This window comes from Bubalus kerabau, chromosome 17 (genome assembly GCF_029407905.1).
Source record: "Bubalus kerabau isolate K-KA32 ecotype Philippines breed swamp buffalo chromosome 17, PCC_UOA_SB_1v2, whole genome shotgun sequence".
Lineage (NCBI taxonomy): Eukaryota > Metazoa > Chordata > Mammalia > Artiodactyla > Bovidae > Bubalus > Bubalus kerabau.
Window position 1 is genome coordinate 63,329,050 of NC_073640.1, and position 72,089 is coordinate 63,401,138.

The 72,089-nt window shown below is 40.7% G+C and overlaps 2 protein-coding genes, 1 long non-coding RNA gene, 1 other non-coding gene and 1 pseudogene across 5 annotated transcripts in view; 1 reads left to right on the forward strand and 4 right to left on the reverse strand.

The window, feature by feature from the left end:
• Nucleotides 1–1,143: 1,143 nt before the first annotated feature.
• Nucleotides 1,144–2,737, forward strand: LOC129631914 (heterogeneous nuclear ribonucleoprotein C-like). The gene is made up of 2 exons (XM_055553218.1): nucleotides 1,144–1,278; nucleotides 1,486–2,737. Exon 2 carries the CDS (start codon nucleotides 1,549–1,551, stop codon nucleotides 2,428–2,430), a length of 882 nt encoding a protein of 293 aa, XP_055409193.1. The 5' UTR covers nucleotides 1,144–1,278; nucleotides 1,486–1,548; the 3' UTR covers nucleotides 2,431–2,737.
• A 16,800-nt stretch (nucleotides 2,738–19,537) lies between these two features.
• On the reverse strand, nucleotides 19,538–28,483 carry LOC129631913 (zinc finger protein 239-like; annotated as a pseudogene).
• Nucleotides 28,484–50,175: 21,692 nt separating this feature from the next.
• On the reverse strand, nucleotides 50,176–60,999 carry LOC129631911 (zinc finger protein 665-like). 2 transcript variants are annotated; one of them, XM_055553211.1, is made up of 2 exons: nucleotides 60,875–60,999; nucleotides 50,176–52,984 (listed from the first exon to the last, which is right to left on the reverse strand). In XM_055553211.1, the coding sequence occupies exons 1-2, from the start codon at nucleotides 60,906–60,908 to the stop codon at nucleotides 50,820–50,822; spliced, it is 2,199 nt and encodes a 732-aa protein (XP_055409186.1). In that variant the 5' UTR covers nucleotides 60,909–60,999; the 3' UTR covers nucleotides 50,176–50,819. The 2 variants fall into 2 exon arrangements, with proteins under 2 accessions (XP_055409186.1, XP_055409187.1); XM_055553212.1 differs by lacking the exon at nucleotides 60,875–60,999 and adding an exon at nucleotides 53,695–53,907.
• Nucleotides 56,468–56,540, reverse strand: TRNAC-ACA (transfer RNA cysteine (anticodon ACA)). The gene has a single exon. It is a non-coding gene; the product is annotated as a tRNA-Cys (tRNA).
• A 7,122-nt stretch (nucleotides 61,000–68,121) lies between the features above and the next one.
• The window catches only part of LOC129631920 (uncharacterized), a 4,643-nt gene continuing 675 nt past the window's right edge, over nucleotides 68,122–72,089 (reverse strand). The window contains exons 2-3 of the long non-coding RNA XR_008704230.1: nucleotides 70,395–70,453; nucleotides 68,122–69,462 (exon numbers count right to left, since the gene is read on the reverse strand). This is a non-coding gene — a long non-coding RNA (uncharacterized LOC129631920). The remainder of the gene's footprint in view (nucleotides 69,463–70,394; nucleotides 70,454–72,089) is intronic.

A 72,089-nucleotide genomic window follows, 5' to 3' on the forward strand; every position in this document is an offset into this window, starting at 1 on the left:
AGAATGGACTCGTTGGATCTCGTTGCAGTCCAAGGGACTCTCAAGAGTCTTCTCCAACACTACAGTTCAAAGGCATCAATTCTTCGGCGCTCTATTCATAAGTACTTTATTCTTTTCAATGGTGAATGGGATTTTTTCCTTAGTTTCTCTTTCTGTTTTTCATTGTTAGTATATAGGAATACAAGGGATTTATGAGTATTAATTTTATATCCTGCAACTTTACTATATTAACTAATTAGTTCTAGTAAGCAAAGGAGAAAAGGAAAGATATAAGCATCTGAATGCAGAGTTCCAAAGAATAGCAAGAAGAGATAAGAAAGCCTTCCTCAGTGATCAATGCAAAGAAATAGAGGAAAACAACAGAATGGGAAAGACTAGAGATCTCTTCAAGAAAGTTAGAGATACCAAGGGAACATTTCATGAAAAGATGGGCTCAATAAAGGACAGAAATGGTATGGACCTAAAAAAGCAGAAGATATTAAGAAGAGGTGGCAAGAATACACAAAAGAACTGTACAAAAAAGATCTTCAAGACTAAGATAATCACGATGGTGTGATCACTGACCTAGAGCCAGACATCCTGGAATGTGAAGTCAAGTGGGCCTTAGAAAGCATCACTACAAACAAAGCTAGTGGAGGTGATGAAATTCCAGTTGAGCTATTTCACATCCTGGAAGACGATGCTGTGAAAGTGCTGCACTCAATATGCCAGCACATTTGGAAAACTCAGCAGTGGCCACAGGACTGAAAAAGGTCAGTTTTCATTCCAATCCCAAAGAAAGGCAATGCCAAAGAATGCTCAAACTACCGCACAATTGCACTCATCTCACATGCTAGCAAAGTAATGCTCAAAATTCTCGAAGCCAGGCTTCAGCAATATGTGAACCATGAACTTCTGGATGTACAAGCTGGTTTTAGAACAGGCAGAGGAACCAGAGATCAAATTGCCAACATCAGCTGGATCATGGAAAAAGCAAGAGAGTTCCAGAAAAACATCTATTTCTGCTTTATTGACTATGCCAAAGCCTTTGACTGTGTGGATCACAATAAACTGTGGAAAATTCTGAGAGATGGGCATACCAGACCACCTGACCTGCCTCTTGAGAAACCTATATGCAGGTCAGGAAGCAACACTTAGAACTGGACATGGATTTTTGTGAAGAGGCGAAGACTGAGCAATTGCGACCGAGTTGCCGACCTCGAGCAGCAATCGGCTTCTCCACGTAGAACCCAGGGGTAGGAGATTCAGAATCGAATCTCTTCTCCCTTCCCCCTCCTGGTTACAAATCACTTGAAATATATGTTAGTGGAACTTGCTTGAGGGCAGCAAGGCGAACCCCATCCCTACTCACTGGAGCTCAGCTTTGATTTTTAACCTCCCTTCCCCACCTTTCCAGAACACACACATTCCCATTCCAAAATTGATTTTATAAAGATATTTTAAACATAATGATGCAACTTGGTGTGCACTACGGCAAATTTACAGTGAGATTTTTTTGATCTTCAGCTACATTTTTCAGCTTTGTGAGGCACCGTATCATCAAAGACAATGGCCAGCAATGTTACCAACAAGACGGATCCTCACTCCATGAACTCTCATGTATTCATTGGGAATCTCAATACCCTTGTGGTCAAGAAATCTGACGTGGAGGCAATCTTCTCAAAATACGGCAAAATCGTGGGTTGCTCTGTTCATAAGGGCTTTGCCTTCGTTCAGTATGTTAATGAGAGAAATGCCCGGGCTGCTGTGGCAGGAGAGGATGGCAGAATGATTGCTGGCCAGGTTTTAGATATTAATCTGGCTGCAGAGCCAAAAGTGAACCGAGGAAAAGCAGGTGTGAAACGATCTGCAGCGGAGATGTACGGCTCATCTTTTGACTTGGAGTATGACTTTCAACGAGATTATTACGACAGGATGTACAGTTACCCAGTACGTGTTCCTCCACCTCCTCCTATTGCTTGGGCTGTAGTGCCCTCAAAACGCCAGCGTGTATCAGGAAACACCTCACGAAGGGGCAAAAGTGGCTTCAATTCTAAGAGTGGACAGCGGGGATCTTCTTCTAAGTCTGGAAAGTTGAAAGGAGATGACCTTCAGACCATTAAGAAGGAGTTAACCCAGATAAAACAAAAAGTGGATTCTTTACTGGAAAGCCTGGAAAAAACTGAAAAGGAACAGAGCAAACAAGGAGTAGAGATGAAGAATGGTAAGTCAGAAGAGGAGCAGAGCAGCAGCTCCCTGAAGAAAGATGAGACTAATGTGAAGATGGAGTCTGAGGGGGGTGCAGATGACTCTGCTGAGGAGGGGGACCTACTGGATGATGATAATGAAGATCGGGGGGATGACCAGCTGGAGTTGATCAAGGATGATGAAAAAGAGGCTGAGGAAGGAGAGGATGACAGAGACAGCGCCAATGGCGAGGATGACTCTTAAGCACATAGCGGGGTTTAGAAATCTTGTCCCATTATTTCTTTACCTAGGCGCTTGTCTAAGATCAAAATTTTCACCAGATCCTCTCCCCTAGTATCTTCAGCACATGCTCACTGTTCTCCCCATCCTTGTCCTTCCCATGTTCATTAATTCATATTGCCCTGCGCATAGTCCCATTTTCACTTCCTTTGACCCTCCTAGTAGTTACGTTAAGTCTTACCCTGTAATTTTGCTTTTAATTTTGATACCTCTTTATGACTTAACAATAAAAAGGATGCATGGTTTTTATCAAAAAAAAAAAAAAAAAGAACTGGACATGGAACAACAGACTGGTTCCAAATAGAAAAAGGAGTCAGTCAAGGCTATATATTGTCACCCTGCTTATTTAACTTCTATGCAGAATACATCATGAGAAACGCTGGCTGGAAGAAGCACAAGGTATAATCAAGATTGCCAGTAGAAACATCAAAAACCTCAGATATGCAGATGACACCACCCTTATGGCAGAAAGTGAAGAGGAACTAAAAAGCCTCTTGATGAATATGAAAGAAAAGAGTGAAAAAGTTGACTTAAAGCTCAACATTCAGAAAACGAAGATCATGGCATCTGGTCCCATCACTTCATGGGAAATGCATGGAGAAACAGTGTCAGACTTTATTTTCGGGGGCTCCAAAATCACTGCAGATGGTGAGTGCAGCTAAGAAATTAAAAGACAATTACTTCTTGGAAGAAAAGTTAACACCAACCTAGATAGCATATTGAAAAGCAGAGACATTACTTTGCCAACAAAGGTCCGTCTAGTTAAGGCTATGGTTTTTCCAGTGGTCACGTATGGATGTGAGAGTTGGACTGTGAAGAAAGCTGAGCGCTGAAGAATTGATGCTTTTGAACTGTGATGTTGGAGAAGACTCTTGAGAGTCCCTTGGACTGCAAGGAGATCCAACCAGTCCATTCTGAAGGAGATCAGTCCTAATGTGGTCTTCGGAAGGAATGATGCTAAAGCTGAAACTCCAGTACTTTGGCCACCTGATGTGAAGAGTTGACTCATTGGAAAAGACTCTGATGCTGGGAGGGATCGGGGGCAGGAGGAGAAGGGGACGACAGAGGATGAGATGGCTGGATGGCATCACCGACTCGTTGGATGTGAGTCTGAGTGAACTCCGGGGATTGGTGATGGACAGGGAGGCCTGGCGTGCTGCGATTCATGGGGTCGCAAAGAGTCAGACACGAACTGAGAGACTGAATGGAACTGAACTGAACTGAGTAATTTTCTGGTGGTATCTTTAGGGTTTTCTATGTAGAGGATCGTGTCATCTGCAAACAGTAAGAATTTTACTTCTTTTCCAATCTGGATACATTTTATTTCTTTTTCTTTGACTGCGTGGCTAGGACTTCCAAAACTATGTTGAATAGTAGTGGTGAGAGTGGGCACCCTTGTCTTGTTCCTGATTTTAGAGGAAATAGCATGCACAACTTTTGTGTGGTTTCTTTTAAAGACATATATTTTTAAGTCTAATACACTCTGAAGTCTTGAGAAAGCCCTTGCCAACACAGTTCCATGACTTCTCTTCAATATGGACTCTTATTGCATAATACTTCAACTCAAGGTGAAACTTTTTCCACTCCAATTGCATCTGTATCGCTCTAGTATTGTCCCCAAACTTTGCTGTTTCAGATAATTCCTTCCTACAAATGTATTTTTGTGTCTTGTCTCCAGAGAGTGAGAGAGTGAGTAGTAATTTTAAAAACTGCCATAGTCATTGCATTTCTAAGTATAAAGTATTTGATGAATCCTGAGTTTAAGGCAGCACCTAAAAGCCTTGCCACATTATATACACTTGTAAGGATCTCCCTAGTATGGATCATCTGATGATTGGTGAGATATGAGCCCTGAGTAAAGGTTTTACACACTCATTATCACTTGTAAGCTTTTCCTTCAGAATGACTTCTTAATGAATCTTAAATTCAGACTGTTGCCTAAAAGCCTTGACACACTCATTACATCAACATAGCTTCTATGTATTATACTATCAATTTTCTCATGAAGCCTAAGTGGAAACACCTGAGAAAAGCCTCACCACAATGAATACATTTGTAAGGTCTCTTGCATATGGATCACCTGATGTCTTTTTGGGCCTGAATGCTACCTGATGCATTTGCCCCACTCATTATATTTGCTTTCTCTGCATTATGAATTCCCTGATGATGTGACTAATGAGACTTGTATTGAAGCACTGGTCACATATATTACATTTACATCCTTCCTCTCATGTACAGGTTACCTTATGGTCCCCTTAAGATTTACTGCACTCTAAATGTATGGCTTCTTTTCAGTATGATTTTTTTTTTCATGATTTGTAAGGTTTGAATGCCTTCTAAAACACTTGGCACAATCACTACATGGGTAAGATCTCAGAATTCATTACTGATGGTTAGTTCTGAACTCAGAATTCAAAGCTTTGCCACACCCACCATTATTTGTGCAGTTTTCCTACAGTTTGACTTTTCTGAAGGTCAAAAAGATGATATACTTTACTGCATATGGATTCACTGATTATCTGCAAAATGATTCCTGTGACTGAAGGCTTTCACATATAAATTACATTTATATGGTTTTGCCTAATGGTCAGTTACGGATGAATGTGCAATGAAAGCTTTGCCACACTAATTATATTTGTATGATTTCTCTCTAGTATGAGTTCTCTGATAAATGATAAGGCCAGAAATCTAACTAAAGGCTTTGTCACATATGTTACATTTGTAAGGTTTCTCTCCAGTATTAATTCTCTGATGACTTCCAAGGTTTGCATTTTGAGTTAAGCACCAGCCACAGATATCACATTTATATGGTTTCTCTCCAGTATGATTCTCTTATGTACTGTAAGGTGTGCATTTTGACTAAAGGCTTTGCCACATACATCACATTTATATGGTTTTTCTCCAGCATGAATTCTCAGATGAATTCCAAGGTGTGCATTTTGAGTAAAGCACTGACCACACACATCACATTTATATGGTTTCTCTCCAGTATGAATTCTCCAATGAACCGTAATATAAAACCTGTAACAGAAGGCTTTGCCACATAAATTATATTTATATGATTTCTTTCCTGTAGGAACTGCTTGATGCTTGGTTAGAGCTGAATGTGCATTGAAATCTTGGTCACACTCATTACATTTGTAAGTTTTCTCTCTAGTATGAATTCTCTGAAGAATTCCAACACTTGCATTTTGAGTAAAGCACTGGCCACAAACATCACATTTATACGGTTTCTCTCCAGTATGAATTCTCCGATGAACTAGAAGGCTTGCAGTCTGACTACAGGACTTGCCACATATATCACATTTATATGGTTTCTCTCCAGTATGAATTCTCTGATGAACTTAAAAGCTTGGCATTTGGACTAAAGGCCTTGCAACATACATCACATTTATAGGGTTTCTTTCCAGCATCAACTCTCTGATGAATTCCAAGGTGTGAATATTGATTAAAGCATTAAAAATGGAAAGAAAAATACTTCACAAATTCATTCATTCTCTGCCTCCTTCTGAATGCATAAGGAATAGTACAATATGAAAATATCTATTACTTTTACAGAACTACTAAACCAAGACCATAGGGGTAGAAAATAGGAAATTGGATATTTCAAAAGGTTGAAATCAGCTTTATAAATACTTAAGCTCTGGAAAACCTCCTTGTGTATCATGTAGTGGGCAGATCACTGAAGAAAGGACAAGTTTAAATTCCTAATGCCAATCATGAAGCTTTTCATGTCTGAGTCAACAGGGCTTTGACCTCAGTCGCAAAAAACGGGCTACCAAGAGGCACAGAGAGAAAATGCAGAGACACACCCCCAGGGCAGATTCCAAACTTCAGAGGCAAGTTATCCTTACCCACAGAGAGCACATTTCTGAGGGTCTCCAACATCACATCCCTGTACAAGGCCCTCTGAACAGGGTTCAGGCATTCCCATTCCTCAGGAGTTAATTTGATGGCCACATCCTTGAAGGTCAACTGTCCCTGAAATGAAAATACATTTCACCAATAGGCCCTGAGCAGAGTTTTTATTTTCACACAAAAGGAGAAGAGGAAAAAGAGGTAAGGATCATTTCAGTAGAAATAATATTCTGATAAATCCATGGAAAGCTATTTGGAGCAAATTCTTGGTCTCTAATTTCCTACATTAAATATGGTTTCCAAAATAAACAATGAATCAAAATTAATAAAGTTGGGACTTCCCTGGTGGTCCAGTGGTTAAGACCCTTCATTTCCACAGCAGGAGTTTTAGGTTCAATTCCTCCTCAGGAACCGATATCCTGAAAGATGCAACTTGCAACCAAGAAGAAAAGATAAAAAATATTAGTGAACTTGATTTCATGGTTTAAATAGACAATGGAAAGAATTTAAAAAAGAAGGAAAAAAACTGAAAAATAAGAAAAAAGATAAAACAGACAATGATATGAAACACCATCTAATCCTGAGATCTCTTTCTGAACTTTCTATTCCATTCCCAAACACTAAGAAATTGAAGGAGGTCCTCATATAGTTTTAAATGTACTATAAAAAGTCAGAACTGATTTCCCATTTAGTTGCTTTTCCAGATTTTTCAGGTACTGGGCATGTTAATAATTGACTTCCAGATACAGTTTCTTTACCCTGGTTGACAGAGTGCAGACAGTGCATCCAGATGGGCCCTCAGCAATCCCTGCTGCCCAACAGCACTGAGACCACAGCCCCAGCCCATGGGTGTGAAGTCATGCCTAGGACGGTGCCCAGGGGAGCCTCCTCACAAGGTGCAGGTCACTGGTTTATGGGGAGAGGGGATCTAAGAGGAGATGACAAGCACTAAGAGAAGGTCCCAGGTGAATGTGAATAGAAAGGTGTCAGGTAGGATACTTCAGCGTCAGAATGATTAGTTAGCACAGAGAAGGGCATTTCAATAAGTGAAAATAAATTCATAATGTGACTTTACCTGAGAAAAAGCCATCCCTGACTTTTCTTTCTTCTTCCTCATCTTTTGAGCTTTTCCCTCAGGTATCATCAGTCTTTAGAGGTCTGTCATGCAAGTTGAAAAAATGTTGTTTAATGTTTACAATTAACACATTACCTTCCTGTGCCCCAACCACACACACAGGGAAGACCTCACCATGTGAAACAGACAGTCCTCTACTGCCCACTATCACAGGAAGGACTCAGGATGGTAAACACCCACACTGAGAAAAACAAGGAGTTTTTACACACTTTCTTCAACCATACTTCCTTCCAGATGAGGTCACACATAAACAGCAGCACTGGGGACCTCAACTGACCCAATAATTCCCTTGAGGTCATACACCAGGCCCTAGTCCATCCTCATGCAGAGTGGAGCACCTCAGTCTTCAGGAGTGAAGGACTCAAAAGTCCTGATGTTCAAGGCTAGATGCACTGGGGCCCCTTAAATATCACTGGGAATCAGCCCCACTCAGATTTTCTGAAGGGAAATCTCTAATCAGGGTACAAAGGTATTTGCAAAATGCCTCACTGCCATAATTTACAGCCTGGATGAGCACCACTCAAGAAATCAAGCCCTGACTACTTACTCCCCACTTTTCCAATTTTATTGAGGTTGAATTGTCTAACGAAAAGGGTATATGTACATAAAATATGCACAATGTGATGATATGACATATGCACACTATGAAATATTTATCACAATCCAGTAATCAAAATGGGCTTCTGTGGTGGCTGAGTAGCAAACAATTTGCCTGCCAGTGCAGGAGTTTTGGGCTCAATCCCCCCCCCCCCGCTCAAAAAGATCTCCTAGAGAAGGAAATGGCAACCATACCAGTATTCTTGCCTGGGAAAACCCATGGAGAGAGGAGCCTGGCGGGCCACAGTCCATTGGGTTGCAAAAGAGTTGCACATGACTTAGCAACTCAAAACCCGCATCAACTCTCAATTCCCATGTTGTGTGTGTGTGTGTGTGTGTGTGTGTGCAGTGAGAACACAAGATTTCCTCTCTCGGCAAATTTCAAGCTGTAGTAACAAAGTAGGATTAACTATAGTCAGCAAGCTGCATAGAGCTCCCCAGAACATAGTCATTTTATGTCTGAAAGTCTCTACCTTTGGACCAAGATCTCCCATATATCTTCACCATGTCCCATTTCCAGATAACCACCATCCTACTGTCTGGTACTACTAAGTGTCACTTCTTCATATTCCACATGTAAGCTAGCACATACGTATTTTTCTCTGTCTTAATTCACTTAGAATAATGTTCTCTACATTCATTCCAGTTGTCTTAAGTGACAAAAACCTACATTTTTATGGCTGAATAATATGTCCATATATATATATACATGTATATGTGTCTGTGTTTGTACATAACTTACCTGGAACCTTGGGGTCTTTAATAAATAAAAATAATTAACAGACCAGAGGACAAATTCAGACAAGGCTTCATTGGGGCTCCTGCCACAGTAAGAGCAAGAAAAAGTAGCTGCCCTTGCTGTTTTCCAACAGGTGGGAGAGGGAGGTAGGCCGGTCCCCTAAATGGGGTGAGGGTAGGGGGAGACTGGTGGGTTGGGCAGGACGGAAGCTGAGGTGATCTGCCCCTCCCCTCCACTCCCTTTGGGGCTGTTGTGGGCAGAGATCATGGGCACAGCCCTGCTTTTGCTTCTGGAGCCTCAGAAATAGCAGCTGGTCTGTCGCGTTTTAATTTCTTATCGTTCAGAATTGCCCTGACTGTACATGTGCGTGATTACAGTTTCTTTGGTCCCTTACAGTGTCTTTGTGTTCTGTTGCCCAAGGAGACATTTGTCCAGGAGCAAGCCCTTCAGTAAAGGGCCTCAGGTCCCAGTCTGTATCATGTGCTATGTGCTCAGACACTTCAGTCGTGTCCTACTTTTTGTGATGCTATGGACCTTAGCCCACCAGGGTCCTCTGTCCATGGGATTCTCCAGGCAAGAATACTGGAGTGGATTGGCATGCCCCACTTCAGGGCATCTTCCCAGCCCAGGGTTCAAACCTTCGTCTCTTATGTCTCCTGTAGTGGCAGGTGGTTCTTTACCAATTGTACTACCTGGGAAGGCTGTCACACACACGTTTCTATAATTGACTTATTTGTCAACAGATATTTAGTTTATTTCTACAACAAATGATTGTTGTGAATAAAGAAATATTGGTTATACGAATGCAGGTAACTCGTTCAAATCACTGATTTTTCACAGGACATTCCTGGTGGTCACAGGAATTCCAGGTTAAGAATCTACCTTGCAACAAAGAGAACTCGTGTTCAATCCTTCATAAAAGCAGGGTACACCCCTGCTTTTGCTTCTGGAGCCTCAGCTATAGCAGCCTCAGAAATAACAGGGGACGTAAGATCCCACATGAGGTGGAGCAACTAAGCCCAGGCACTGCAAAGACAGAGGCTGCATACTCCAGAGCCCCCATGCCATGATGAAACGTCCTGTGTGATGCAATGAAGATCCCATGATCCACAACTAAGACCCACTGGAGTCAAATAAATAAACAAATATTCTTTTAAAATATACTGATTCTGCTTCCTTTGGATATAATAATCAGAAGTGAGACTGTGGGGTCCTATGCATGTTCTATTTGTAGTATTTGTGGAACCTCTGTACTGTTTTCCATGTACTATTTACATTCTCACCAACCATTCACAAGAGTTCCTGTTTATCTGTATTGTGTAAGTACGTGGCACATGCACGTGATTTGAAAAGACATGGAGAGAACCCCACTGCACTGGCAGCAAGAAATAGCAGCTGCATCATCTCCAGAATAAGCCTTTGTGCTACAGATTGCTATGGAGCTGATGGTCCTCGGAGACTATGAATAATCCTTCCCTGTGCCTGTGAGCTAAGTCGCTTCAGTCATGTCTGACTCTTTGCGACCCTATGGACTGTAGTCCACCAGACTCCTCTGCCCATGGAGTAGGTTGCCATGCCCTTCCCGCAACTCAGGGATCAAACCCGCGTCTCTTATGTCTCTGCATTGGCAGGTGATTCTTTATCACTAGCACCACCTGGGGAGCCCGAGCCTTCCTTACATCCTGAGATTTTACGGTCCCTCCCTAACGAAATCCCTGTGCCATCAAAGTTTAGCATCATTTTCCATCTAGATTGAAAGACCCTTATGAAATTTCATCTGGCTCAACACACAATCCACACATGCAGTAATAATCCATTCATCGTGCTACGCAATCCCCAGAAAGATTCCAAGGTTTAACAACTCACGCATTTACGATGGAATAATACACATGAAGGAGCCCAAGCAGCAAACCGGTTTCAAGACAGCTTCTTATCAGTCACAGTGACCTCAGCCAGCCCAAAAACTGTCATCTCCAAACTCTAATAATAAAAAGCACATGTGTACGCTATGTACATGCTTCAGTGAGACGTCAACATCTAACAAAGATACACTCCAAGGTCTCTTTTGTTTTACTTCCAATGCACCAGAAACCTTCTTCATTACAACTCAAAATAAAAGAAAATACTAAACGTAAGCAACAAAATCATCTCCGGGATTTTCAGTTCAGTTGAGTTCAGTCACTCAGTCGTGTCCGACTCTTTGCGACCCCATGAATAGCAGCACGCAAGGCCTCCCTGTCAATCACCAACTCCCGGAGTTTACCCAAACCCATGTCCATCGAGTCAGTGATGCCATCCAGCCATCTCATCCTCTGTCGTCCCCTTCTCCTTCTGCCCCCAATCCTTCCCAGCATTAGAGTCTTTTCTAATGAGTCAACTCTTCGCATGAGATGGCCAAAGTACTGGAGATGTAGCTTCAACATCAGTCCTTCCAATGAACACTCAGGTCTGATCTCCTTTAGGATGGACATGTTGGATCTCCTTGCAGTCCAAGGGACTCTCAAGAGTCTTCTCCAACACCACAGTTCAAAAGCATCAATTCTGCGGCACTCAGCTTTCTTCACAGTCCAACTCTCAATCCATACATGACCACTGGAAAAACCATAGACTTGACTAGACAGATCTTTGTTGGCAAGGTAATGTCTCTGACTTTAAATATGCTATCTAGGTTGGTCATAACTTTCCTTCCAAGGAGTAAGCGTCTTTTAATTTCATGGCTGCAATCACCATCTGCAGTGATTTGGAGCCCACCAAAATAAAGTCTGACACTATTTCCACTGTTTCCCCATCCATTTCCCATGAAGTGATGGGACCAAATGCCATGATCTTAGTTTTCTGAATGTTGAGCTTTAAGTCAACTTTTTCCCTCTCCTCTTTCACTTTCATCAAGAGGCTCTTTAGCTCCTCTTCACTTTCTACCATAAGGGTGGTGTCATCTGCATATCTGAGGTTATTGATATTTCTCCCAGCAATCTTGATTCCAGCTTGTGCTTCTTCCAGCCAGCGTTTCTCATGATGTACTCTGCATATAAGTTAAATAAGCAGGGTGACAATATACAGCCTTGACGTACTCCTTTTCCTATTTGGAACCAGTCTGTTGTTCCATGTCCAGTTCTAACTGTTACTTCCTGACCTGCGTAAAGGTTTCTCAAGAGACAGGTCAGATGGTCTGGTATTGGGATCGAACCCAGGTCTCCCGCATTGCAGGCGGATTCTTTACCAACTGAGCTATGAGGGAAGCCCCTCTGGGATTTTACCAACAATTATTTTAAAGGTTGCATAATGATTCTTGCCCTTCCAAAAGACATCACAAAATCCACTCCCTGGAGTCAATGCTGTGGGGAACCTTCTGGATCCCACCTCCAGGGCCAATGCATCCATCACTCCCTGTGGGCTCAGCTCAGGCCTTGATTCTAATACACCGCAGGGTAACAGTCCTCTTCCCAACTCCACTTTCTTCCTTCCTTCTCAGGTGTGATCATGACTTTCCCAATCAACCAAAGCATGCAAACCTGTCACAGCATCTGTGTCCCAGGGAAACTGAGCTAAGACACTATGGCATGCCCACCCTTCCAGGCAACCCACAATTAGCCATCAGCCCACATCCAGGTCCTCCAGTCAAAACTGAGACCACTCTTGTCAACAGTTCCACACAACGTGATCCCACAACTGTTGCAGGGAAGAGCCAATTCTGATTCCAAGTTGGAACGGTTTCTTTGCCTTGCTTCTCACTACTGCAGTTATTGTAATCATCCATAATGGCTGGCCTCAGAGGACCCTACCTCTTGGCCTGACTGTAAAACTAAAGTGCCTTTGTTGAGCTCACAGGGAGATACTCTGACCTCCCAAACTGTGAATGGCGGCAGGAAAGAAAAGATGAACACAGAAGGCTGGCTGTCCCTGAGATGTACTGCAAGACTGATGGCCCTTTACCGATGGCCCTTTTTACCTTACTTGCTCACTGCCTCTCCCTCTCACTCCTCCCTTCTGACTTTATTTCCTCACTGCTTCTTTCTCTAGTTTCATAAAAGAATCTGGCATCCAGACACCAACAAGAAGGCTATTTTGAGATATTAGTTGACCATCTTCTTGGTCGGCTGGTTTTCAAAATGAAGTCCCATTGTTTGCCTCAAGAAGTCATCTTCCCGAAGCACTGGCCTCTCTCACAGGCAGTGGCGCTAGCTTGCACTGGGTCACACCACTATGCTTGCAACACACGCATATACCATTCATAGGGCTCATCCAGAGGCCAAAACTTGCCTCCTCTCACAACTCTCCTAGACCCCCGATAGCTTCCTCTCCACTTTCCCACATGCTTTCACCACTTTTCTGTGCTCTGTTGAGCAACAGGGCTAAACAGCAGAGACCACTGGGCCTGGGCAACACACAAAAACACACAAGCCGCAAATGCAAGGGCACTGGACACTCAATATGGAGACCAAGAAACTGGCCCTCCTGGGAAAACATGCCAGGAACTGGGATATCACAAAGTTTTAAAGGTCTTTGAGATTTGGCTCAACTGAGCTCAGTGAAGAAGTCATAGGAAAGGCCCCAATCTCAATGCCATCTGTGGTCCCTGAGTGAGCTAACTGGAAGGTACCCCAGCTCTTTAAGGAAGGGGGGCCTCCTTCATAGCCCCTTAGATTCCAAAGCTTCTGGCCACTCTAACCACAGTAAAATCAGTATCCCCCACTCTGAGTAGATAAACCGCTGAAAGCAATGTGTTTCCCCACTACAGCCCTCATTATGAAGTCTCCCATTAACAGGATTACCAATCCTCACAGGCTTCGATTCTTAAGATTCTTAAGATCTTATTATCCAATCAGCCCAAATGTTGCTCACCAAGACCTGAGCCTATTAATAACCCTGTCTCTACATCCCACTGTGTACAGCACTCGTGTCACTGGCTTCACAATTCTAGGACAAACTCCCTTCTCTGATTAATTTTAATTAATGAAGACAACCCACTTCTACTCAACGCTATCAAAGTTCTGTTAGCTAAGAGCATTTTCAACCAATTTTTTTTCTTTTATCTCTGACAATATTCTACCAACAGTTCAGTTCAGTTCAGTCACTCAGTCGTGTCGGACTCTTCGCAACCCCATGAATTGAAGCATGCCAGACCTCCTTGTCCATCACCAACTCCTGGAGTTCACTCGAACTCACACCCATTGAGTCGGTGATGCCATCCAGCCATCTCATCCTCTGTCGTCCCCTTCTCCTCCTGCCCCCAATCCCTCCCAGCATCAGAGTCTTTTCCAATGAGTCAACTCTGCATCAGGTGGCCAAAGTACTGGAGTTTCAGCTTTAGCATCATTCCTTCCAAAGAACACATCAGGACTCATCTCCTTTAGCATGGAATGGTGGATCTCCTTGCAGCCCAAGGGACTCTCAAGAATCTTCTCCAACATCACAGTTCAAAAGCATCAGTTCTTCAGCGCTCAGCCTTCTTTACAGTCCAACTCTCACATCCATACGTGACCACAGGAAAAACCATAACCTTGACTAGACGGATATTTGTTGGCAAAGTAATGTCTCTACTTTTGAATATGCTATCTAGGTTGGACATAACTTTCCTTCCAAGGAGTAAGGGTCTTTTAATTTCATGGCTGCGGTCACCATCTGCAGTGATTTTGGAGCCCAAAAAAAGAAAGTCTGACACTGTTTCCACTGTTTACCCATCTATTTCCCATGAAGTGATGGGACTGGATGCCATGATCTTCGTTTTCTGAATGTTGAGCTTTAAGCCAACTTTTTCACTCTCCACTTTCACTTTCATCAAGAGGCTTTTTAGCTCCTCTTCACTTTCTGCCATAAGGGTGGTGTCATCTGCATATCTGAGGTTATTGATATTTCTCCTGGCAATCTTGATTATAGCTTGTGCTTCTTCCAGCCAGTGTTTCTCTTATATGCAGTGTTACTCTGCATATAAGTTAAATAAGTAGGGTGACAATATACAGCCTTGACGGACTCCTTTTCCTATTTGGAAACAGTCTGTTGCTTTATGTCGAGTTCTGAGTGTTGCTTCCTGACCTGCATATAGGTTTCTCAAGAGGCAGGTCAGGTGGTCTGGTATGCCCATCTCTCAGAATTTTCCACAGGTGATTATGAGTCACACAGTCAAAAGCTTTGGCATAGTCAATAAAGCAGAAATAGATGTTTTTCTGGAACTCTCTTGCTTTTTCCATGATCCAGCTGATGTTGGCAATTTGATCTCTGGTTCCTCTGACTTTTCTAAAACCAGCTTGAATATCTGGAAGTTCACGGTTCACGTATTACTGAAGCCTGGCTTGGAGAATTTTGAGCATTACTTTGCTAGCGTGTGAGATGAGTGCAATTGTGCAGTAGTTTGAGCATTCTTTGGTAGTGCCTTTCTTTGGGATTGGAATGAAAACTGACCTTTTTCAGTCCTGTGGCCACTGCTGAGTTTTCCAAATTTGCTGGCATATTGAGTGCAGCACTTCACAGCATCATCTTTCAGGATTTGAAATAGCTCAACTGGAATTCCATCACCTCTACTAGCTTTGTTCATAGTGATACTTTCTAAGGCCCACTTGACTTCACATTCCAGGATATCTGGCTCTAGGTCAGTGATTACACCATCGTGATTATCTTGGTCATGAAGATCCTTTTTGTACAGTTCTTCCGTGTTTTCTTGCCACCTCTTCTTAATATCTTCTGCTTTTGTTAGGTCCATACCATTTCTGTCCTTTATCGAGCCCATTTTGCATAAAATGATCCCTTGGTATCTCTAATTTTCTTGAAGAGATCTCTAGTCTTTCCCATTCTGTTGTTTTCCTCTATTTCTTTGCATTGATCACTGAGGAAGGCTTTCTTATCTCTTCTTGCTAGTCTTTGGAACTCTGCATTGATGCTTATATCTTTCCTTTTCTCCTTTCTTTTTCACTTCTTTTCTTTTCACAGCTATTTGTAAGGCCTCCCCGGACAGCCATTTTGCTTTTTTGCATTTCTTTCCATGGGGATGGTCTTGATCCCTGTCTCCTGTACAGTGTCATGAACCTCCATCCATAGTTCATCAGGCACTCTATGTAACAGATCTAGTCCCTTAAATCTATTTCTCACTTCCACTGTATAATCATAAGGCATTAGATTTAGGTCATACGTGAATGGTCTAGTGGTTTTCCCTACTTTCTTCAAGTCTGAATTTGGCAATAAGGAGTACATGATCTGAGCCGCAGTCTGCTCCTGCTTTTGTTTTTGCTGACTGTATAGAGCTTCTGCATCTTTGGCTGCAAAGAATATAATCAATCTGATTTCGGTGTTGACTATCTGGTGACGCCCATGTGTAGAGTCTTCTCTTGTGTTGTTGGAAGAGGGTGTTTGCTATGACCAGTGCGTTTTCTTATTTAAACTTTATTAGCCTTTGCCCTCCTTCATTCCATATTCCAAGGCCAAATTTGCCTGTTACTCCAGGTGTTTCTTGGCTTCCTACTTTTGCATTCCATTCCCCTATAATGAAAAGGACATCTTTTTTTGGGTTTTCGTTCTAAAAGGTCTTGTAGGTCTTCATAGAACCGTTCGACTTCAGCTTCTTCAGCGTTACTGGTTGGGGTAATAGGCTTGGATCACCGTGACATTGAATGGTTTACCTTGGAAACGAACAGAGATCATTCTGTCGTTTTTGAGATTGCATCCAAGTACTGCATTTTGGACTCTTTTGCAGACCATGATGGCTACTCCATTTCTTCTAAGGGATTCCACAGCCTGGTCTAACTCAATGAAACTAAGCCATGCCCTGTGTGGCCACCAAAGACGTGCGGGTCATGGTGGAGAGGTCTGACAGAATGTGGCCCACTGGAGAAGGGAATGGCAAACCACTTCAGTACTCTTGCCTTGAGAACCCCATGAACAGTATGAAAAGGCAAAATGATAGGATACTGAAAGAGGAACTCCCCAGGTCGGTAGGTGCCCAATAGGCTAGTGGAGATCAGTGGAGAAATAAGTCCAGAAAGAATGAAGGGATGGAGCCAAAGAAAAAACAACACCCAGTTGTGGATGGGTCTGGTGATAGAAGCAAGGTCCGATGCTGTAATGAGCAATATTGCATAGGAACCGGGAATGTTATGTCCATGAATCAAGGCAAATTGGAAGTGGTCAAACAGGAGATGACAAGAGTGAACATGAACATTCTAGGAATCAGCGAACTAAAATGGACTGGAATGGGTGAATTTAACTCAGATGACCATTATATCTACTACTGCAGGCAGGAATTCTACCAACAACATTCCCACAAATAACCAGGCCTCATTACTTGATGCTAACTGCTCCTTGTTCCCCTGCCCCACATAATCATCTAGGCTTAGTGTAGCACTGACAGTCAACCTTGATGCACAAAAGCTAAAATTAGCCCTGAACTGTCTTCAGATTCTCTGATCTCTTAAGATATTTTCCCACTATTATACACCACTTTCCACTGCACCTGTCAGCAATCCATAATTCAGCATTATCCACACCAAGTCTCATTGACTGGAAAACTACCAACCAAAACTCTCACCGCTTTAATTCAAATAAAAAACTAGTATCAGACCAAAGAGGCTTCCCAGGTGGCTCAGTGGTAACAATCCTCCTGCCAATGAAGATGCAAGGGATGGGTGTTTTATCCCTGAGTCAGAAGATCCCCAGGATTAGGAAATGGAAACCCACTCCAGTATTCTTGCCTGGGAAATCCCATGGACACAGCAGCCTGCCAGGCTACACTTCATGGGGTCTCAAACAGTCAGAAATGTCTGAGCAGAGAGACCACTTTATATTTTTGATTCTAGAGCTCATACCAGTAACCAGCATCACTGAAAATTATCTCCTAAAATGAAAAGTCTCTGTAGTCAATTTATTACTCTGGTCATATAAACCAGAAAAAGACAGTAATACACCTCCCTAACACTCGAGAAAGAACTCCAGCTCCACCACCAGTTGCAAAGATCAAATTCTAAGCTAGTTCCTGAACAAGTGTTTTGGTACATTAACAAAATTATCAAGTGCCATGTCTCAATTATAATGACTTTCCCCCTATAAATTACTATATATTTCGTGCACGATATATGTTAACTCAGGATTTTTCACTGAAAGGAAATTAGACCACAGGCCTCTCAAGGTAACAACTGAATTTACTTGGGGAGGAAAGGCTGGGGGATTAGGAAGGTCCGAAATGACCCAAGACCAGAGATATGGAGTAGAGGGGACCCTATGCACAGACCTTAATAAGACTAAAAAGCAAAAACCAGTACCTCACTATTCCCGGGGAGACCACACCTACCAAGTTTCGGCTTCAGGAATCACTGTAAACTCACGTCTGAATGGAGACAGCAGAGACTTCCAAGCAGTAGGTTCCAAAGGAAAGGGAGAATGAGGATCAGAGCCTAGGACACAGGCCTGCGTCTGGACATGAGAGGGGCAGGGTCAGGGGAAGCATACACCTACCTGCTTGTTCCTCCCTTTGGATCCAGAGGTGTCTTGTCAGGGTTAAGTAGTACTTGAGGGTCTCTCACGTCTTGTGTCGCACCACTGATTGCTCATTAGTTTAAGTAACTGTACCACTTTTAATAAAACCTTAAAATTCTGTGGGATAGTCACAATGGAAAGAAAGGGTTTGGTATAATATTTGGAGTCCTGCATGTCCAACGACAAAGGATGAGATGGTTGGATGGCATCACCGACACAATGAGTTTGAGTAAACTCTGGGAGTTGGTGATGGACAGGGAGGCCTGGAGTGCTGCAGTCCATGGGGTCACAAACAGTCGGACATGACTGAACGACTGAACCAAACTGTACTTGGGGTTGTGCTGATGAGGCTGAAGTGATTCAGAGGCCTGGGAAATGAAACCTGGTCTGCTGTCCAGGTTGGGGTTGGATGGGGGTTGACGTAGGGGGGCTGGTGGGGTGGGGCTGGATGTGGTGTGCTAGCTGAATCCAGGAATATTCCTGCAATTAGAATTAATTTAAGCAGTTTAAGGAAACAAGAACTGGCTTTGTGTACGGATGACTAGCTAGAATGTGAAACACACAACTCTTAGAAAGGGCTACTTCATACTAACACTTCTAAGGAGAAAAATGGCTTGACATTTCACTTCTTCAAGGATCAAGTTTATTAGTCAGTGCAGTGGCCCAGTGACAGTGCACCCTGAGGGGAATGCAGGATGGAGAAAAGCAGGCCCTATACTGTGTTTTGGACATTCTGGCCTTGGTATTTCAGGAAGGGTCTCTTGGGTCCATCCACTTCTTCAGCGAGTCCAGAGAAGTTTGGGGTAGTCTCTCCTGGTTTTCAGATCTCCCAGTTATTGGTTGATGACCCCAATTTTGTTTGGCAGTGTTTTAACATACATAGCGCCCAGTTAAAAGACACTGAGTAGAACTTCCCTGGTGGTCCAGTGGTAAATAATCTACCTGCCAATGCATAGGACCCGGGTTTGATCCCTGGTCTGAGAGGATACCATGTGCCTCGGAGCACCTAAGCCCATGCTACACAAGTACTGAGCCTGTGCTCTGCAACAAGAGTAGCTACAGCAGTGAGAAACCTGCACATAAGTAACTAGAAAGTCCCTTCTGCTTGCTGTAACTAGAGAAAGCCCACGTGCAGAAAAAAAAAAGGGGGGGCTCAGCACAACCAAAAAAAAAAAAAAAAAAAAAGACATTGAGTCCTCTGGACTGACCAAAAGAAGCATTAAAATGCCAGTCTCCAACCATACCCCAGCCAAGTTTATGTGGAGAATTCACAGCCCAATTGCTGCAAAAAGAGAAAGAAGCCAGCACAACGAAGATTTATCATAGCCAAAAATACATTTTAAAGATTTTTAAAGACAGAAAAAAACTTTTAATGAGAAATGCATTCTTCTTTATAAAAGTTTTTGTTCCATGCTTATGATGACAAAGCTTCAAATACTTATATGAGAAAAACTTGTTTACATCATAATATATAATACTTAAGCCAATACTTCAATGTAATATTCAAATAATATTTCTAAAAACAAAATATCTTGTCACATAGTAACATAGGTAATTGTGAGAGTCATGTACAGAGTAGAAAGCCATGTGCTACCAGGGAATATAGAGAAGTAAAGACACAGCCCAACCTTAAGGAGTCAACAAAAGAAGTAAATATCCAAGAAGAAATGGTGTAGGGGAGGTAAGACTACTTCTTGTTGGGTGGATCAGGAAAGACCTTAGAGGGCAGAGGCAGTGAGTTATACCTTAAAAAACAAGTATAACTTGAACTGAGAAATAGACACATGGAGAGAGTACTCTTCAGGATGGAAATAATAAGCAAAAGAAGAGAACAGGAAATTACAGAGCTTGAAAAGAACTTACCCCCAGAACTCTGGGGGTAAGTTACAGCTCCTACCCAGCTCTAAAAGGCTAGCAGCCAGGCTTACATTTATCAAAAAGGAAACTTGAGAAATTCAACCATATAAAACGATACCAACATTTATGTTCCCCCATTACCATTTCTGGAGAAGGCAATGGCAACTCACTACAGTACTCTTGCCTGGAAAATCCCGTGGATGGAGGAGCCTGGTAGGCTGTAGTCCATGGGGTTGCTAAGAGTCAGACACAACTAAGCAACTTCACTTTCACTTCAATTTCAATGTAATGGAATGTCAAATTACTATATGATCACTTGACGGTAATTGGACAATTTACTTCTTGTTGAAAATTGTAATATATTTTCTCTCATTTCTTTGTTGTCTGTTTCTGAAAGATCTGTCAGTTGTGGACAACAAAGCACATTGTAAACTATGAAGTCTTAAGAAGACACTAGAATTTATTTTCACCAAAATTATCAACTTGGCACTATTTATAAATATTTCTATGTGTACTAATTGATTGAACTCAAGTCCTAAAGGAACTGTCTTTCTTTACATTTACAGAGCACCTACTATGTTCCCTGTCTACGTGAATTTTAATGTTACAAAAGTCTCAAAATAACCCACTGACTTAAGGCAGGAAAGAAATGTAAATTAAAACATTAAATCTGGGTCACAACATGTGGATAGAAAAAGTAACGCTAAGGAAAAACTATTGAAAAAAAGAAAAGAAATAGGATGGCAGGATTTAAAGAGATTACCACTGAAACATATATATTACCATATGTAAAAGAGCCAGTGGGAGTTTGATATAAGAGTGAGTGCTCTGGGACAATCTGGAGGGATACAGTGGTGAGAGAGGTGGGTTCAGGAGGGAGGGGACATATGTACACCTATGGCCTATTCATGTTGATGTACAGCAAAAACCATCACAATATTGAAAAAGAAAAAAACAAAAAATTAAGTGATGGTGTTAGGCCTTAAGACAGAATCAAAGCATTCCCACACTTAACACATTTGTGTAGTTTTTCTCCAGTTTGAATTTTCTGATGGTCAAAAAGTTGATATATTTTACTGTACTTATGTGTAAGTTTTCACTGCAGTATGGATTTTCAGATGATCTGCAACATCATTCCTTGTGACTGAAGGGTTTGCCACATAAATAACATTTATGTGGTTTCTCTGCTGTATGATCTACCTAATGGGCAGTTCATGCTGAACATGCACTAGAAACTCTGCCACATTCATTTCACTTGTATGTTTTTGATACAGTATGAATTCTCTGAATTATAAGGCCTGAACACTGACTAAAGGCTTTGTCACACTCACGTCATTTGCACTAAAATGTTTCTCAAAACTGTCACATCTCTAATGTTTCTCTCTAGTATGAATTCTCCAATGGTTTCTAAGTTCGTCATTTCAAGTAAAGCACCGGCCATATACATCATATTTATATGGTTTCTCTCCTGTCTAAACTGCCTGATGATGAGTTATGGATTACTGTACCTAAATGGTTTGTCACAAATTTTATATTTGTAAGGTTCTCTCCAGTATGAATTCTCTGAACTGCAAGGTTTGCATTCACAGTGAAAACCCTGCCACATATAACTCATTTATATGCTTTCTCTTCACTATGAACTCTCTGATGAACAGCAAGGTTTCCAATACAAACAAACACCTTGCCACATACAACACATTTATATGGTTTCTCTCGAGTATGAACTCTCTGATGAACAGCAAGGCTTGAACTTACACTGAAAGCCTTGCCACATATACCACAATTATATGGTTTCTCTCCAGTATGAACTCTCCGATGAACAGCAAGGTTTCCAGTATGACTAAACGCCTTGGCACACACATCACATTTATATGGTTTCTCTCCAGTATGAACTCTCTGATGAACAGCAAGTTGTCCAGTACGACTAAACGCCTTGCCACACACATCACATTTATATGGTTTCTCTCCAGTATGAACTCTGATGAAAAACAAGGTTTCCAATATGACTAAATGCCTTGCCACACACATCACATTTATATGGTTTCTTTCCAGTATGAAGTCTCTGATGAACTGCATGGCTTGCATTTTGACTAAAGGCCTTTCCAGAAACATCACATTTATATGGTTTCACTCCAGTATGACTTCTCTGATGATTTTCAAGGTGTGTACTTTGTTTAAAGCAGTGACCACACACATCACATTTATATGGTTTCTCTCCAGTATGAATATTCTGATGAACTGCAAGGTTTACAATTTGAATAAAAGCCTTGTCACATACATCACATTTATGTGGTTTCTCTCCAGTATGAATTCTCCAGTAAATGGCAAGTTTGGTAGTTTGATCAAAAGCCTTGCCACACACGTCACATTTATATGGATTTCCTCCTGTATGGATTCTTTGATGTCCAGTGAGTTCTGAGTCCTTAAGAAAGCTTATGTCACACTCATTACATTTGTAAGGTCTTTTCTTTCGTGTTTCATGGTCTTGTAACAGTTCTGAAGGATGCATAACAGCATTCTCATGTTTATAAGAAAGGCCTTTGCAGACATTACAGGTTCTCTGAGGTGGTAAACCTGAGGCGCTGATGTTTGTCACAACTTGACTACATTCAAAAATTATCCCTTCAGATTGTACCATCTGCAATTCATCCTGAAAGCTTGATCCATGCCTTTCAAAAGGTCCATTTCTTGCATCACTTCTACTATAATGATCTCTTCTATCAGTAAGATTTTTGTTATGGGATGTAGACATTCCCTTGTCATTTCTTTCATCATCTGTCCACAGACAATCAAAGTCATGTATATTTTCCTGAATCTTCCTGAGTCAAAAACCTTTATTTCAAGGCTTTCAGCTCTTCCAAACATCATTCTTTGAAAAATTTCCCCTTTACCACTGTTTGCTTTTGCCTGTAATTTCTTGATCATATGTATATGAGACATATCTACAAGACATAAAGAACCACAGGTATTCTCTTAGTTACAATTCAAAAACTAATTATTTCCTGTTGAATACATGATATTATACCAAAGTTCATATCCATCCTGAACAGAATTATGAATCTTCGCAATGATGATCTTAAAACTATACAACACTAAAGGAATAGAACTCTTTAAAAAAGAGTGATCATAGGTAATTCAAATTAATTTTAGGGTAGTATAGTTTCAAACACATCAGAAAACATGTCAGTTCACAAAGAAAACGTATTTTCCCACCATGACCTCAAAGCTCATCCTACTTTGTACTAAACACACTGCTGTCTCATAATTGAGGAGAAACTAATGGTATATTGTACACACTTTATGCATACTTGTACATATTTAAATGGTAAAGAACATACAGGTCTAGAGAGGTGACTCAGTGGTAAAGAAACTGCCTGCCAATGGAGAAGACACGGCACAGGGGGATATAATCCCTGGATAGGAAAGATCCCCTGGAGCAGGAAATCAAAACCCAGTGCACTATTCTTGTCTGAAAAAAGTTCCATTGACAGGAAAGTTTGGTGGGCTACAGTACATGAGATCACAAAGAGTCAGACAGGACTGAGCAACTGAGCAAACAAGCATCAAACAGGCAATGCATTGGAATGGTAAACAATGCAAAAGAAGCATTCTAATGAATAATGTAAAAAATAAATGGCAGTTAGTAACTGTTCCACAAATACTGCATTGAGAAAATAAAGAATTCCATAAAGTATATTTATAAATTGATGAGCCACAGATACTGAGCTTGCATGATAAAAATACTCAAGCCCGTGTGCCTAGAGCCTGTGCTTCACAACAAAAGAAGCCACCACAATGAGTAACCGTGCTTCACGCAACTATCGAGTAGCCCTCTGTTGTCTCAAATAGACAAAAGACCATACAGCAAAAAAGACCCAGTACAAGCCAAAAAAAAAAAAGACTTTGCCTTCATCTCTGTGGGTGCTACAGCACCAGTGGAGGGTGCTGTACATTTCACATGTCGAAGAACAGAGCTGTAAGTTAGGGAGAAGAAAAATCTCCTGTGAGAGTTCACAAACATTAAACATCTGTTTTCTCACAGAACTCTCCCACTTGGAGAGTTTCCCAAACACCATGAATGGTGTGGCTTCCTCTCTGTCCTTGTGACAGTTGACCTGTGAGCACACTGTGGATACTTTCCCACTCATCTGGATGTTTGCTATTAGCACTTCATTCTCCACAATCCAGGGGTCTTCTTCCTTGTGCCACAAGAATGGAGATAACGTTCAGAACAGAAACAGAAATTCCTACTCAGAAGTAATGCCATATACTGTGGCTTCTTCCAGAATCCAACCTCTCTCTTTTTTTTTTTAATAAATGTATCTGTTATTTTTAATACATTGGTGTATTCATTTCTTCTGGACCGGGTGAGTGTTCGTTGCTGCTTGGTCTTTTCCCCAGGTTCAGCAAGTAGGGGCTACACTCCAGTTGCAGTGCTCGTCCTCCTCACTTGCTGCGGCTTCTCCTGGGTGCATGGGCTTCAGTACTTGTCCCACGTGGCCCCATAGTTGTAGCTTCCAGGTTCTAGAGTGCTGGCTCGTAGTTGAGGCACAGAGGCGTAGCTGCTCTGTGACATGTGGGATCTTCCAAGACCAAGGATCGAACCCGTGTCTCCTGCATTGGCAGGTGTAGAATCCAGCTCTTTTGTCAGCCAAAGAGTGAGACGTTACAAACAGACAGAAAAATACTTATCAAATGAATTTACTATCTGCCTCCTTCTGAATGAACAGGGAACAGTATAATATACAGTACAACATGCAGCAGGTATCTAGTTCCTATCTAAGAACTACTGAACCAAGAACACAGGGCTAGAAAACAGGCAACTGGATATTTCAAAGTTTGAAATCAGCTTTATAAACACTCGAGCTGTGGAGAAACTCCCTGTGTATCACACAGTGGGCAGGTCACCTGAAGGAAAGACAAGTTTAAACTCCTGATACCAATCATGAAGCTTTACATGTGTAAGTCAACAAGCTTTTGAGCTTAGTCAAGAAAAACAGGGGATCTCAAAAGGTACAGAAGAAACATGCAGAGGTACCACAGGGCAGATCCCCACTTCAGGGGGAAGTGCTCCTCACCCACAGACAGCAGGTTCCTGAGGGTCTCCACCATCACGTCCTGGTACATGGCCCTCTGGGCAGGGTCCATGCATTCCCACTCCTCAGGAGTGAAATCTAGGAACACATCCTTGAAGTTCAACTGTGCCTGAAATGAAAACACATTCCACCAACGGGCCCTGAGGAGGATTCTTAGTTTCACACAAAATGAGAAGAGGTGAGAGGGGTAAAGCTCAATTCAGTTGAAGTAATATTCTGATAAATCCTTAAAAGCTGCTTGAAGCAAGCTGTTGGTCTCTAATCTAATTTAAAATTTCCTCTTTTTTCCTAAGATTATGATATCCTGCAATCAACATGAATTTGTCATGCATGTGGAAAATACATGAAAAATACACAAATTAAAACCAGCACTGGGCTGTCTACGCAGAAGTGTTACATTCAACACAGTGAGTGACATAGTGTCACTATCTAGATGAGTTACAGCAAGACTGGTGTCTTCAGAGACGACAGAGTCCACAGTGACTTTAAAAGAACACACATTGTGATGGTGACGACATCATCACACTGACGACAGGTGTTTCAGCACGTCCTACACACTAAGCATTACTCTAAAGACTTCACACGGATGAACTTGTCATCCACATAACAGCATGTTAGAGAAAGAAATGTGTCCACCTTACTGGGGAGAAAACTCTGTCCCTCTAAGAAATCACTCAAACAGTTAAGAAATGAGGCTACAGCACCTGAGCTCAGGTGGTTGGGAGAGACAACTGAACCTAAAGAATCAACCAGTTAACTACCTGAGAAGGAAACTGCATCCACAGAGAGTTCCCTGAGAATACCTGAAACAAGTTCAAGGAAGCTGAAATACAATAGAACAGCATAAATGGTCACGATAGAGGGTCACACCCTCTCCATAGCAACCCACACAATGTCAATAATCTTACTACAATTTACATCATTCGTGTGATAATGTAGAAAAAACTTAACGCCATGAAATACACTTAAGATACAACTGAAACTGCTACAAAGCATACACCATTATTTATAAGATGATGTTTTTGTAATTAAAAAATGGAGTTACATATCCATGGATTCATGCATGCATGTATAAACACACAATTGATAGAAAGAAGAGTTGTCTTTATTTTTTTTTCTTTCATTCTTTCAAAATTCATTCAGGATCAGGTTTGTGCCTCAAACTTGAAATACAGCAGTGAACATGATGGAGCTTACAGTCTAGCAGCCAGACAGCCAATTTCATCCACAATTTTAATGTTACTATCGAAATAAGTGCTCTGACAGGCCCAGTGCAAAGACAAGATTAAACAGAAAGTCTTAACCTACACTGAGAAATCAGACAAGGACTCTGTGAGGAAGAAACACTTAGGATTGGCAAGGTGGGAAACAGAAGAGTGTTGCAAGCAGAGAGAACAGCCTGAGTGCCGGCTCTGAGGCAGGAAGATATTTACTGAACAGAAAGTCAGCCAGTGTGACTGGGACACAGGAAATGTAGAAGTGGTGATGTCAGATAGAGGCTCATTTATGCAAGATCTATGGATTTAGGACTTTATTTCAAAAGCTACTGGAAGTCACTGAAGATCTGCAGGAGGAAAGTTAGACACTTAGATTTGGTTTTCAGAGCTCAATCTACTGTGTGTGAAGTTGTTCTTTACCTGCTTACTCATGCCAGACTCTTTGCAACCCTGCTGAGGGCAGCCTGCCAGCTCCTCTATCCATGGAATTTTCCAGGCAAGAATACTGGAGTGGGTTCCCATTCTCTTCTTTCATTTTACTTCTTCATTCACTAACTTTGTCAACATTCTATTTCTTTTTCAAAGCTTATTTCTTTTGCTTATGTTGGGTCTTTGCTGTGAGTGGGCTTTCTCTAGTTGCAGCTGCAGTGCCCGGGCTTCTCCTTGCAGTGGCTTCTCTTGTTTTGGAGCACAGGCTCTAGAGAGTGTGGGCTTCCATAGTAATGGCTCCTGGGCTCCAGGGCACAGGCTCAGTCATTGTGGCCCATGGGCTTAGTTGCTCTGAGGCATCTCCCTGGACCTGGGATGGAACCTGTGACCCTATATTGGCAGGCACATTCTTAGCCACTGTACTACCAGGGAAGTCCTCAACATTATCTTATTCTAGTTCAAAAAAATAAAAAGTAATACAAGCAGTAAATAACATACAGAAGATTTCTTCCAATCTTTATAAAATACCTGTATTTAAAAATATGTTGGCCTTCCTATGGGGAAGTGGTTCAGAATCCACTGGGCAATGTAAGAGATGTGGGTTGTTGCCCGGTCTGAGATCCCACTTGCTGAGGGGCAACTAAGCCCATGAGTCTCAATTCCTGAGCCAGAGCTGTAGAGTCCAAGAGGTGAAACTACTGAAGCCAGCATGCTCTAGAGCCTGGGCTGCAAGACAAGAGAAGCCACCACAATGAGAAGCATGCGCACCGGAACCAGAGAGTGGCCACCACTCGCCAGAACTAGGGAAAAGACACTGAAGCAATGAAGTCAGAGTACAGGAAATAAATATATTTTAGAAATAAAAATGTGATTTTTATCATTAATTTTAGATATGTACTTATTAACAAAGTCCAAAATTTATTATTTTATTCCATTAAGAAAATACTGAGTGGAGTGTGTCATTTGCCAACAATATAATTTGTACTGGTGACTTACTTTGATAGTACTCGTAATGGAATAACCTCTTCTCCCATTTTATGCCTCTCTTTATGTTTTTTCTTATGCTTTCTTTTTGCTTTCAGTAGGGATCCGTCTTTTATATCTCCAGTATCCTTTTCCTCTTCCATAGAGACTTCTAATTCTAAATTAACAGAAATAAAGACATGAGTTAAGAAGAAACCCCTCCTTATCTAATCCTAAACATAAAGTCAGAAATACCTTTGTTTTCTTTACAAACTTCTGGAGCTTCTTTTTTAACGTCTTTCTGTGACACTTTCTTAACTTTCACTTTGGGAGTGAGGCAGTCTGCATCTTCAGAGCCGCTTCTTTTCCTCTTCCCTGCTTTGACTAAAGGTAAGCTGGATACTTCAGTTTTTTCTTGTTTTTTCTTTTTCTTTGTGGGTTGCTTCGGGGTTCGGTAACCTCTACTTCAGAGCTCTCAGATGTGGTCCTTGATCTTTTCTTACAGACACTTTCCTTGCTCACGTCCATATTTGACTCCTTGGTCTGGATATTGTCGTCTTTCTTTGTTCGGCCTTTCTTCTTTTTTTTCTTTTTCTTTTCTTCTGTAACAATGTTATTTTATTTACTTATTTTACTTCATCTACGTGTAAATAAAGTATTTAATAATAACTCACCAGTTACACTGAGGGCAGGAATGGGCTTGTTTTTCACCGTCTTGGGAAATACACCAGGTTTTCTTGGTGCTTCCTCTGGTGGGTTATTAAGAAACCGAAATGAAAAAAGCAAAATTTTGTTACTGTTTAAAACACTTAGTAATTTTCTTTCTCTTTCTTTTAGGTTGTGGACCTACCTCAATAGCTTTTGCAGCTTGTTCTTTTGTTTCAAATTCCACTAATGCAAATCCCTTTGGGTCCCCAGTAGATTTATAATGGGGTATACTTATATAAACAACATTGCCACATTTCCCGAATACTCTCTCAATCCAGCTGTGGTTAACATTTTTGGGAAGTAATTCCTATGATAAAATAGTAATAATAAATTGTTAAAAACCTTAACTGAAAATAAAGCTTTACTTAAATTGAAAAAAAAAAAAAAGAAAATACTGAGACAGTGAGAGGGTAACAGGCAGGAAGGCCAGGGGTCTCCAAATGGAGGAAATAGGCTGCAAGTGTCAGACATTTTTATCTCTCTTAAGTGGCAGGAGGAATCTCTGGTTCCTCTGCCCTTTCTAAATCCAGCTTGAATGTCTGGAAGTTCTTGGTTCATGTACTGTTGAAGCCTAGCTTGGAGAATTTTGAGCATTACTTTGCTAGCATCAACACTATGAAAAGGCAAAAAGATATGACACTGAAAGATGAACTCCCCAGGTTGGTAGATGCCCAGTGTGCTACTGGAGGAAAGCAAAGAAATAGCTCCAAAAGGTGTGAAGAAGCTGAGCCAAAGAAAAATCAACGTGCAGTTATGGATGTCTCTGGTGGTGGAAGTAAAGTCCGAAGCTGTAAGTAACAGTATTGTGTGGGAACCTGGAATGTTAGGTCCATGAATCAAGGTAAATTGGAAGTGGTCAAACAGGAGATGGCAAAGAGTGAACATCAACTTTCTAGGAATCAGTGACCTAAAATGGACCAGAATGGGTGAATTTAATTCAGATGACCATTATATTTACTACTGTGGGCAAGAATCCCTTTAAAGAAATGGAGTAGCTATCATAGTCAACAAAAGAGTCCAAAATGCAGTGGTGCTGCTGCTGCTAAGTCACTTCAGTCGTGTCCGACTCTTTGATACCCCACAGATGGCAGCCCACCAGGCTCCCCTGTCCCTGGGATTCTACAGGCAGGAACACTGGAGTGGGTTGCCATTTCCTTCTCCAATGCATGAAAGTGAAAATTGAAAAGGAAGTTGCTCAGTGATGTCTGACTCTTTGCGACCCCATGGATTGCAGCCCACCAGGATCCTCCATCCATGGGATTCTCCAGGCAAGAGTACTGGAGTGGGATGCCATCGCCTTCTTCGCCAAAATGCAGTACTTGGATGCAATCTCAAAAACGACAGAATGATCTCTGTTCATTTCCAAGGCAAACCATTCAATATCACAGTAATCCAAGTCTATGCCCCAACCACTAATGCCAAAGAAGCTGAAGTTGAACAGTTCTACGAAGACCTACAGATTTCATAGAACTAACACCAAAAAAAAAAAAAAAAAAAAAAAAAAGTCCTTTTCATCATAGGGAACTGGAATGCAAAAGTAGGAAGTCAAGAGATACCTGGAGTAACAGGCAAGTTTGGCCTTGGAGTACGGAATGAAGCAGGGCAAAGCTAACAATTTTGTTAAGAGAACACACTGGTCATAGCAAACACCTGTCAACTACAAAGTGTCATTTACCAAGAGTATTGCCAGTGACTGAACAACAAAGGCTTTTTCCATCCGCCTCTACAGAGATTGAACCCCATGCTGCTATAGCTGTTGACCTTCAACAACTGTGGAGTGAGGCACTCCATGTTCCAGGGAATCCGGTGAGACAGGTCTTTAGATAGTTGGATTTTTTTTTTTTTTTTAATGTTTTCAGGAACAGATTTTATGGTCTCAATCACTGCACCTCCTCCTATCTAGAGAAGCACTAAATCCCTTTATGGTGACATCATATCCTCATGACCAACAAAAAACCTTTTGTAAAATAAGTGCTTCATGGTATTGAACTTCCCATTCACCAAAACCTTATATATTGACCTTCCCCACTACCGCTTTGAAGCAGTCTCTCAGAGCTATCTGAGAGGCTGCCTCCCGGGCTACAGTCCTCATTTTGCCCTCATTTTGTTTGGTGTCATCCTAAAATGTTCTAAGAAAGCAAAGGTTTTTAGAAATTATCACTGGTATTTATGCTCACCAATCTATAAAATGCTAATATAAAAGTCAGTTCTTGGCAGTAAAGGTGTTCTCCAGGTGGAGGCAGCATGGCTCAGGCATTCATGAGCAGCAAGATCATCTGGAAAGTTGGTCATGTTCATCAAGCCAACCTGCCCCTACTGCAGAAGGACTCGGGAGTTCCTCAGTCAACTGCCCTTCAAACAAGGGCTTTAGGAATTTGTCAATATCACAGCCAAGAATGGCATCAATGAGATTCAAGATTACTTGCAACAGCTCACAGGAGCCAGAATGGTACCTCGGGTCTTCATCGGTAAAGAGTGCATAGGTGGATGTATGGAAGCAACCTAGATGTCCATCAGCAGATGAATGGATAAGAAAGCTGTGGTACATATACACAATGGAGTATTACTCAGCCATTAAAAAGAATACATTTGAATCAGTTCTAATGAGGTGGATGAAACTGCAGCCGATTATACAGAGTGAAGTAAGCCAGAAAGAAAAACGCCAATACAGTATACTACACATACATATGGCATTTAGAAAGATGGTAACGATAACCCTGTATGCAAGACAGCAAAAGAGTCACAGATGTATAGAACAGTCTTTTGGACTCTGTGGGAGAGGGAGAGGGTGGGATGATTTGGGAGAATGGCATTGAAACATGTATAATATCATATAAGAAATGAATCGCCAGTCCAGGTTCGATGCAGGATACAGGATGCTTGGGGCTGGTGCACTGGGATGACCCAAAGGGATGGTATGGGGAGGGAAGTGGGAGGGGGGTTCAGGATTGGGAACACGTGTACACCCGTGGCAGATTCATGTTGATATACGGCAAAACCAATACAATCAGTTCAGTTCAGTTCAGCCGTGTCTGACTCTTTGCGACCCCATGAATCACAGCAAGCCAGGCCTCTCTGTCCATCACCAACACCCGGAGTTCACTCAGACTCACGTCCATCGAGTCAGTGATGCCATCCAGCCATCTCATCCTCTGGCGTCCTCTTCTCCTCCTGCCCCCAATCCCTCCCAGCATCAGAGTCTTTTCCAATGAATCAACCCTTCGCATGAGGTGGCCAAAGTACTGGAGTTTCAGCTTCAGCATCATTCCTTCCAAAGAAATCCCAGGGCTGATCTCATTCAGAATGGACTGGTTGGATCTCCTTGCAGTCCAAGGGACTCTCAAGAGTCTTCTCCAACACCACAGTTCAAAAGCATCAATTCTTCGGCGCTCAGCTTTCTTCACAGTCCAACTCTCACATCCATATATGAATTAGCCTCCAATTAAAATAAATAAATTTAAATTAAAAAAAAAAGTGCATAGGTGGATGCACTGATCTAGTAAATATGCATGAGAAAGTGGAACCGTGGACACGGCTAAAGCGAATTGGAGCTCTGCTATAATTACAGAGCAGATCCAGGCTGATATCCCCCCTTCAAGACTGGATGGCATTGCCGATAATGACAGCAGTTCCTGGAGGGTGGACCTGGGGCAACTTTACCCAGTCACAACAACTGCTTACTTAAAATTCTGAAATATGTTAACCTCAATAACAAGGGACGGGCATTTTGGGAGGTGAAAAACAGCTTGTTTTGACTCACTATTAAAAATGGACCAACTTGCAAAAAAAAAAAAAAGTCAATTCATGGTTGCTCAAGGAAAGTAGGAAGTGTGTTTTCAGTAAAGAAGGTATGAGGACTGGAATTGCATTTTGTGAAGGGAAAGGAAGTAAGCCTGACTTACAGGTGGCTTTTTAGGATGGAAGAACAAAGTAATGGGTACAGAAAGTGATAAGGTTTGTGAAAAGTGAACCATGAGAAGTGAGTTTTGTACATGGTTTAAAATAAGTGTAAAATAAATTTCATTGTTTGCCTTTTAAATAAAGTAAAACTTATTTAGCTTTGAATTTCACTTTACTGTCTGTTGCAAAATTTGAATTTAGCTTTTCTGCCTGTTAAGATGACACCTTTTCTTCAGATGGTGAACTGCCTTTGATAACAGATTAAAGTTTCTTTTTCTCTTAAATAATCTGTTCTGAAATCTTTCATTGTTACTTTGGCTATATGAATAGCTATTGTTTCACAATGACCTATAATCCTATCTGACTGAGTGTTCTAAACCTATTTGATTTTTGTTGGCAAAACTTCCTAAGTCATTGTAATGAAGAACTTGATGTCTAGCTAACTTTGGGATGCTTCAGAAGGCCCCTGAAACACCCCAAAGAGAGATATTACACTAATTAGGCTTATTTTCTATACAGAATGACATGGGAAGTATTGTCAAGTGAGTAATAAGTCTCGGGTTATATTGTATGGTAAATGTTAATATAGATATTGGAGAAACCATATGGTGCTGCTAAAATTCTGATATGTTTGCATAAAATGTTCTCAGGCTTAACTCTAATTACTATTTCAAAATATTGTCATAGTACTAGTCACATTTTGCAAGAATACTTGCTCTTCAAGAAGACTTATAGAAAGGACTTTTGGATAAATACCAGTTTCTGAACTGGGTAAGGATTCTAATGGAAAACCTGATGATTTCACAAAGCTTAACAGAAGGACTGATGAGTATGCTTATAACTTTTATGGTTTGTATCTGAAAATTTACTGGTTTGAATATGTGCTATCCAGGTGTGGAGAAGGCAATGACACCCCACTCCAGTACTCTTGCTTGGAAAATTCCATGGACGGAGGAGCCTGTTAGGCTGCAATCCATGGGGTCGCTAAGAGTCAGACACGACTGAGAGACTTCACTTTCCCTTTTCACTTTCATGCATTGGAGAAGGAAATGGCAACCCACTCCAGTGTTCTTGCCTGGAGAATCCCAGGGACGGGGAAGCCTGGTGGGCTGCCGTCTATGGGGTCACACAGAGTTGGACACGACTGAAGTGACTTAGTATAGCATAGCATAGCATATCCAGGTGTAAGGAAAAAAACCTTCCTCTGAAACTAATTATGAGAGCAATTTGGTAAAATTATATTTTATACACAAATTGAAACATTTCTCTTTTCTATAAAGTAGGAAGTCAAGAAACACCTGGAGTAACAGGCAAATTTGGCCTTGGAGTACAGAATGAAGCAGGGCAAAGGCTAACAGAGTTCTGCCAAGAGAACGCACTGGTCATAGCAAACACCCTATTCCAACAACACAAGAGAAGACTCTACACATGGACATCAACAGATGGTCAACACTGAAATCAGATTGATTATATCCTTTGCAGCCAAAGATGGAGAAGCTCTATACAGTCAGCAAAGCAAGACCAGGAGCGGACTGTGGATCAGATCACGAACTCCTTATTGCCAAATTCAGACTGAAATTGAAGAAAGTAGGGAAAACCACTAGACCATTCAGGTATGACCTAAATCAAATACCTTATGACTATACAGTGAAAGTGAGAAATAGATTTAAGGGACTAGATCTGATTGACAGAGTGCCTGATGAACTATGGATGGGGGTTCGTGACATTGTACAGGAGACAGGAATCAAGACCATCCCAAAGAAAAAAAAATGCAAAAAAGCAAAATGGCTGTCTGAGGAGGCCTTACAAATAGCTGTGAAAAGAAGAGAAGTGAAAAGCAAAGGAGAAAAGGAAAGATATACCCACTTGAATGCAGAGTTCCAGGGAATAGCAAGGAGACATAAGAAAGCCTTTCTCAGTGATCAATGCAAAGAAATAGAGGAAAACAATAGAATAGGAAAGACTAGAGCTCTCTTCAAGAAAATTAGAGATAGCAAGGGAACATTTCATGCAAAGATGGGCTCAATAACAGACAGAAATGGTATGGACCTAACAGAAGGAGAAGATATTAAGAAGAGGTGGCAAGAATACACAGAAGAACTGTACAAAAAAAAGATCTTCAAGACACAGATAATCACGAACGTGTGATCATTCACACTCACCTAGAGCCAGACATCCTGGAATGTGAAGTCAGGTGGGCCTTAGGAAGAATTACTTTGAACAAACCTAGTGGAGGTGATGGAATTCCAGTTGAGCTATTTCAAATCCTAAAAGATGAGGCTGTGAAAGTGCTGCACTCAATATGTCAGCGAATTTGGAAAACTCAGCAGTGGCCACAGGACTGGAAAAGGTGAGTTTTCATTCCAATCCCAAAGAAAGGCAATGCCAAAGAATGCTCAAACTATGGCACAACTGTATTCATCTCACACGCTAGTAAAGTAATGCTCAAAATTCTCCAAGCCAGCCTTCAGCAATATGTGAGCCATGAACTTCCTGATGTTCAAGCTGGTTTTAGAAAAGGCAGAGGAACCAGAAACCAAATTGCCAACATCCGCTGGATCATCAAAAAAGCAAGAGAGTTTCAGAAAAACATCTATTTCTGCTTTATTGACTATGCCAAAGCCTTTGACTGTGTGGATCACAAGAAACTGTGGAAAATTCTGAAAGAGATGGGAATACCAGACTACCTGACCTGCCTCTTGGGAAACCTGTATGCAGGTCAGGAAGCAACAGTTAGAACTGGACATGGAACAACAGACTGGTTCCAAATAGGAAAAGGAGTACGTCAAGACTGTGTATTGTCACCCTGCTTATTTAACTTATATACAGAACATCATGAGAAACGCTGGACTGGAAGAAGCACAAGCTGGAATCAAGATTGCTTGGAGAAATATCAATAACCTCAGATATGCAGATGACACTACCCTTATGGCAGAAAGTGAAGAAGAACTAAAGAGCCTCTTTAAGTGAAAGACGAGAGTGAGAAAGTTGGCTTAAAGCTGAACATTCAGAAAACTAAGATCATGGCATCCAGTCCCATCACTTCATGGGTAAACAGTATAAACTGGAAACAGTGGCTGCCTTTGTTTTTCTGGGCTCCAAAATCACTGCAGATGGTGACTGCAGCCAAGAAATTAAAAGATGCTTGCTCCTTGGAAGGAAAGTTATGACCAACCAAGACAGAATATTAAGAAGCAGAGACATTACTTTGCCAACAAAGGTCTGTCTAGTCAAGGCTATGGGTTTTCCAGTAGTCGTGTATGGATATGAGAGTTGGACTATTAAGAAAGCTGAGCGCCAAAGAATTGATGCTTTGAACTGTGGTGTTGGAGAAGACTCTTGAGAGTCCCTTGGACTGCAAGGAGATCCAACCAGTCCATTCTAAAGGAGATCAGTCCTGGGTGTTCTTTGGAAGGACTGATGCTAAAGCTGAAACTCCAATACTTTGGGAGAAGAATGCACGATCTGAGAGATGAGAAGTCTATAATGAAGACTTAGAAAATAGAACAATCAACCAAACAGAACTGAAGAATATAGTAAATGAAATGAAAAAAAAAAAAAAAAAAGCAGAAACTAAAATGAATCAGAAGAGGCTAAATGAGGCAGAAAACACATCAGTGAGCTAGAAGAAAGAGTACTGAAAATCACCACTACTGAACAGAATAAAAAAGAATAAAAGGAGGACATTTTAAGAGACTTCAGGGACAACAAGCCATTAATATTTGCCCTGTACGGTCCCAGAAGAAGGAAAGATGTTAGGAGGAGAAAACAGCTGAAACCACTCTAATCTTGGAAACGAAACAGTCACCCAAGTCTAAGAAACACCAAGAGCCCATATCTAAATAAAAACTTCATAGTAAGGATAAGCCAAAAATATGTAATAGATACACAATCAAAATGCACATGAAAATACCCTCAACATCTTGAGACTGTCCACTGTGTCAGGCTCCTTGGAGCAGCCACTTACCAGGTTGAATTCTGCCCAATGCATCAATCATTCAATAAAGCTAATTAGGGACTTCTCCAATGGTTCAGTGGTTAAGAAACCGCCTGTCAATGCACAGGATACCGGTTCCATCCTTGGTCTGAGAATATCCCACATGCCACAGGGCAATTAACAGCATGTGCTGCAGCTACTGAGTCCATGCTTTAGATCCTGTGAGCTGCAACTATTGAGCCCTCGGATCTAGAGGTTGTGCTCCCCAACAAGAAAAGCCAACACACACAGCAACTAGAGAACCTTTGCATGCAGCAACAAAGACCCAGCACAGCCAAAATAAAAAATAAAAAAATGAAGCAAATTAGACCTTCAAGTTTATTTGATGCAATTTTTGCACATTAATAGAAGTCAGTATAAAAAGCATCGCTGTGCTATTTGGATTACAGTCATATGAATGTTCTGGTATAGAGTGTAGAGAGAGTAACTTTAGTTACAAATTATGACTACGTAATCCCCAAACTTTACGTTGTTTGATTCCATGGTGACCAGAAATTGTTCTAGATTTGTTTAAACCTGAGAGCCTAATGCTGCCTTCTTAGCTGCTGTTATAAGTACTGAAGTGAGAGAAAACTGTGTTGATGGAATAACACAATTCATTCAGGGTTATGACACAAGTGTTTCTATTTCATTCATGGAAACAGGAAACCTTGATATATTCAGAATGTAGTTCTTTGAATACAACAGTAGCAAATGGTAATGACAGCTGTTAAATGTGATTCATACACATCAGATATTATCCTGGTTCCAATCAAATTTGATGCTCAAAATAATTGCTCTGTGTCAGGGGACGTTCAACTTTAAGGGATTCAATATATTACTTTCTTCTTTTGTGTGCCGTTTCTCAAGGACTCTCTATTCCTTATCAGTTCCTGGAAAACACTAATGAGCAGAGCTGCACACAGTTCTCAGGACTGAGATTATGAGAAAGGGCACCTGCTTGGATTCCTTTCAGTGACTCCCTTCAGTGACCTTTTACTTAAAGGTAATCTATTCAGTTATGCCCCTCTTACTCAGGATATGGAATGCTTTCTGGCCCTTTGAAGATTGTTATTTGCTTGGCTTTGTTCTTGTTCAATTTTTTTACTGCCTAAAGCTGCCTTGTATGAAGATACAGAAACATGTGTTTCTGCAAATAAAGCACCCTTGTTTCACTCGAGACTTGGGTCCCCTGAATCCTTCTTCCCGTCAACTCCAGTCCCCGGGGTCCCGGTCTACAAAGACTGCGACAAGTGGCGCCCGAACAGGGACCTGGTGAACGCCCTTGGCAAGCGGATGGAGTGACTGTTAGGACCTACAGAGGTCGGTAAGTGTGGGGTTATAGGACAAATGGCTGGAAAGCCCCACCACTTTTCTACTTTCCTTCATCATTTATTTAAGGTTCAAGGACTTTCAGTTTTGCGTCAACGGATAGAGGCTTGCCTCCAAACAGTGGTTAAATATAATCCCTGGTTCCCTGATGAAGGCAGTTTCGATTTAGAAATTTGGAGCCGGGTTAAAGAAAATGTTGAACAAGCTGCAAGACGGGGAGAAAATATTCCAATATTCCAATAAATTTCTGGCCCTTGTTGTCCCTCATTAAAGCCGTGATCTTGCCATTTCAAGGCAATTCTAGCCCCCCTGATATTTGCCAACAAGTGAAATGCTCATTATACGAATATAAATTACATGATAAGACTTTACAGAAGGCCCAATTAGAGCAACATAAAATATTTCAAAACGTTCCCACCATCCCTGCTCTGGCTGTCCCAAGTGCTCCTCCTCTTTCTCTTGTAACGGGCATGAAACCAAAGGTCCCCGCAATTAGAGGACAAAATTAATCTGATGATGATCCTTCTGATGCTCTCTTTGACACTAAAGCCAACATTACTTTTTTTGATGACAGTGATAAGCCCCTAACACACACTCATATTTATGAAAACAGACAATCCACTCATTCTCCTTCACGACGAAGGCTTTCTGATTTACTGGCTTTGCAATCTCGAGTCTCTGAGGCCGATGATCTTTTTGCCTTTCCTGTGTTAGCAAATGTTTATGCTCAAGGGCAACTAATACCGCAATATGAAGGCATTGGTTTTTCTCACATGCAACAGATGAAAAAGGCTGTAACTGTGTACAGCCCTCATTTACCTTATACTAAAGAACTTCTAAATGCTATGGCATCTTCTATTGGAAATTGTATTCCTTATGATTTTTGAATTTTGATAAAAGCTCTTCTTAAACTACAAAAATATCTTTAATGGATAATGTGGTTTCATGATGTGACCCAAGATCATGCCAATTCTAATGCTCGAGCTGGCACTCCCCAAAACCAAATTACTTTTAAAATGTTAACTGGTACCGGGCAATTTGATTTGGTGAAAGCTCAGATACAATGCCCTCCTTTGTTGCATGAGCAACTGAAAGAAGTTGCCATTGAAGCTTGGGATCGAATTACTCATCAAAGGGAACCTAAAAGTAGCTACACAAAGATATTACAAGGGCCTAATGAAGCCTATGCTGATTTTTTACCTAGACTGGGAGTTGCTATCTCCCATAATGTTGCTGGAGAAGAGATGAGAGTGCAATTAGAAAAACTGCTTGCATATGAGAATGCAAATCAGGAGTGTCAAAGAGCCATCACTCCAATTCATGAGACCGGGAATGTTACTGATTATTTGAAGGCTTGTCACAACTTAGGATCAGAAACTCAGAAAATGCAAATGTTAGCTGAAGCAATGGCCGCTACCTTTAAAAAGGGGAAGGAAGGATGTTTTGTTTTTGGAGATAAGAGCCAGTTTAAAAAGGACTGCCCTAAAAAACACACAGAAAACATTAAAACTACTAAAAAACCTCCAGGAGTCTGCCCTCAATGTCATAAAGGGGTACATTGGGCTAAAAAAAAATCGATCTTAGTGTGATGTTTAAGGGAACCCTGTTTCGGGCAACTCAAAGATGGGGACTCCCCGGGTCCCCATCAACAAAAACCAGGGGCAAACTCCATCTTTTCCCTCAAACCTTCACCATTCAGCAGTGCTGCCATCAATATACCAGCCCTAAATAATTTTCTTCTTTTTCCTCAAGCAGTCCCTTCTAGAATACCTACCAGACTTTATGGACCACTACTTCCACAAACCTTTGACCTTGTACTTGGCCAATCTAGTCTGACTTCTAAAGAAATTATTATTCATCCTGAAATAATTAATTCTGATTATAAGAAAAAAAAATTCAAATTATGATGTCATCTCAGATTCTATGGCAATTCAAAAAGGGGGGCAAAATTGCCCAATTACTTATTTTACATTTCTATTAACTCCTCTAATAATGTACAGGCAGGCGGATTCAGCAGTACAGATCAAAAACAATCCTTATGGACATCATTGGTATCTGAATGTGCCCAACCAAATATAAATATCAAAATTAATGGTAAAAGATTTTCTGGTCTCCTTGACACTGGATCTGATATTACTATTATTTTCAAACACTTATGGCCCAAATCCTGGCCTATACAAAAAATCTCTTGCCAAATTGCAGGAATCTCTCAAACCAAAGTAGAAGAAATTTATCAAAATGTTCAAATCTACCCATAGGAAGGACCAAAAGGCCAGCCAGAAATATTACGACCTTATATGATAGATGCACCCCTTAATTTAATAGGAAGGGACTTACTTATGCAATGGCAAACTCAAATATACATTCCACATTTTTCCTAGGGGCCACTGCTCATTTAACAAACAAAGCAATTCTTAAAATAACTTGGAAGAATGACGAGCCTATTTGGACAGAGCAGTGGCCCCTTACGAAGGAAAAATTACAGGCTACTAAAGAACTTATAGATACACAATTAGCATTAAAACATATTGAGGAATCTTACTCTTCTTGGAACTCTCCTATTTTTGTAATAAAAAAGAAATCTGGCAAATGACATCTCTTAACAGATGTTAGAAAAGTTAATGCATCTATGAAACCCATGGGTGCACTACAACCAGGGATCCCATCACCTACTACTATTCCTCAAAATTGGCACATTATTATTATTGATTTACAAGATTGCTTTTTTAATATAACTTTACACCCTTTAGACCGAGGGAGATTCACTTTCTCTCTCCCTTTTCCTAATCACATCGGGCCTCATAAAAGATTTCAATAGACTGTGTTACCTCAAGATATGCTTAACAGTCCTACTATTTGTCAAAATTTTGTAGCCAAGGCTTTACATCCAGTGTGACAGCAATTCCCTCATGCGTATATCATTAATAATATACTGTAACTACAAAAAGGAGAAATGATATTTTTGACACTGAATGGCCATATTCTTTAGACTCCAGAAAAAACTGATTAAAATAAAATCTTTTTTGAAATTGCAAAATCAGTTCTTCTTACACATGCAGTTAGGAAAAGGTTAACTTGTTAAAATACTTTTTTGGAGCTCCAGTTCTGCCTGGGAAACAAAAACAGGCCTAAGAAAAAACCTAAAGTTAACTCTTATCATGTCCTTTGGATACACAGCCCACTCTATCTGGGACTCCAGCCATAAACAAATTGGTGGAACTCAGAAAAAAAAAAAAAAAAAAAAAAATATATATATATATATATATATATCAAAAAGATATTTTAAATTTCAAGCGGAAGACTATATCTGTCTATCTAAAATTATCTATGTCTCAATGTATGTCTTTGTTTTTGGATAATATGAAATTAATGAGCTTTATTTAAATTCAAGTTCATGTGAACTGAAAAATATTCAATATTAAATATGTTTATTTAAATATAAATATAATTTAAATATAATTGTTTGCTAATCTAATTAAGACATGTCTCAAATCAACATTATATAATACTTTTATTGTGCCTAGATTTAAGGTAAACTAACTTTCTCAACAAAAATGTAACTCTTTATATATATATATATAAATATATAAATGACATGGAAACTTTTAGATAAACTCTATTAAAAATAATTATATTTTAAAAATGTCTATCTAAAATAATCTCTTAGGATTGGGGTAACTTAAATTCGTAAAATTGTACTAAACTAAATAATAAAAGTTTATTAAATAGCGAGGTCTTTTCCAAATAAAGTAAGATTTTAAAACATTAATTATTGAACACTAACTTCCTCTTACAAAAAGTTTTTCTTACATAAAAACTAAAGAGATTTTAGACTATTAATAAACACATATAAAAGTATATATAATAAATATATTATAATATATAATATAATAAATATATTCACCAATCTATAAAATGCTAATATACAAGACACTTCATAGTTGCTAAAGTAAGATGTATGCTTTTAATAAAAAGATATAAGAAATGGCTAATAAAATGATGAATACAAACATATAAAAAAGGTTTATGACAAATGAAAGAGAATTTTATGGCAAATGGATGTAATTCATTGCCCTGAACTTTCTTCCTCTTCCTTCTTACATGTCTTGATCGATACAAATTCTTCTTTTATATGGGCCACACCTCTCCGAGGTGAAACTACACAAAACATGTTATAACCCACCTGTTAGCTTACTTTGCAATAATGACAACACCTAATTCTATAAAAACAGACAATGGCCCTGCCTATATTATAAGCAGTTCAAACAATTTTTACATTCATTCTCTCTTAAACAGATTACAGACATTCCTTATAATCCACAAACACAAGACATAGTTAAAAAAACACATTACACACTGAAACTACAAATAAAAAATTAAATAAGGGGGAATACACAGAAACACTTTTATCTTCCTTACCCAGAGCAGACTTTACTAGATTCCAATGCAATATATTCTTTAAGCCTATTACTATTGTTAATATAGCTTTATTTGTTTTAAATTTTTTAAACTTACCGCAAGGAGATATCTTGACAAGAGCAGAAAAACATTTTGAGGAATTGAAGGACTCTTCTTCTCCTCTGCCCATTTGGTACCAAGACAGGTTGAATAAACAATGGAAATCTGGGAAATTAATCTTACAGGGAAAGGGGTATGCTTGTGTTTCCCAAGATGAATCCAACGAACTCACATGGCTTCCTCTTTGGAAGATCTGACCCAATGGGGCCTCCGGCCTTCAAGATAGAGGCAAGACAACAAAAACCCCAGGAGGAAGAAATTCCAATACGGGCCATGGCAGCTCTAAAGATCTCCAGAAAGCACCGCCCTCAGCGGCATCAACCTTATGATCTCCCTTCTTGGGGACAAATAAAAACCCTTACAACAATCAAGCTGAAAATCTGGTTTTCTCAACCGAGAATGCCTAGGAGTCCTGAAAATATTTTTGTTGCCCTGCTTGCTTTGTTTGCTTGCGCCTCCCCGCCCGCTAAAGCTGAACTAATTAATCACACTTACTGGGCTTACATACCCAACCCCCCTTTACTTCAGGTTGTAGAATAGATGGAGAAAGGACCAATCGTATTAACCAATGACTCCATACATATGCCTTCTCCCTGGAGCCTTAAAGGGCCCTCACACCCTGAAGAAGAAGGGAAACTAATTAATATCTCTCTAGGGTATGAAGCAGAGAAGGCAATGGCACCCCATTCCAGTACTCTTGCCTGGAAAATCCCATGGATGGAGGAGGCTGGAAAGCTGCAGTGCATGGAGTCGCTGAGAGTCGGACACGACTGAGCGACTTCACTTTCACTTTTCACTTTCATGCATTGGAGAAGAAAATGGCAACCCACTCTAGTGTGCTTGCCTGGAGAATCCCAGGGACAGGGGAGCCTGGTGGGCTACCGTCTATGGGGTCGCACAGAGTCAGACACGACTGAAGTGACTTAGCATCAGCACCAGCAGGTTATGAAGTCCTTCCTTTGTGTATGGGCCCAGCAAAATTATGCATAAACGTGAGCTGACAAACTTGGGCTTTTGCCCTGCCCCCAAAAGAGGACTTTTGGACGTTGCTTAGATTATTTACTGCCCTTTCTTTGTCTGTGAACCATGTTTTATACTACTGAAACGTTAGGGAAAGAACAAAGAACACTATGCAAAGGGTTTACTAATAAGAACTTTAAATATACTCTGGTTCATTGGGACAAATGTCAGGGCAAATCAGGAAAATTAATGTCTGTGGCTAATCATACAATTGTCGATTGGGGACCCCATGGTATGTGGTAATCTAACTGCTCAGATGATATTAACAGTACTGTGTGTGATTATGCTACTCAAGTAGCATAGGAGGTTACTAACACTACAGTGGAACATTACCATGACAAAGGACTTCTTGGGTGGCTTGACGGTGGAATGGCACCCCCTCATCCTGGAATCATCCTTAATAAACAGATTGGGCCTGAACAATGGGACATCTGGAAACTTGCTGCATGCACCAAAGAACTTGGGATTTGGACTGGACATTTCACAGGGAACAACTGTAGTCATAGAAACTATTTCTTTTGTTATAATCAATCATATTTCATACAAGCTTGTGTTCCCCTTCCTTTTGTTCTAGCTATAGGAAGTTTACAATTCAATAAGACTTTACGTTCTGTAACTTGTATAAATTGCAAATTATACACTTAACTCTTCTGTTTCCTTAAGAAATGAATCCCTTTTGATTCTTCGATCTTGATGTAGTCTGTGGTTACCAATAAATCTCCAGCAGTCCTGGGAAGAAGGTCCCATGGCTGGACTTGCTTCCCGGTTACTTACTAAACTGCTCTGGCGATCCAAATGATTCATTGGATGGCTGATTCTTCGCATTTTGGGATTAACAGCTATTTGCACCACTGCTGCTGTCACTGGCATTGCTTTACAAACCTCAATTCAAACACATAATTTTATCCAAAATTGGACTAAAGATGTTCATACTATGTGGGCCACTCAGGCTCAGATAGATGAGGATATTCAAGATGAAATACAGGAACTTAAAAACAGTCATCAAATGGGTTGGAGATCAATTAATAGATGTACAAAAACAGGTGATGCTAAAATGTGATTGGAATTCTATTCAATTTTGTGTTACTCCTGTTCAATTCAATAATAGTACCTACAACTGGGAACAAATCAAATTTCATTTACACAACATACATGATAATGCCTCTCTGAATGTACAATTATTACAAAAAGAAATCTTTGAAACCTTTTCTAAAAATCTGCCCTCTTCCACTAATTTGGAAACTTTAGCTGAACAACTAGCTGATCAATTATCTGGGCTAGACCCACGCGGATGGTTTCAAAGCATTACTCACAGCATCGGGTCTGGAACTGTAATTTTGGTGATTGCCTTGACAATCATATTTGTCGTTTACCATTGCCTTCATACAAAAATTGTCAAAACTAAACAAACTCAAATGGTCAGAACCCTTTTTACAATTATTATAAGTAAATAAGGGGGAATTGTCAGGGAATGTTTAACAAGAAGATTCCTACGTGCTGTTTCTCATAAATCCTCTGTTTCTTATCAGTTTCTGTTGTCAGAAACCAGTGGAATGGCACACCGCTCCCAGGACTGAGGTCATAGGATGAGACAGGCTTGAATCTCCTTCAGTAATCATTCTCCTTATGACAAAGCTGCTTAGTCTCGATCCTCTTTCTTGAGATATGGATTGTCTCCTGACCTTGTGACCATTATTAATCTCTTGTTCCCTTGGTAACAGTTGCTGTACGTTTGGTTTTCTGATCTTTATTGAAAGAAATTTCTTGCGCAACAGCCTATATATACTCACAGAAAGATCATTAAAGGACCTTTGCTCCACCAGAGCTTCGGTCCCTGTGTCTTTCTTTCTTTCTCTCTTTCTCTCTCTCTGTTTCTCTTTCTTATCGTCAACAACAGACCTCCATTAAATGACCCCAAGAGATTCCAACACAATATATTCTTTAATCCTATAACTATTGCTAATACAGCTTTATTTGTTTTAAAATTTTTTAACTTGCCACAAGGGGATATTTTGACAAAAGCAGAAAAACATTTCGAGGCATTGAAGGATACCTCCCTTCCTCTGCCCATTTGATATCAAGACGGGTTGACTAAACAATGGAAATCTGGAAAATTAATATTACAGGGAAAGGGGTATGCTTGTATTTCTCCAGATGGACCCAACAAAATCAGTTGGCACCCTCTTTGGAAGATCCACCCTAGGGGAGCCACCAGCATTCAAGACAGAGAAGAAACAGTGAAATCCCCAGGAGGAGGAGTTTTCAGTACAAGCCATGGAAACTTAAAAAATTTCTAAGAAACGCCACACTCAAGGTCATCGACCTTATGATCTCCCCACTTGGGGACAGATAAAAACCCTTACCAATCAAGCTGAAAATCTGGTTTCTCAACAGGGAATGCCTCGGAATCCAGAAAATATTTTTGTCGCTATGCTTGCTTTCCTTGCTTTTCCTTCCCCCACTCAGGCTGACTTGATTAATCACATTTATTGGGCTTATATACCTAACCCCCCTTTATTGCAGATTGTAGAATGGATAGATATAGGACCGGTTGTATCCACTAATGACTCAGTACATATGCCTCCTCCTTAGAGCTTGGAGGGGCCCTCTCATCCTGAGGAAGAAGGAAGATTAATTAACATTTCTCTAGGAAAACGACAGAATGGGAAAGACTAGGGATCTCTTCAAGAAAATTAGAGATACCAAGGGAACATTTCATGCAAAGATGGGCTCAATAAAGGACAGAAATGGTATGGACCTAACAGAAGCAGGAGATATCAAGAAGACGTGGCAAGAATACACAGAAGAACTGTACAAAAAAGATCTTCACATCCCAGATAATCACGATGGTGTGATCACTGACCTAGAGCCAGACATTCTGGAATGTGAAGTCAAGTGGACCTTAGAAAGCATCACTATGAACAAAGCTAGTGGAGGTGATGGAATTCCAGTTGAGCTATTCCAAATCCTGAAAGATGATGCTGTGAAAGTGCTGCTCTCAATATGCCAGCAAATTTGGAAAACTCAGCAGTGGCCACAGGACTGGAAAAGGTCAGTTTTCATTCCAATCCCAAAGAAAGGCAATGCCAAAGAATGCTCAAACTACCACACAATTGCACTCATCTCACACGCTAGTAAAGTAAGCTCAAAATTCTCCAAGCCAGGCTTCAGCAATACATGAACCGTGAACTTCCGGATGTTCAAGCTGGTTTTAGAAAAGGCAGAGGAACTAGAGATCAAATTGCCAACATCTGCTGGATCATGGAAAAAGCAAGAGAGTTCCAGAAAACCATCTATTTCTGCTTTATTGACTATGCCAAAGCCTTTGACTGTGTGGATCACAAGAAACTGTGGAAAATTCTGAAAGAGATGGGAATACCAGACGACCTGACCTGCCTCTTGAGAAATCTGTATGCAGGTCAGGAAGCCACAGTTAGAACTGGACATGGAACAACAGACTGGTTCCAAATAGGAAAAGGAGTCCGTCAAGGCTGTATATTGTCACCCTGCTTATTTAACTTATTTGCAGAGTACATCATGAGAAACGCTGGACTGGAAGAAACACAAGCTGGAATCAAGACTGCCGGGAGAAATATCAATAACCTCAGGTATGCAGATGACACCACCCTTATGGCAGAAGGTGAAGAGGAACTACAAAGCTTCTTGATGAAAGTGAAAGTGGAGAGTGAAAAAATTGACTTAAAGCTCAACATTCAGAAAACGAAGATCATGGCATCCGGTCCCATCACTTCATGGGAAATGGATGGGTAAACAGTGGAAACAGTGTCAGACTTTATTTTTGGGGGCTCCAAAATCACTGAAGATGACTTCAGCCATGAAATTAAAAGACACTTACTCCTTGGAAGGAAAGTTATGTCCAACCTAGATAGCATATTCAAAAGCAGAGACATTACTTTGCCAACAAAGGTCCATCTACTCAAGGCTATGGTTTTTCCTGTGGTCATGTATGGATGTGCGAGTTGGACTGTGAAGAAAGCTGAGTGCCAAAGAATTGATGCTTTTGAACTGTGGTGTTGGAGAAGACTCTTGAGAGTCCCTTGGACTGCAAGGAGATCCAACCAGTCCATTCTGAAGGAGATCAGCCCTGCGATTTCTTTTGAAGGAATGATGCTGAAGCTGAAACTCCAGTACTTTGGCCACCTCATGCGAAGGGTTGACTCATTGGAAAAGACTCTGATGCTGGGAGGGATTGGGGGCAGGAGAACGGGGTGACAGAGGATGAGATGGGTGGATGGCATCACTGACTCGATGGACATGAGTCTGAGTGAACTCTGGGAGTTGGTGATGGACAGGGAGGCCTGGGGTGCTGCAATTCATGGGGTCGCAAAGAGTCGGACACGACTGAGCGACTGAACTGAACTGAGGCTATGAAATCCTTCCTTTATGCATGGGCCCAGCAGAATTATGTATTAATGTTAGTCAACAAACGTGGGCTTTCATCCTGCCTCCAAAAAAGAACTTCCGTGCATTGTTTAGACTGTTTACTGCCCTGTCCTTTTATAAGAACCATGTCAATACTACCAAAACTCTAGGAAAAGGACAAAAGTTGGAATGCAAGGGGTTTACTTATAAGGACTTTAAATATACTATTTATTGAGATAGATGTTAAGCTATATCATGGCAATTAATGTTTGTGGCTAATTACACCATTGTTGATTGGGGACCCTATGGTATGTGGTTATCTAACTGCTCAGATGATATTAATAGTACTATGTGTGATTATGTTACTCAAGTAACATGGAAGATTACCAACAGTTCAATGGAACACTTCCATGACAAAGGACTCCTTGCCTGGCTTGTCAGCGGAATGGCACCTCTTCACCCTCAAATTGTCCTCAATAAATGAATTGGGCCTGAATAATGGGACATCTGGAAACTTGCTACAAATACTGAAAAACTTGGAATTGGACTGGATATTTCACAGGGACCAGTCATAGTCATAGTAACTATTCCTTCCATTATAATCATTCATATTTTATACAAGCTTGTGTTCCCCTTCCTTTTGTTATAGCCATAGGAAACTTACAATTTAGCAAGACTTTACGTTCTGTGACTTGTATATTTGCAAACTGTATACTTGTCTTAACTCCTCTATTTTTCTAAAAAAAGAATCCCTTTTGATTCTTCGATCTCGACATACTCTGTGGTTGCCAGTAGATCGCCAACGACCCTGGAAAGAGGGTCCCATGGCAAGACTTGCCTCCCAGTTACTCACTGAATTACTCCGATGATCTAAGCGATTCATCAGATGGTTGATTCTTGGCATTTTGGGGTTAATAGCCATTTGCACCATTGCCGCTGTTCCAGACATTGCTTTACAAACTTCAAACACAAAACTTTATTCAAAATTAGACTAAAGGCACTCATACTATTATATGGGTCACTCAGGTTCAGAAAGATGAAAAAGTTCAAGATTTAAAATCAGCCATCCAATGGGTTGGAGACCAATTAACAGATTTACAAAAACAAGTATTATTAAATTGTGATGGGAATTCTACTCAATTTTGTATCACTTCTCTTCGGTTCAACCATAGTTCTTACAATTGGGAACAAATCAAATTTCGTTTGCAAGATATGCATAATAATGCTTCCTTAAATGTACAATTGTTGCAAAAGGAAATCCTTGAAACCTTCTCTAAGGGTCTACCCTCTTCCAACAATTTGGAAACCTTAGCTGAACAGCTAGCTGATCAATTATCTGGGCTAGACCCTCGAAGATGGTTTCAAGGCATTACACATAGTATGGGATCTGGAACTATAATGCTGATAATTATCCTGGTGATTATACTTGTGATATACTGATGCCTTTCAACTAAAATTGTTCAAACTAAACAAACTTACTTGGTCAGGGCCTTTTTCCAAAAGTATCTACAGTCATCTCCAATTATGAAAAAATAAAAAAGGCGGAACTGTCAGGGACGTTGAATTTTAAGGGATCTAATATGTTATTTTCTTCTTTTGTGTGCCATTTCTCAACGACTCTCTATTCCTTACCAGTTCTTGGAAAACAGGAACCAGCAGAGCTGCATGTAGTTCTCAGGACTGAGGTCATGAGAAAGGGCACCTGCTTGGATTCCTTTCAGTGACTCCCTTCCGTGACTTTTTACTTAAAGGTAATCTATTCAGTTATGCCCCTCTTTCTCAGGATATGGAATGCTTTCTGGCCCTTTGAAGATTGCTATTTGCTTGGCTTTGTTTTTTCTCAATTTTTTTTACTGCCTAAAACTGCCTTGTATGAGGATATAATAAACACGCGTTTCTGCAAATAAAGCACCCGTTTCACTCGAGACTTGGGTCCCCTGCATCCTTCTCATTGACTCCAGTCCCCAGGTCCTGGTCTACAAAGACCATGACAGCTCTGTCTTCAATTTCCACAAATAAGAGTAACTCTTCTTTAATCATACATACAACAGTTATTTCTATCCAATGGAGAACATGACCTTTTTCCTATGCATCATTCCTAGCACACCATCACTCCCTGGTAACTATCCCTCTCCTCCTACGAAAAGCCGAGTCCTTTTAACATCTTGCCTACTCTGTTCAAGGTCAGTTGGTAGAACATTATGTTTTATAACAGGCTGGACTATGTACGGAAGGGCTTCCTGATCCTACTGACCATGAGTCATGTCCTAGTTTTACGTTATTTTCCGCCCTCCCTGTTGCTAATTCACACACACTACTGAATTTTGTAATTCATGCTGTGTGTGTTTCCAGGAAACACAGATGTGAATAAATCGTATCTAATGAAGTCGGCCCCTTCATCTCACTGATTGCTTCCCAGAGACCATCATGAAACGCATGTAGCAAATGCATTTGATCAATGTATTACCAAAGCCAAGCTCTTAGAGCTCATCACACAACAGCCCAATAAACTGAGAGACTACTTGTCAGGCAAGGAATAGTGACTTTATTCAGAAAGCCAGGAGACCAAAAACGTGGTGGACTACTGTCCCAAAGAATCATCTTTGTTGAGTTAGAATTCGGGTTTCTTTTACATGAAAAGATCTCTATAGCTTCTCTTCAAATATGGACTTACTGCAGTTGCTGAGTACCTGAACTAAAGTTATCAGAGAATACATATAGTGGAAAAGGTAAAGGATTTGCCACAACCACCGAGTCTGGGAAGTATGGCTCCACTATGTTCCTATCTTGTGACTTTTGGGTAAGATCCTTGCCACACACATCACAACGCTGTGTGTTTTCTCCAGGATAAATACTCTGATACTACTGCTGAGATGTGAGCTGTGAGGATAGGGTTTTGTTTTGTTTTTCTTTTTTTTCACACTTGTGAAATTGGTGAGGAAATCTTTCTAGAATGAATTCATGTTCTAAAGACCTAATAAATACATATATATCTGTCTTCTATCCAGTATGAATTTTCTCATGAAGCCTAAGATGTTGCCACACTCATGATATTTGTATGGTTTCTCAGTAGTATGAATTCTCTGACCAACAGTAGGGTGTGAATTTTGAACTTTGAATTTTGAAGACTTCTACCATATACCTACCACATTCACATACGTTTCTCTCATGTATGGATTTTCTGATGTTTAGTGAGTGCAGAGACCTGAGTAAAGGATTTTCCACACTTGAAACATTTGAAAGGTTTCTCTATATGTATTCTGCGATGACTTGTAAGTTGTGAATTTCGACTGAAGAACTTGCCACACTCATCACATCTGAAAGGTCTCTCTCCAGTATGAATTCTCCAGTGAAGTCGAAGATGTGGTTTTTGACCGAAGACTCTTCCACACTCATCACATTTGTAAGGTTTCTCTCCAGTATGAACGATCTGATGACTTAAAAGGATTGACTTTACACGAAAGGCCTTGCCACACTCATCACATTTGTAAGGTTTCTCTCCAGTATGAAATCTTTTATGACTTATGAACTGTGAAGGTTGACTAAAGTGCTTGCCACAATTATCACATTTGTAAGGTTTCTCTCCAGCATGAAATCTCTTATGACGTATTAACTGTGAAGGTTGACTAAAGTGCTTGCCACACTGATTACATTTGTAAGGTTTCTCTCCAGTATGAACCCTCTGATGACCAGCAAGGTGTACATGTCGTCTGAAGACTTTGTCACATATATCACATTTAAATAATTTCTTTCTTGTATGAATTTTCTGATGTCTCCTGAGGTTTGAGCTGTCAGTAAAGGCCTTGCCACACTCATCACATTTGTAAGGTTTCTCTCCAGTATGAACTGTCTGGTGCCTTAAAAGGATTGACTTTACACGAAAGGCCTTGCCACACTCATCACATTTGTAAGGTTTCTCTCCAGTATGAACTGTCTGATGCCTTAAAAGGATTGATTTAACACGAAAGGCCTTGCCACACTCATCACATTTGTAAGGTTTCTCTCCAGTATGAACGGTCTGATGCCTTAAAAGGATTGACTTTACACGAAAGGCCTTGCCACACTCATCACATTTGTAAGGTTTCTCTCCAGTATGAAGTCTCTTATGACTTATTAACTGTGAAGAATGACTATAGTGCTTGCCACACTCATTACATTTGTAAGGTTTCTCTCCAGTATGAACCCTCTGATGAACAGCAAGATTTGCATTTTGGCTGAAGACTTTGTCACATATATCACATTTAAATAATTTCTTTCCTATATGAATTTTCTTATGTCTCCTGAGGTGTGAGCTGTGTGTAAAGGCCTTGCCACACTCATCACATTTGTAAGGTTTCTCTCCAGTATGAAATCTCTTATGACTTATGAACTGTGAAGGCTGAGTAAAGTGCTTGCCACACTCATTACATTTGTAAGGTTTTTCTCCAGTATGAACCGTCTGATGACCAGCAACATGTGCATTTTGGCTGAAGACTTTGTCACATATATCACATTTAAATAATTTCTTTTCTGAATGAATTTTCTGATGTCTCCTGAGGTTTGAGCTGTCAGTAAAGGCCTTGCCACACTCATCACATTTGTAAGGTTTCTCTCCAGTATGAACTGTCTGATGACTTAAAAGGATTGACTTTACACGAAAAGCCTTGCCACACTCATCACATTTGTAAGGTTTCTCTCCAGTATGAATTGTCTGATGACTTAAAAGGATTGACTTTACACGAAAGGTCTTGCCACACTCATCACATTTGTAAGGTTTCTCTCCAGTATGAATTGTCTGATGCCTTAAAAGGATTGCCTTTACACGAAAGGCCTTGCCACACTCATCACATTTGTAAGGTTTTTCCCTGTGTGCTTTGAGGTCTTGCGTTACTACTGAAGGATTCATAAAATCATTCCCATATATATTAGAAACGCTGGTTTGGACACAAGGAGGAATTCTTTGAAGTGGTGAAAATGAGAAACTGTTGTTGACAGACCTCTCAACTTCATTATATTCAGAAATTATCCCGCCAGTTTGAAATATCTGCAGTTTATCCTGAAGGTTAAATCCAAGCCTACTTCCAAACGGCTTGATTCCTGCATCCTTTCCATCATGTGAATCTCTTCCATCAGGCACATTTCCATTAAGGCTTACAGGCGTTCTTTTGTAATTTCTTTTGTCATCTCTCCCCTGACATTCAAAGTCACACGTATTTTCCTGACTTTCCCAAAAATGAAAATGTTTGATTTCACAGCTTTCAGGTCTTCCCAGCATCAATGTTTGGAATATTTCTTGTTTATCACTGTTCACTTTGGGTAGTAAATGCTTGATCACATGTGTAGGAGAGATATCTACAAGATAAAAAGAACTATAGGTATCCTGCTCACAGTAATTCAAAAATAAATCTTTCATGTTGAATATGTATTACGCCAAAAGTAATACTTACACCAAGTTGTGAAACACCACAATCATGACCTTAAGTTTTTAGAAACACTAAAGGAATAGAATTCTTAACTTAAGAAAGCATGATAACATAAATTCACCGTTAAGGTAGCCTAGTTTTAAAAACCATATGCCAAACACACTCACATTGGATAATCTTATGCCAACTCTCAAAAACAGTATTTTTCTACCAGGACCCCTAGGAACGTATCAATCAACAGTTGTCTCAAATTGAAAAGAAAATATTACACTATCATTGTATTCTGCATACTTACTGTACATAAAGAAATTCTAAACAATATATTACATATGGTAATAGTAAATAATCCAAAAGCAAACTTACCTGATTAACTATACATAACTGGTTGTTTACAATTGAAAACAAATGAGAAAATGAAGAATATGACTAAAACAATTCTTTGGAAACAACATAGTTTTCTAAATCTGCTATAGAACTACGTACCTTAAAAGAAAAGGCATTTTACAATGTTAACAAGTAGTATGTGTCAGCTGTATTGCAGAATACACGCTAAAAGACCATCATATGTAAATGACACATAAATTAAGATGTAAAATAGTCACCACTTTTCTAACAGCCAATAATCAAAGCAATCCCTACCTATGTTGTTGTTGTTCAGTCGCTCAGTCGTGTCTGACTCTTTGTGACCCTGTGGACTGTAGCCCACTGGACTCCTCTGTCCATGGGATTTCCCAGGCAAGAATAATGGAGTGGGTTGCCATTTCCTTCTCCATGCGATCTTCTTGACTCAGGGATCAAACCTGCATCTTCTGCATTAGCAGGTGAATTCTTTACCACTGAGCCACCAAGGAAGGCTTCTCTGTAGCCATGCACTATTCTTAATTACCTGGTTTAATGGCACCAAAATATAATAAATAAAAAGTGAGTGCTTTGTATATTTATTGACTATGGTCAGACACAATATTGCTGAAAAATGTTGCAAGTGAAAAGCATACAAGATATAATGTAGTTGAGGTTTGACAGAAAACAAAATTCTGTAAAGCAATTATACTTCAATTATAAAATTAATAAAATTTTAAAAATATATAATGTAGATAAAGTCATATCATAAAGAACATGACAGAATATAGATACTACATTTTTTAAACAAAAGTAAATTTTGAGTATTTACTATAAAATATGCACTACTGTAAGCCAACTGACAGCACTAATTTGCTTTAAAAGGCTTGAGGTAAATTAACATGTTTTTCTCTAAGCAGAGCAGGAGACACACCCAATTGGTGCACAAAGTGGTAAGAGAAGCAGGATATGAATCTGAACCTACAGACTGAGAAAACTTATTTGTCAACATGACCACCCACTGAATGAATAGATTAGAAAATATTTTTTAAAAATACAAGGAACTTGGAAAGAAAATATCAAGGACGATACAAGACAGAAGGAGTCTGTTTAACTATTATTCAACCATCCCATCTCGAAATGGGTGTGAGTCATCATGGATGCACAGAGTGATTTAGGTCATGTCCTGAGAAACTTGTTCAATAAATGACCAGATATTATCTTTACAGTGAGAGTATGTAAAAGGTGGAGGGATGTGGTAGGTGAGAACAATGTTTCCATCCATATCAAGGTACTATGTGAGGAATGGTCAGGACTAAGAAAGGGCCTGCGTGGAGCATAGGCTACACAGGTTTATGTCAGATATCAGCTTGTGACTGCATGTCTTTGTGAAAATAACTGAGAACGCAAACTAATATACTGACCTTAAAAGAAAAGAACTGGTTCAGCAAGTTTATGGGCATTATACTATGGGTATGGGACAGAAACAAGAGAGATTTTAAAAGTGACTGTGATATATGGAGAAAGCAGGATAATACCTGTTATACTATTTACAATGTCATGTATCCGACTGTGAATTTTGTAAGTTACAATGGAATGCTTATATTCAAGAAAAGCATACACAATATTCCAGGATATGTGTAAGAATCTTATTAGCAGAAATCAGAAGGAAAATACAGGAAAAGGTTATCTAAACCTGGGTTCCTCTGCCAAGTATGATTAACCTCTCTTTTGGACATTTATTTCATTTCTTCTTCCACACATGTTCATCTCAAGATCGAGGAGTATCAAAGGAGGGATTGAAACTGACTCTGGAGGACCTTCCCAGTTACAAAAGCCTTTTCTGAGGCATCCAACACCTTTTTGTAGAAAAAGGCTTTATTCTCCTAGACCTCCCCTGAGTTCAAAAGAGCAGATTCAAACACTTACTAATACATAAAAGGATCATACCATGTTCAAGTGGGATTTATTGCAGGGATGCAAGATTTCTCAATAGCCACAAGTTAATCACTATGATACACCACATTAACAGTTGAAGACTAAAAACCGTATGATCAAAAAATAAATAAATAAATAAAAAATAACCATATGATCATCAATAGATGCAGAAAAGATTCTCACGAAATTCAAGTACCATTTATGATAAAAACCCTTCAGAAAGTCAGCACAGATGGACCCTACCTCAACATAATTCAGACTGTATATGTCAAACACACAGCTAACATCATACTCAACAAGGAAAAACTGAAAGCATTCCCCTTAACAACATGAATAAGGCAAAAATGTTCACTACTGCCACTTTGATTGAACATATTTTTCAAAGTCCTAGCCAAAACAATCAGAAAAGAAAAAGAAATAAAAGGAATTCAAGTAAAAGAAAAAATAAGAAGGAAGTAGAACTGTCAGTATGATGCTACACACAGAAAATCCTGAATATGTCACCAGATGACTACTAGACCTCATCAATGAACAAAGTAAACTTGCTGGATACAAAATATATAGAAAACTGCTGCATGTCTATATGCTAAAAATGATATATCAGAAAGTGAAATTAATGAAACGATCCCATTCACCATCTCAGAGAAAAGAATAAAATCCTAAGGAATAAACCTACCTAAAAAGTCAAAAGAACTGTATTCATAAAACTATAAGATGCTGATGACTGATAGCAAAGATGACAAAAACAGATGGAAACACATACCATGTTCTTGGATTGAAAGAAGTAACACTGTCAAAATGACCATACTATCCAAGGCAATCTACATATCCAATGCAACCCTTATCAAATTAACAATGACATATTTCATAAAACAAAGAAAAACTTAATTTGTACCAAAATACAAAAGACTCTGATATCTAAATCGATCTTGAGAAGGAAGAACAGAGCTAGAGCAATCATGTTCCCTGAGTTCAGACCATACTACAAACTGACAGTCATGAAAGTGAAAGTGAAGTCGCTCAGTCATGTCCGACTCTTTGCGACCCCATGGACTGTAGCCTACCAGCTTCCTCTGTCCATGGGATTTTCCAGGCAAGAATACTGAAGTGGGTTGCCATTTCCTTCTCCAGAGATCTTCCTGACCCAGGGATTGAACCTGGGTCTCCTGCATTGTAGGCAGACGCTTTACCGTCTGAGCCAGCAGGGAAGTGGTATGATAATGGCACAAAACAGAAATACAGATCAGTAGAACAGGACAGAAAACCCAGAAATAAATCAATGTACTTATAGTAATTGTAAATACTATAAGTATTAAATAAAAAGTAAATATTAAGTAAAAAGTAAATATAAAAAAGGAGAAAAGGATATAGAATGAAGAAGTCTCTTTAATAAGTGATGCTGGGATAAATGGAGAGTTACATGAAAAAGAATGAAATTACAACATTCTCTAACACCACATACAAAAATAAACTCAAATGCATTAAACATCTAAATGCAAGACCAGATACTATAAAATTCATAGTGGAAAACAAATGCAAAACACTGACATGAATGTCAGCAAAATTTTTTTGGATCTTAGAGTCATGGTAATAAAAGCAAAATCAAACAAGTGAGACCTAATTAAATTTAAAACCTTTTTGCAAAGCAAAGGAAACCAAGCAAAGAACAAAAACACAACTTCTGGACTAGGAGACTATATATGCAAATGATGCTACCTATAAGGGACGGCGGAGCCTGGAGGGCTGCTGTCTATGGGGTCACACGGAGTCGGACATGACTGAAGTGGCTTAGCAGCATAAGGGATTTATTTCCAAAATATACAAACAGTTCATACAGCTTAATATAAAACAAACAAACAAACAACCCAATCCAAAACTGAGCAGAAGATCAAAACAGATATTTCTCCAAAGGAGACAAACAGATGACCAACAATCACCTGAAAAGATGTTTGATGTCTCTACTTATGAGAGAAATGCAAATCAAAACCACAAAAATGTATCACCTCACACTGGTCAGAATGACCACCATCAGTCTACAAACAATAAAGGCTTGAGAGGGTATGGAGAAAAGAGAACCCTCCTACACTGCTGGAAGGAACATAAATTGGTACTGCCACTTTGGAGAATAGCATGGAGGTTCCATAAAGAACTAAAAATAGAGCTATCATGTGAACCAGCAATTCCAATCCTGGGCATATATCCAGAAAGGATGAAAACTAATTCAAAATGACACATGCACCCCAATGTTGTTAGCAGCACTATTTATACCAGGCAAAACATGGCAGCAACCTAAATGTTCACTGACAGACAAAGGGATAAAGAATATGTGGTACATATATACAAGGGAATATTGTGAGTGAAAGTAGCTCAGCCATGTCCAGCTCTTTAAGACCCCATGGCCTGCAGCCTGCCAGACTCCCCTGTCCATGAAATTCTCCAGGAAAGAACACTGGAGTGGGTTGCTGTCGCCACCGCATAAAACACAATGAAGTAATGCCTTTTGCAGCAATATAGACAGACTTAGGAATAATTCTAAGTGAAATCAGACAGAGAAAGACAAATATCATAGGATATTATATGTTGAACTGAAACAAATGATACAAATGAACTTATTCACAAAATAAACTCGCCAGCATAAAAAACAAACTTATGGTTACCAAAGGGGATAGTGCAAGATGGTGGCTGGGGCAGGAAAGGGAGAGATAAATTAGGAGTCTGAATATATACAAACTAACATATATATATATAAAATAGATAAACAACAAGAACCTACGATATAGCTCAGGGAACTATATTAAGTATCTTGTAAATTGCTGTATACCTGAAACACAACATTGTAAATTAAGTATACCTAAAAAGTAGAGAAGGAAATGGCAACCCACTCCAGCACTGTTGCCTGGAGAATCCCAGGGACAGAGGAGCCAAGTGGGCTGCCGTCTATGGGGTCGCACAGAGTCAGACATGGCTGACGCGACTGAGCAGCAGCATACCTAAAAAGAATGGTTAAAACAAAAACACCTCTTGCAGAGATGTTCAAACAATGTTTCACAAGGGTGTAAAAACTACTAAATGTTGGAAGCAGTCTATGAAACAAGACATGTTGACAAAACTGAATACCCACAAGCAAAAGAATTTACTTGAAACATTATCTTACACTATAGACAAAAATGAACTCAAAATGGTTTAAAGACCTAAACCAATGTCCCAAATGTATAAAACTCCTAAAAGTAAACATGCAGGAAATGTTTCTGGAAATTGGACCCAAAAATGACTTACCAGATATAACAACAAAAGCACAGGCCACAAAATAAAAGCAGATATTAATTTGAACTATATCAAAATTATAAACTACAGCCATGAAATTAAAAGACACTTACTCCTTGGAAGGAAAGTTATGACCAACCTAGATAGCATATTAAAAAGCAGAGACATTAACATTACTTTGCCAACAAAGGTCCATCTAGTCAAGGCTATGGTTTTTCTAGTGGTCAGGTATGGATGTGAGAGTTGGACTGTGAAGAAAGCTGAGTGCCAAAGAATTGATGCTTTTGAACTGTGGTGTTGAAGAAGACTCTTGAGAGTCCCTTGGACTGCAAGGAGATCCAACCACTCCATCCTAAAGGAGATCAGTCCTGGGTGTTCATTGGAAGGACTGATGCTGAAGCTGAAACTCCAGTACTTTGGCCACCTCATGCGAAGAGTTGACTCATTGGAAAAGACCCTGATGTGGGGAGGGATTGGGGGCAGGAAGAGAAGGGGACGACAGAGGATGAGATGGCTGGATGGCATCACCGACTCGATGGACATGAGTTTGAGTAAACTCTAGGGGTTGGTGATGGACAGGGAAGCCTGGCGTGCTGTGATTCATGGTGTCGCAAAGAGTCGGACACGATTGAACAACTGAACTGAACTGAACTGTGCATTAAAGTGCAGTGAGTTTGAAAAGACAATCAACAGTAAAAGAGAAAATATGTGGAAATCATACATCTGATAGTAAATGAGTACAAAGAATATATAAAGAATTTTAAGAGGGACTGAGATCACCAGTCCCACTGTAGGGACCATTCCCCAATCAACCATCCAACGCATTGCAAATACAAAACAGAAACAAAACATTGCAAATACAAAGAGTAACACAGAAATTTGAACTCAATGCTAAAATAAAAAAATACTTACAATGCACAGAACAACAGTGCAGCCAATACCCCCGTAGATATGAGAATGTGAACTTGGACAAAGTTGTCCTGGGATAAATTCCCATACCATTTACAGACGCTAAAATATATGGTCCTTGATATACATAAACAACACTGTCATGGTGCCCTTGACAAAGTCTCCAAAGCCAGAAAATAACCTGGAAAGATGTATCAGGCTCTCGTGATACTTTCTCTCTCATAATCTTAGAACATACTGACCATTCTGCTGGATAGCTTCAAGTGGTGACTTTGTACAGAGCAAGAAAATAACATTAGGAATAGTGTCTCCATCACAGTTTTCTGATACCTAGTAAATCCACTCCACAGAGACTCAGCAGAGACTGCCAATTAAACATAGGTGGATTACCGCAGCAAGGAAACCAGATAAACTTTCAGACCCTCAGGAATATATTTCAAAGAAATTTAAGAGGTAAAATGATACAAAGTAAGGAGAATGTAACATCAGGAACAGTTGACATTCCCAGACTGGGTAGAGCAGCACAAGAGTAAAAATAATACAACATGAAGGTCAGACATTACAGCATCTTGAGATGGGACCATGCGCTCGACCTACAGATGGCAAGCTAAGAGACTGTGAGATTCACATATGCTCCCCTCGTAGGATCTAGGATCAAAAAGACGATCTCTCTACCCACTCTCCTTACATTTTCCTAAGTAACAAGCACAGAGGATCCAATCCACCAGCTTGTCCCTCTCCTAAACAGAAAAAAACAGCCCTTTTGAGATACTCATTTTTCTTTATACGTTGTATTTTTGGCTATTTTTACATCACTCCCCACTGTCCACAGCTTTTTCTCTTGCTCCAATGTGAAGATAATATTCAGATCAGAAACAGAAATTCTGGGACTGCCCTGGTGATCCAGTGGTTAAGACTCTGCAGTTCTAATGCAGGGGGTGCAGGTTTGATTCTTAGTCAGGGAACTAAGATCCCGCACGCAGAATGGTGGAGCCAAAAAAAAAAAAAAAGGCAAGCAAAAACAAACAAAAAGAAATAGATTTTCAGGGTTATCAGAAGAAACAAATCTAAAGAGCTGTGGATTTTTTAAACACTGAGCCAAAAATCAAAAGGTAGAAAATAGGAAATCGGGTTTTTTGGTGTTTTTTTTAACATTTGCCAGTGAGCTTTCTACATGATTAAGCTCTGGGACAACCTCAGATGTGACATGAAACAGACACAGCATCTGAAGAATGTCAGTTTAACCTTGTGAAGCTGTGTCATGCCCAAGTCACCAGAACTCTCAGATGAAAGACATCAGGGCCTCCTAAGGGGCACACAGGGAAAATGCAGATACCCAAGGGCAGCTCTGGAAGGAAGGCATCCTCACCCACAGATAGCAGGTTCCTGTAGGTCTCCAGCATCACGTCCCTGTACAAGGCCCTCTGAGCAGGGTCCAGGAATTCCCACTCCTCCTGAGTGAATTTGATGGCCACATCCTCAGAGGTCAGTCGTTTCTGAAATGAAACCACATGTCACCAAAACGGCCATGAAAAGTTCTCATTTTCATGCAAAAGGGAAAGGGTGGTAAGGGGTAAGGATTGACTTGAAGTATGTGCTCTAACAGATCCATGCAAGGGTATCTGGAGAAATTATGCATCTCTAATTTTAATTTCTTATGCTTTTTCATAAGGCCTTATGAGATCCTCCAATTAATATGGATTTTTCATCACTGTTCAAAAATCCATGAAATATATATAAATACAACTCAACACTGTATTGGCTATACAGAAGTGTCAGATATTATGTTCTACCCAGTGAGTGCAATTCATTATCTAGATGAGGTACAGCATGAGTGGTGTCTTCAGAGATGACGAAGTCCACGGCACTTTTAATGGAAAGGTCGAAAGTTTCAGTTATGACATCGATAACAGCAGCAAGGACCAGAAGTGTCTGAAGGCTTCCGGCTGCTCTAAATTACTGTAGTATTACTCTAAACATTAAACAAGTACTTTACAGGCAAGAACCTGCCATCAATATAATAGCTCATTAAAGAACGATCTGTTCCCACCTTACAGAAGAAAAACTATGTCACAGACACTCTGAGAAACTCGACTCAGATCAAGAAGGTAAGAAATGTTACATGAAGCACCTGAACTCAGAGGCTTGGGCTCAGCAACTGAAGCTTAAGCATCTAACAGTTAAGTAATACAGAGAACATTAAAAGTCCTTTGAAAGAGGGCTTCTAAAGAAAACTTGAAAGAACTCCAAGGTGAGCCTCCTCCCTTCCCCTCTGTTTTCTCTGCAGGGGGAGCAGCTCTCGGGTCTCAGGCCTTCATCCCCTGAAAATGGACGCCTGCACCAAATTCGTCTCCACCCCCTCCCTGATCTGGAGAACCTCCTCCCTCTATTGAGTGATCACTGTACAGAGTGGTGGTGAAGGACAGGAGACACTGACCGATGAGAGCCACAGCAGCTTGGTAGCCCCAGGTCCCCGGAACATCTCACTTATTCCTAGCCACAGCTTCCAAACGATTGCCGGGAGAAATATCAGTAACCTCAGATATGCAGATAACACCACCCTTATGGCAGAAAGTGAAGAGGAACTACAAAGCCTCTTGATGAAAGTGAAAGCGGAGAGTGAAAAAGTTGGCTTAAAGCTCAGCATTCAGAAAACGAAGATCATGGCACCTGGTCCCATCACTTCATGGGAAATGGATGGGGAAACAGTGGAAACAGTGTCAGACTTTATTTTTTGGGGCTCCAAAATCACTGAAGCTGGTGACTGCAGCCATGAAATTAAAAGACGTTTACTGCTTGGAAGTAAGTTATGTCCAACCTAGATAGCATATTAAAAAGCAGAGATAATACTTTGCCAACAAAGGTCCGTGTAGTGAAGGATATGGTTTTTCCAGTGGTCATGTATGGATGTGAGAATTGGACTGTGAAGAAAGCTGAATGCCAAAGAATTGATGCTTTTGAACTGTGGTGTTGGAGAAGACTCTTGAGAGTCCCTTGGACTGCAAGGAGACCCAACCAGTCCATCCTAAAGGAGATCAGTCCTGGGTGTTCATTGGAAGGACTGATGCCAAAGCTGAAACTCCAATACTTTGGCCACCTCATGTGAAGAGTTGACTCATTGGAAGAGACCCTGATGCTGGAAGGGATTGAGGGCAGGAGGAGAAGGGGACGACAGAGGATGAGATGGCTGGATGGCATCACCAACTCGATGGACTTGAGTTTGGGTGAACTCCAGGAGTTGGTGATGGACAGGGAGGCCTGGCGTGCTGTGATTCATGGGGTCGCAAAGAGTCAGACACGACTTAGAGACTGAACTGAACTGACTGACTGACTGATGACCAATAATGCCTATAAATGAGAGAATATAGGAGATAGTGGCAAACTCTCAGAAACATGCAAACTCTTTTACTTATTAAGAAATAAAAAAATTGAGAAGTGTTGAAAGGGAAAGCGTTAGCCACTCAGTTGTGTCTGACTCTTTGTGACCTCATGGACTGTAGCCCACAAGGCTCCTCTCTCCATGAAATTTCTCCAGACAAGACTACTGGACTAGACAGCCATTCCTTTCTCCAGGGAATCTTCCGACCCAGGGATAGAACCTGGGTCTCCCTCACTGCAGGCAGATTCTTTATGATTTGAGTCACTAGGGAAGCCCACTGTAACTAGAGAGATTTAAAAAGTAGTCAGAAACCTCTAAGAAAAATACAGGACCAAATTCTACCAAACATTTACAAAAGAATTACCACGAATCCTGCTAATTCTATGGAGCAAGCATGATTCTAATAGTTTGCTGATTTCCCAAAGACACAAGAAAGGCAAACTACCCCTGATGAATACTGACGCAAAATTAAAATACTTGCAAACCAACTTCAACACATATTAAAAAGATCTGGAGAAACAGACACAGAGATCAGATGGAGGTGGGAGGGGAGGAAGGAGAGGGCGAGATGTATGGAGAGAGTAACACGGAAACTTACATTACCATATATAAAGTAGAGAGCCAATGTGAATTTGCTGAATGACTCAGGGAACTCAAACAGGGGCTCTTTAACAACCTACAGGGGTGGGATAGGGAGGAAGATGGGAGGGAGGGGACATATGTATACCTATGGCTGATTCATGTTGGTATTTGGCAGAAAACAACAACCTCTGTAAAGCAATAATCCTTCAATTAAAATAATGTAAATAAATAAATAAAAAGATCTAACATTATGACCAAGTAGATTTTATTCATATAAGGCAAGGAGAAGTCAACATATAAAAATCAATTAATATGACACACTACATTAACAGATTAAAGGGAAAAAAACCAGGATCATCTCGATGCAGAAAAAAATCATTTATCTTCCTTCCCACATGACAAAGTTTCATAGGTAAAAATCATAAAGATTACAAAAGAAACATGCTATATCAAAAGAGATTCTTTAATAACCACACAAAGGATCGATCAACCAATTAACTCATTATAAAAACTGCCATGGCAATCTTTGTAGAAGCAGGATAAAACATGGTGAAAGTCACATAACTATTCAAAGAGCAAATAGCAAAACTACTGAAGAAGGAAGATGGAGGTCTTTCTACTTCAAAACCTATTACAAGGTAATCAAGATGATGTGGTACTGGTATAAAAACAGACAAATAAACCAACTGAACAGAACACAGTACTCAGAAATAATTCTTTGTGTATATGTAAGGTATATTCACAAGGATGTCAAGATACACAAAAGGGCAAGGACAGTCTCAATAACCATGATGCTGAGAAAATAGACACCCACCAGCAAAAGAGTAAAGCTGGAATCTTACTTGCATTAAAGGTTAAAACATCTCTGTGTCAAAGGATTCAATCCAGAGTGAAATGACAACCTCTGAAGAATGGAGGTGATGAAAATTTCCACCTGCCAGAGACTTAGATTCATTTCATAGTTTAAATCTGATGATAAACTAAAAAACCCTGTATAATTGTTGTCTATTTCTGAACTTTTCATTCTATTAACAATAAGGATTTAAAGAGATTGACCCACATCTTTAGTTTAAACTGCCTTAAAAAAGTCAGAACAAACTGCCCCAATTGATCTGATTCCCAGATTTTACCAGCTATTGTGCACATTAATACCTGATTTCCATGTGCAGTTTCCTTACCCTGGTTGACAGAGAGGGGACAGCACATCCAAATGGGCCCTAAGCAATCTCTGCTGCCCATCAGCACTGAGATCCCGTCTCCAACCCGTGGGTGAGAAGCCCTTCCCAGGACGGTGCTCAGGGGAGCCTCCTCACAAGGGCCAGGTCACCAGGTCATGGGGAGACGGGATCTAGGTGGAGACGACAGGCCCTGAGGGAAGGCCCCAGGTGAGTGTGCCTGTATAGGAGCCAGACAGGATACTCCAGAGTCAGACACGATTAGCAAGTCCAAAGAAGGGCATTTCAGGAAGAACAGACTAAATATGACCTTACCTGAGAAAGAGCCATGTGTCACTCCTTTTCTTTCCTCTTCCTCAACTTCAGGGCTTCCTCAGGCAACACAAGTCTTCAGAGGTCTATCATGAAAGTTGAAAATATGCTGTTTAATGCTTAGAGTCAACACATCCCCTTCTAGAGCCCCAACCACCCACATGGGAAGCCCTCACCATGTGGAACAAACACTCCCCTGTGGCCACTGTCTCAGGAGGGACTCAGGACAGTCAATTCCGGCACAGAGACCAACATGGGACTTTCCCACACTTTCCCTCAGATCACACTCCACTCCTGGTGAGGCCTCATGTACACAGCAGCAGGGGCCACCTCCGCTGACCCCACGACCCCCTTCAGGTCACACAGCAGGCCCTTCCTTGTCCAGCCCAGTCAGAGCAGAGCGCCCCCTCCTCAGCCCAAATCTCTGCCCTCAGGACTGGGAGGACTCAGAGTCCTGATGCTCATTGAGGGATCCAGACTGGAATAAACTGGGACACCTTAAACATTCTCGAGCTGTGGACTAACACAAACCACCTGAAGGGGAATCTCTGGTCAGAGGGTACAAAACATGGGTATGCAAAACGCCTCATCAATGAAACGTGAAGCCTGGACTGAGCACCTTTGAGAGGAGAAAAGCTCCTCCCAACTCTCTTTCTTTCCCAGCCTTACTAAGGTATAACTAACAAAAATGGTATAAACGTACTGTGTACAAAGTGATCATGTGATAGATTCATACACTGAATAATTATTATAGTGGAGTAAGTTACATTTCCACCTATGAGTACACTTTATTATTTCTCTCTGGGTGAATTTCAAGTATATAGAAACACTACAGGCAGGATGCAGTACCTCAGATCCCCAGAACTTACTTATTTTACAACTGAAAATCTCTACTCTTTGACTAACAGTTCCTCATTTCCCCCTCCACCCAGCTCCTGGTAACAGCCTTATTACTCGATGGCTCTATGAGTTTGACAAGTCTAGTTTCCACATAGTGTCTGTCCTCCTTTGTCAGGTGTATTTAACTTGGCATAATGTTCTCTAGGTTCATTCATTTTGGCATAAATGCAGGACTCTTGATTTTTATATTTATAGATAAAGAAAAAATACTTCATGAATATACAGTATATAATAAATATTCCATACCACACTTTTGTTACCTATTCTTTTGTCAAGAGACATCGGGCCTGTGTCTATGCCTTGGCTACTGCAAATCCAGTCACACTCATGGGACTGTAGACATATCCCTGAAAAACTGATCGCTTTTCCTTTGGATATCTGTCAGAAATAAGTTTGACAGACTGTAGGCCTGTTCTATGTTAATTTGTTAAGGAACTTCCATTTTGTTTTCCAACATAGCAGTACCATTTACATTACCACCAACAGTGCAGTTAAGATTCCATGTTTTCTGTACTGTGCCTGTGTGTGTGCTTATTTTGGGAGGGACAGGAGTGGATAACAGAGAACCCAGCACTGGCCAGGCAGCAAGAGAGTTGCAGCTGCACCTTCTAGAGGACGAGCCTCCGGGCTGCAGATCACTGTGGTACCGCTGCCCTCTGATTCTCTGAGCCATCTTCCCCTACGTCACAGGACTTTATTACTCTTCTCAGGTTGGGCCCAGAGATCTCTATGGAGCAGGACCACATTATAACAAGCATTCTGCGATCTTAACCTTAGTACTCTTAATTTCCCAGTGGGCCTCAAACAAACTTACAAATTTTCATGGTGTCCAACAGAGTGTCCACAGAGCCCATGATGAGCCTTGAACCCTCTTATACAAACACAAAGCATTCCAAGCCCTGATAACTCACACATGAGGCAAAATCCAAAAGAGGACACTAAAGGATCCACAGACAAGACACCATATTTTCATTTACAGTGAGTGATCCAGGTCAAACACTGAAATCTCCAAAGACTATGAAATAGAGGGATAATTCCAATGATGTACATGGCCCACTGGGACCTCAGCATCTTCCAAGGAAACACTCCAGATTCTCTTGGTATCTTCCCAAATGCACATGAACCTTTCTTCACCGGCAACCCCAAGTACACAATGATACCAAAGTTGATGCAAAAAATGACCTGAGATTTTCCCTGTTACTCTATGGTGCCTGCCTGCTAAAAGAGCAGGGTGTGGAGTGGATGCTGGGGGCACCTGCTAGAACCAGCCCCTCAAGCCCAAGGCTCCCATCCTCCTGCACCCACAGGTGCCTGCAGGCTCAGCCCAGGCCACAGTTCTAACAGTGGAAAAGACTTCTCTTGGCTGAATTCCACATCCTTCATTGCTGCTCACGTGTGGTCACGAGTTGTCAAATCAAACCCCTGCAGGCAAGTGTCAGCCTCAGCACTGCTGTCCCGGGAGCATAAGCTAAGGCATTGGAACCTCAAACCATTCCATGCGGGCTCTCCAACAAACCTGCTCCCAGGTTCTCCAGCCTGAACTGAGACATTCTTTTCCAACAGATCCACACCTGCCTTGTCCCTGAAACTACACTTGGGATGGGCACACGCTCCATTCACTGGGCTCACCTTGATGCCCCCAAGTACTGCCACAAGCCTCCTGCAGACCCCACCAGGCTCCCTCCGCTTTCCCCATTTGTCTACCTCTCCTCCCTGCATGACTGGACTAAGCAAGACTAAAACGCACTGGGGTTTCTTGGCAAAGGGGATCACAAGAGGAGTGCCCACGAGCTACCACACAAAGGACACTGCACGTGCAGTATGAAAATCAAGACACTGGCCCTCCTGGGAAAGTCTGCCACCACCTGGGGACACTATGGAGTCCATGTACAAAGGCATTTGAGATGAGGACGACTCAAAGCAAGGGATCCAGGTCTCACTATCTGCTGTTTTCCCCATCCACACCTACTTGGAAGATATTCTAGCTCTTGGGGGGCGCGGGGGGCAGCGTCTCCTTCCTGGCCCATTAGGTTTGGGATTTCTGCTCATCCTCAGAGTACTGAAATCACAATCGCTGACACTGAGCACATGAACTCCTAGAAGGCAAAGCTGCTATTCACGATGGTGACTGGTCCCTGGATGGACAGAGCTTAGATCTAGGGGCTGCGGTGGACTAAACACAGCAGACTAAACATGGGGACATCTTAGACCACTGCTTGAGCACACCAGTTCTGTAGGGCTTTTCAGGACTTCCTATATATCTTGGTTCACCTTTTGAATAATTAAGTAGTCACATGGGGTAAAGATCAATTACAGCTGAAATGTCCAGGGACATGGGAAACATCTTCATCACCTGCCCTGTTCTCTTGGTCTTCCCTGAGGATTATTTCAGCCGAACCCATAGTCCTGCCATCTAAAGACATTTCCAGTATCAGGTACTGCAGCCACGTTGGGAAGAAGAGGAACACTATGAGCCCTAAAAAAAGAGGAACCACGAAGGACATGAAGAAGGGCATTAATTTCTGCTGATGGCAACTGATACAGAGGCAATAAACCTGGGTAACATGAGAGAGACTGTTAGGAGGGGATGGGGAGACCTCTCTGAGCCTAGACTTGAAGGGTGACAAAGGGCCTCAGCCAGGGTGACCTGAAGGTGAGAAAAGAAACTAAGATGTCAGACAGAAATGGTTTTGGTATTTGGAAACAGAGAAAAGGTAAATGAGACCAGGACAGACTGAACCATGAGCAAAGGGTCAGCTCCCAGGATGAGGCTGGAGACACTGACAGGGCCCTGAGCTTGACAGAGGGCTGAGGAGCCACAGCGAGGATTCAAGCTTTTGTCCCAGGAAAAAATGAAAGCCAGTGGAGGTCTGAACATCAGGATATAAAAGAAATCTCCCTTCAGATTTAGCCTTATTCATAGAAGTCATCTAATTCTGGGCCTGTGATCCTGCCTCCATCCTACAGTTTTCCTTTTCGTTTTTCATTGAGGGAGGACTGGGATCTACTTAAAATTCTAATTACTGCCAGACACTCCCTCCAAACCAGAACTGCCACACACAGACACACAGCCAATTTGGCTAATCATTTCAGGGGTCAGTGTTGCTCACGCTCAGAGTTTCTGGTATAGTCTCTCATCTCCATGTTACAAGTGGGCTCCTTCAGGCCCAGAGAGAAGCCGTTTATGAGAAGGTCTGAGCTGAGTGAAGAGAACAGGGTATAACTGAATAATGAAATGAGAGGCTGAAGGGCAAGGGAGCCAAGTTTGTCCTTCATGCCCATCCCATTTAACACCAGGAACATCTGTCATGTATCTGAGCAAAAGAAACTTTTCTTTCAAGATTGGGTCAAACTGATACCAAGCAGGTAATTCTTTATTAGAAGATTGCAGTAAAATATTTTTAAAATACAGAATAGCAAATGTATATCCACTGGTACAAAAAACATTGTAAGGGGTCAGCTTAGATATAGGATCTGACCAATCTTTTTCATCATGAATAGAGAGGCTCTGTTGGAAGGTTCAGGTCAATCCAGCCCATCCTTCCTCATTTGCACAGAGAAGTCAAAAAGAGACCTGAGGGAAACATCTTCATATCACCTCAAAGCTCACTTGTTTCCATGATCATAGAAAATGGAGAAAATAGACCATTAGACTAACCAGTTAAATTAGGTGCTTTTTTTTCTTTTTTTGAAAGGAAAGAATGAAGCATTTTATTTTGTTGGTTTTATAGTGTTACATGTTCTTTTATTTTCCCATTTCTCAGAGAAATGCCTTTAATTTCACAAGATCTAATGTCATACCTCTGTTATTCTCTGGTAAAGAGCTGAGACCAGAAATATCCGTTTGTGTGTGCACACATAAACACATACACACAATTCATGTGTTTGGTAAAACCACAGTTGAAAATATGTCTGTTTTATTACACGATGTCCCATACATAAAACCCTCCAAGATGTATTTCCCTTTGAATTCAGAGAAAGGGAGGCGAGGTGATCTTTGCTTATTAACTTTAATTTTTTCAGCTTCCTCATTTTTAAGTATTATAATGGGAGGATAATTAATTTATAATATTGTAATGGTTTTTGCCATACATCAACATGAATTGGACATGTGTCTCCCCCATCCTGAACCCCCTTCCACCTTACTCCTCACCAGATCTCTCTGGGTTGTTTCAGAGCTCTGGCTTTGGGTGCCCTGCTTCGTGCATCAAACTTACACTGATCATTCTATTTTACATATGGTAATATACATGTTTCTATGCTATTCTCTCAAATCATCCCACCCTCGCCTTCTCCCACTAAGTCCAAAAGTCTGTTCTTTACATCTGTGTCTCCCTTTGTTGCCTTGCATGTAGGATCGTTGGTAACATTTTTCTAAATTCCATATATATGCATTAATATACAGTATTTGTCTTTCTCTTTCTGACTTATTTCACTCTGTATAATAGGCTCTAAGTTCATCTACCTGATTAGAACTCATAAAGGAGGTGACATTTTTGCTAAGTATGGCACAAAATAGTCTAAGATGATTTACTACTTACCAAAGAAAATTTCAAATGTACAAGATGAAGGGAAGAAAGCACTCAGCCAAGGAATGAATCTGAAAAAAATTTGAAAAAAAAATTGTGAATTATTTTTAATCTAAAAATCTGGTGTCAAAGTTTAAAAAAACACTGAGAATAATCATATTCAAAAAAGGATGATAAAAGTAGAATACTGGAAACTAAAAAAGCTTATTTCTGAAGTTAAAAATGATTACAGAAACTGAATGAATTAAGACCTATTCCAAGCCAAAAAAAGCACCATACATGAAAGGAGAAAGTGTGAATCCATTATAAAAAAAAAAGTGTTCCTTTAAAAATGCTACCCAAAAGTGATACAGTGGATGAGAATCTGCCTGACAATGCAGGGGACATGGGTTCTACCCCTGGTTCAGGAAGATCCCACAAGTACAAGCAACTAAGCCTGTGCACAACTACTGAGCCTGTGCTTTAGAACCTGGGAGCCACAACTCCTGAGCCCATGGCGCAGAACCGAAGACAGCACAGCCAAAAAACTAATTAAAAAAAAAAGCTACCACAGAGTGACAGAGTCAGTCATTTCTTGCTCCAGGTGTCTTCCTCCCTGATCTCTATCTTATGATAGGACAAGGGAAGGGGTTCACTCACAACTCAGTGAATCAAGCCACTGCCCCAGGCTCAACAGGGTTTGCAAATGAAAGTCATCTTCTGCCACAAGTAATAAAAAAAGACACAAGCCTTATATATAGACAGGAGTTTTGAAATTCTCAGCCTCCTCTGTATAACTAAAAAAATCATCTGTATCCAAACAACTGGCCACACCTGGATCGAGCTTACCCCTCTGTTCACCTATCTCCCTATTTCATCTGAGTCTCCGTGTCTCTTTCTCTCCCCCTCTGCTCTCCTGCTGTTCCTGTCCTATTTCCTCCCTCACACGTGTCCTGTCTCAGGCTGCTGCAATTCGTTCCCCGTCGAAATGCTCTCTCTCTCCAACCTTCCTGAGTCTTTCAAAAATCCATACCTATGTCTGCCTCTTTCTTCCCCCATTTCGGCTCCCTCTCTGCGCTCCAGATTACTCCCCTTCTCTCGCTGTGACTCTCCCATTCTCCCGACTCTCTGGTAGGCCATGTGGCTATGCTTCCTTCCAGCCCTTTCTTCCTCTGCTCCTTACCTTTCTCTGCCAGCACCATGATAAAACCGGCCACCTCAGATTGAGACTTGAACCCTTGTGGCGGGACCCCAACCGGATGAAAACACAACTCCGGACTCTAACCCAAGAGGCCTGGAGTCAAACCTGGCCAAAACCTAGTTAGGGACTCTCCACCTCTGACGTCCCTCATTGCCGTTCGCCTCCCTGCTCCCATCACTGATACAGGGCAGTTCTCCCTATGCTGTTTACCAATCCCTGGAGATCTGGCTTTATAATTTATTAATACTTCTCTATTTTACTCACTTGGCTATTTTCAAGGCTTAACCTCTTTGACTTGACTATCCCTTTGCAAGTCCCTCAGCCATTCTCAGGGTTCCCATTGGTTCTCCCTGATGCTTTTCTCCTCAGTTTCAGTTATTTCTCTCAGTCTTTCTGACTCTGCTTCTCCTGATCCTCCTGCCTCCTGAATTTACTGAGTGGGCGACAGAACGAGACGCCCCGGGACCGGAAGAGCACCTTTTCCGACCGAGTTGAATAGGGCATGGAACAGCACTGGCTGTCACAAG

Bases quoted from the DNA above. Each gene is read 5' to 3' on its own strand.
- LOC129631914 (XM_055553218.1), top strand. From the start codon at position 1,549: ATGGCCAGCAATGTTACCAACAAGACGGATCCTCACTCCATGAACTCT.
- LOC129631911 (XM_055553211.1), bottom strand. From the start codon at position 60,908: ATGCTGGAGACCTACAGGAACCTGCTATCTGTGG. The intron at 52,985-60,874 runs GTGAGGATGCCT...TTTATCTTGTAG, and splicing joins CAGGAACCTGCTATCTGTGG to ATATCTCTCCTACACATGTG.